Here is a 57,342-nt window from a genome sequence, read left to right as displayed (position 1 = left end):
CTAAAAACGGCTTGATGATACATAATCACAATGTGTTATATTATCGTCACACACGTCACATGATGATAATTACGTTAATCAGACAGTAATTCATTTGAAGTTTCGAACCGGCGGACGTTAACTGAGCGACATCTTGTTTATAGAGTGCGTCAAAAATGTTTACCATGTATTTATGCTGGTTTTGCCTCTGTTCTCTAATCCTCCAATGCTTTTCTGCTCGTACTACAATAAAAGCAAGCAACAAACATTCGTGTTACTCGAATCCAGAGCTGGACAAAAATTTCAAGGAAGTGATGTAAGTCAAACACAAAATTATAGTTGTCTTTGCTTTATGATAAAGGGAATGATATCTTGATAATGACGTCTAATATCAACGCGCAATAGAAATAGATTGCAAAAGACTCCTTCAACTCATTCTTTTGGTGTAGGAAGGCGCGCATTTTCACAAACTTTGTACTGTTGTATGCAACAATCTGCTTCTTAAAAAATCTTGCTTCAAATTTATAATCTTGCATACTTATATAAAATTGAGCGTCCATTATAAACAAACACGGGCGTGTAGAATAATACAAATTTTTATTGCGCATTATTTGAACATTTGGGTATTGTGAAGAACAACCGCACAAGGTCAAACAAAGTATCTATTACATGGCTAGTGGTAAAACGCAGACTGAACCCAAATAGTAAGACGAACTCGCGAAAAAGATTTTTGCTTGTTCAAGTCGGTGAATGTTTGTCGAGCTTGACTTCTATGTGTCGTGGCAGGAAATAATCGGATGCATTGCTTCACCATTTTATATGAAACATGATAAATTATCATACTATATTATTAACTGACAACGACGATGTTTTCTTTACATTAAGTAAAAGTCCTCGACCTCACGAATATCTGAAGCTTGAAGATCTTCCAGTTTCATGGGATTGGAGAAACGCGAATGGTGTGAATTATGCCAGCGCTACACGAAACCAACACATTCCGCAATACTGCGGTTCGTGCTGGGCCATGGGAACGACCAGTGCATTATCTGACCGTATAAATATTCAGAGAAAGGGAAAATGGCCAGTGAATTATCTTTCTGTTCAAAACGTCATTGACTGTGGTAAGGACTTTGATTTGTCTTAGAGAAAAATTCATCTCATCAGCTTTAGGTAAGGGCTACAGTAGAATTGCTGTTGAATAATACTCAATAATAGCTCCAGTTGAGAAACGAAAAATTATGCAAGTTTCTGCGGGCTAAACTTGAGCAACCTGGGTCCCTACAGCATATGTGATTGCAAATTTCACTTTCAAATTTTAATTCAACTCGCAACAGGTAACGCAGGCTCATGTGAAGGTGGTAACATGATACCTGTATATGAATACGCCAAGAAAGAGGGTATCCCTGATGAAACGTGCAACAACTATCAAGCAAAGACCAGGATTGCGATAAGGAACATCAATGTAAAACTTGTACATTCGCTGGACATTGTTTTGCTGTTCAAAACTACACAAGATTCAAAGTCAAAGAATACGGTTTGTGTGATGTTTGTAATCTTCTCCATTCTTCTTCTTGCAAAGTTATTCAGAATCTTCTTTTCCCATGGTTATTAAATGTCCAAGAAGGATTTCTATTAAGTGGTTCTAGATCAAAAGTTTATACCATACAAAGAACCGAGTGAAGAACTGAGTTTAAATATCAACGTTTTTCGTCCTTAGGCCGTGTCAGTGGTAAAGACAAAATGAAAGCAGAAATATACGAGCGCGGTCCAATAGCTTGTGGCATAATGGCGACTCATAAGATAGAGCAATATCACGGCGGGGTTTATTCGAAGTACAGTGACGATATCGAAATCAACCACACCATTTCTGTTGCCGGGTGGGGCGTGGATACCAATGGTGTCGAATATTGGATAGTGCGCAACCCTGGGAAGACCGTGGGGTGAAAGGGTGGTTGAGAATTGTTACAAGCGCGTACAAAGAAGGCCAAGGTAACAAATACAATCTTGGCATCGAGACGATGTGCGTCTTTGCCGTTCCGGAGGTCACTGATGAATTATCTGCATGATTTTAACCGAAGTAAATGAGTGTAATTATTCTAATTAAAAACTGTCTTTAAAAAAAACAAAATATAACATTCAATCTGAAGTAAAGTCGTGCAATTTTTTGTTTATTGAATGTTTCTCAAGTGGCTTACTACTCACACTATAGCATTAAAATCACATAAATGCCCCGTTTTTAGCATCTACTGACTTTGCAGTATTGCAATGTGATGAATAGGAAGATTAGCACGAGACCTAAACACAAGTCTGCCCTCATAAAGTCGATATTTCTGACCCGAATATCAGTAAACGCCCCAGTTTACGAAGAAAACCAGACATATCGAGAACGTTTGAGAAGTGTGCATGAAAATTAATATACACACCGTTGCCACGAATGTCAGAGAGACATGAATGAGAGCAGCGAAAATGACGTTGGAAGCGCAAATATGCATACTTTCTTTGGTTGTACGAGGACGAACGCTTGTATTGTAAAACCCTAGCACTCACGGTAATTGAGTGGAGCATCAAAATCATTGCAAATTGCTTTTCCAAAGCGGTATTTTCTCTCCACTGATTGCTTAGCCGGATTAGAAACATTTTATCAAAAATCCTGCCATCCGATGGATTAGTGGGAGCGCAATTTCTGTGTCACTATCAGTGAGTGTGAATGTGAGTAAGGATTGTGTGTCAGTGTAAATACATATTCCTTATTTAACATTTTAACACCATGTGTTCAGCTTGAAGTGGTAAATTCTTCCCAATCCCTACACTATTATCTTGATGTATCTTGTACTTCGTACATTGGTGTATCTCATTATATAAGGAATAGACAGTCAGACCACGTCGTTCTAAAATTCGCTGATTATTGTATGCTTAGCCATCTCAGCGTTCTTATTGGTCAGAAACTACAATTGAGCGGCTGTCATAATATGGTAATCACATGCGTATAATAAAATATGCGTGACACAAGAAGTTGTTTCTTTACTTTGTTCCCTGTGCCGTGGTGTTATCCCCGATTGAAATTTGTAAATGAAATCATAGTAATTTGACTTGTATTCACTGTTTGTAAATGTAGTTAATACTAGTCCCTGTGTGTTACGCCAAACCAAAAACGGATTGACATCACTCTCTTATGCAATGTTAGCACGGTTATCACATGATGGTAATTCGTTTCATACATAGTCCACAGTTCATCTCTACTTGTGAGAAACATCTTAAAGTACCTTTGAAAAATAAAATGCATACCTTGTACTTATGTTGGTTTTGCCTCAGTTTATTAATTCTCCAATGCTTCTCTGTCCGTACAAACACAATACCTGGCCGCCGAAGATTCTGTTACCCGATCCAGAGCTAGACAAAATTACAAGGAAGTGATGTAAGTTTAACAAAGAAGTAAAGTTGTCTTCGCTTTGTAATGTATAAGAAACGGTGTCTTCATTTCACCGTTTATTATACATGAATTTCTAATACTTGTAGATAGATCGAGTGGGACTCTTAAGTCTTTTAATAATGATTCTTCCGATGTAATTTATTGCTCTTTCATTTTTTGAGCTCAAGGACGAGCGATGTAATTTATCGCTCTTTTTTAAAGCACAGTGACCTCATTCGTCACGAGGCGAGGCACTTAGCAAAAGTTACTGTAAGCCTAATAAGTGCTTTCCGGAATTATTCTATATTCATTTATACTTCGAATTTATAATAATATGTTTTTGGAGAAATTTCCTTTCTTGTATTGTGTTTAATTTTGGTTGTAATGCTTACATGTAGACAATCTTATCTGTGTACCGTGTGATACTAAGTTACAATGTTTCCTATGATAGGACTAAAAGTCAATAGGAGCAAAAATGATCGATCGATTGACTGTGAAAAAATTCTAGCTTAAAATACAATGTTTGTACCATTGGGAATTGAAAGTGAGCTGTGCGGACTAAAGATTGTGCAATTGCTATGAATCAAACAATTTATCATTCAAGAAAAAGTTAAATCAACCACGAAATTTATAAATCGTGCGGAAGGTTGAGCTACTTTTACTTCGACATACCTCAGTGCCTATATCAATGCAGGCTTCACAGGATCGAATGATGTTTCGATATGATTGTCAAATCATTGCGGGCTCATTGGTCGAAGAGGCCATGCATAGTCCCTTGCATGATGCAACGCCATGATTTAATGGCAAAACAACTCAGTCTGTGGCGATCCGTAACAGCACAAAATTGATTTAAAAAAGAAGTTAGACTTTCCACTGCTTTTCAGTAATAAACATTTTGCACAGTAAATACACATTATTATTGTTCAGTTACTGATAAAATGCACTGCAATCAATCCGTCACAGTCGAGAAATACCTTGAAATATATTATATATGGACTAATCTTGGTTGCAGTGTTTAAAACTCTCTCAGTTGCGTGTCTATCTTTAAAAAACTCACTCGTTACATGTCTACAACTCTCCCATTGCAGTCCTTAAAAAGCATACTCGCTTTTTTATCCGTAGGGGCACTCAAAAACATACTATTACCTATACTAATTTTGTAAAAAACAAGGACTAATTTGAAATCTGTTCATCAACTCACTTCCTTCTGATCGGCCAATGAGCGATTCTTTCAACTAGTACATGACGTAGCCTTTTTTAAGTTTGCTCTTCGTATGATTCACTATCAATGACGATGTTTTCTTTGCATTAAGTAAAAGTCCTCGACCTCACGAATATCTGAAGCTAGAAGATCTTCCAGTTACATGGGATTGGAGAAACGCGAATGGTGTGAATTATGCCAGTGTTACACGAAACCAACACATTCCACAATACTGTGGTTCCTGTTGGGCCATGGCAACGACAAGTGCACTATCTGACCGTATTAATATTCAGAGAAAGGGAATATGGCCATCAAATTATCTTTCTGTTCAAAACGTACTTGAATGTGGTAAGAACTTTGATTTGTTTATTTATCACATTCATCTCATTGAGAACATACATTTCACGTTATTGTTTATTTGTTATTTCTGGGGAATTTTTAACACATGTTACTGGATATTTGTTGATGCAGCTGAGAAGATTTTGCAAGTTTTGTCTTTCTACAAATGAAACTTATTTTATATTTTAACTTTGTTGGCTGGCTGCAAACCTTGAGAAGACAGTAAAGAGAAGTATGTTTACCATGATTTGTGCGAAAAACTAACCATGTATTCCCACCTTGGCAAGCTGATGGTTGACATTAGTTTTACTGCTAATAAAGAATTAAAACAGCTTGACTTTTAACAGTAGGAAAATTATTTAACAACCAAACCATCCAGCTAACGACGCCTTTACACAAAATTCATTGTCTTAACACTTGAAAGAAATTACAATTATATTGTCAAGTATTCGCTTTAAAATCTCCATTTTGACATTGTTAACAATGTGTGGCACTGTGGCTATAAAATATAGCCGAAAGTTTGTTGAAAGATGAGCGTTTAAGAGGGTGGGGTGGGTAATACATTACACCAAATTCAAATTTGAGATCTGATCGCAACAGGTAACGCAGGCTCATGTGAAGGTGGTAACATGATACCTGTATATGAATACGCACAACGAAAGGGTATCCCCGATGAAACGTGCAACAGCTATGAAGCAGAAGACCAAGGTTGCAATAAGGAGCATCAATGTAAAACTTGTACATACCCGGGACATTGTTTTGCCTTAACAAACTACACAAGATTTAAAGTCAAGGAATACGGTTTGTGTGATGCTTGCAATTTTTTCGATTCTTGTCATAATCGTCTGCCTTTCGTGTGGTTAGTAAACATGAGAACAATTTCGCTACAGTAATTCCAGAATAAAAGAAATACCATGCAGACTGAGTATAAAAATCAACGTTATTTCTTAGGTCGTGTTAGTGGTAAAGATAAAATGAAAGCAGAAATATACGAACGCGGTCCAATAGCTTGTGGCATTATGGTGACTCCAAAATTTGACAAGTATAGGGGTGGGCTGTACTCGGAGTACAGTAACGAAATTTTAATAAATCACGCCATTTCTGTTGCCGGGTGGGGCGTGGATACCAATGGTGTCGAGTATTGGATAGTGCGCAACTCCTGGGGAACACCGTGGGGAGAAAGGATGGTTGAGAATTGTTACAAGTGCTTACAAAGAAGGCCGAAGTAACAAATTCAATCTTGGCATCGAGACGATGTGCGTTTTTGCCGTTCCGGTCGTCAATGAATTATCTTCTACGTGATTTAATCCGAAGAAAAATCACTGTAATTATTTTAGTTTCTAATTAAAACTGCCATCGATTTTCGAAAATTTTTTTCACCCTCCATTAAACAGGCATTTAGCAAAAGAACATTTTACATCGCAGGGGAGCATGCCAAGATCAAGGGCAAGGGTCATCTGTGGGGTATCATCATCTTTCAGCACTTCATTACTTTTCCAAAATACTGGCTGTTCCTAACGATGTTGTCTTTGGCAGAGGTGCTAAGTGTGATATCCATTTTCCCTAATCAAATAAACCACCATGTTTTTTCCTCACACTCCAAAGTGCTCCGATAATCAAAATTGCAATTATCGCAAATCCTTTCGACTTCTCCTTTTCGCCAATCAAGAGCAACGTCAGCGATAACACATTTTCTTTCGCCGTTGTCAACCATAACTACATGCGTATTTGCACTAAGGTTAGCGCTTGAGAAACTCCCAAGTCCCCAGACCTAGAAATAGCCTCCCCGCTTTAAACTTTTAAAAACAATGAAATAATCTAGGCAGACTTACTGCAAGTTTAAGACATCTTCTATTGAAGACGATTTAAAAAAAGCACGCACGTCAACCATATTCGCATATATTTTCCTGAATATAAATATATTTATACAAATGTTCATATACATTGTTATACAAAGTATCGAAGTATACTTAACTTCATGAACGACAGATTTTTTAGGTCCTTTTAGTTTTTTTTATGCAAAATATCAAAAATCCACTCTATTGAAAAAATACGTTCAAAGATCCAAATCAAACGACATAAATTAAACTGAGTTCAACTCGCGTTCAAATCAACTCAGTTTAATTTTTTTTGCGCCTAAGCACTACACACAGGCATCTGATAAAGTGCGATTGTACACAGCGGCGACACCAGCTAAAAAAGTGTGTGTGTGGGTGTGGGGGAAGAGTATGGTGTAATGATATTCAATGAATGGTTTGAAAATGAACTATTAATTTTTTGACTGAGAATATTGACTCGGAATATGACTACCGCTAAGGTTGTCACAATATGTCCCAAACATTGCTTCTCAAGACAGGGGCGGATCTAGAGTATGTCAAATCCGTCGCGCGACTGATATTTGAAATTCAAAAATTACTTATTCATATTAATTAAAAATTCATTAATTATTCTTACTTTCTTATCGCATTTACTTCGTGATAAAAAGCTTTATTTATTATTGAAACTAATGACTAATCCAATGAATATCTCGTTGGTAACCAGATCAGTTGAATTTTAATTGCCTGGAATAACCGGACTGATAAGCGGGGTGGCTTGACTGGTTCGACGGATAAAGGAGTCTGGACGCCAAAAACATTTATTTTATTGGTCAATGGGCAGATCAGTGGACAGTCTGGAATGGTCTCGACTGATAATAGGGGTGGCCGGACGTATAAGGGAGTCCAATTGCTATCTTACAATTGGTTCATTTGACTTTTTGTTTTATTGTGATTGGTTTGACGGATTTCGACCATTGAGCTCTATAAGACCTGGAGGGGAAAAGGGGCCTGGACCCCGTGGTCAAAAACATGGCGGTAATGGCGGATTTTGGTGGTCAAAACTTCCACTTTAAAATTTTTTTTCAATATTCACTCCCTCCTGATTTCTAATACTGTTTGTATGAACGAAAACAAGTGAGAAAAAAAACAATTACGATACCGACAGCATATCATGTGAAAATAATGCTTCAGCATTGCGTGAAAACACAGTACACACACGTCAAAATAAAAAAAATCGACGGTAGAGAAACGCATATTTTGGCTGTAACATTTAAGTTATTTTATGACATTTTAACCTTTTAAAAGTGAAAATCAAACGGCATTCTTTAGTAGACCTGTCAATCTCGTCAAACTTATACAGTATTTCATGCTTCTGTGTGTTTGACTGTTTGTAAACAGTTTGGTGCAACTGTTTTTCTTGCTCAAATGGATAAATCTGTGTTAAAATGCTCCTAAGGAAGCGATAAAATGTTTGCTTCAGTCCTACGACATAAGTCAACTGAAAATTTACCATGGATAAGTATCATAAGTGTATTGTCATTACCTGATAAATCTACTGAAAACTCATAAAGAAAGTATGTTGAACTAGAAGAGCTACAAAAGAAAAATTCAAAACACAGTGATACTGTTGCTTGGTAATTTGTATTTTGTAAACTGCTTTGCAGAACCATGGATCTATTACTGAACAGAACTACATTAATTTTCCATTAAAATTACAAACTTGGAAGCTAAAGTGCATTGGTTTCTTTGACAAAAACACTCTGTCTATTGCTGCATGAGGGCAAAATAGTTATTTGACAGTGTAGGTGAAGAAATTTATCAAGTTCTATAGATATTATTTAGCATTACTTACAGTTTTTTGGAATTGTGTAATATTTGTCAAGAACAAAATTTAATTTTTCAAAAATGCTAACCCCTTCGAGCACTACTACTCTTCTGTTCTGCTTGAATAACTTACAGCTACCAATACTTATTATTTATATGTACAAACTAACAATTGGGAATTAAATGATAAACAACTTGTTAAATCTTTGTATTTTACATCAAGCCTTTGAATTAGTTCCTTTATCTCTTGGTAAAAAAAATATTAATGAAAGACTTACAAATCAACTTTCTCGAAAATAGTATTTTGTACAAAGAAACTAAATAATTGGAAAGGTCACACGTTGAAGACAGACTTTGCTTCTTTGACTAGGTTGCTTGACCATGAGCAATTTAAATTTGTTTACAATTTGTTTAAAGAATTCTTTTTATTGATTTCTACTAATTCTTCATAAGACACAAAGAATTTCTTTGCCATCTATTTTTGCTTCTTCTACATTCAACTTTATTGTAACCAATGCATCTGACATGAATTTGTGGATCACCTGGAATCATACCAAGTATGGATTGGTGAGATGAGTCAATATGTTTAATTTTTCATGCATATTAATGATATAATCATAAGCTACTGTTGAACAAAATTTCAAGGTAGAAACAAATCTTAGCACATTGTTCAACACACTACTTTTATCTTGGTTTTGAAGTAGTAACCTGTTTACTATAACAATAAATAATTCATTTACAGAAACGCTAAGTACTTTTAAAACTGTTTGCATAAATCCAACTTTCCAATCCCATTATAATTGTCTACACTATACAGTAGTCAAATTGAGCAGGCAAACAGTTTAATAGTTATTTTTATTATACAACATATACCATAGTTCTCATTAATTTTGCATGGCACTGCATTCAATTTCAACACAACTCTGTTGTAAACTTTCCCTTCATCTTTTCCAAAAAAAACATGAACAAATTATGCCCCATTTCAGGGAGGTAAACTTAATTCAAATCAGGAGAGTTTAGCTTGATCATGATACAAGATGGATACAAAACTCAATAAAAATTGACATCTTCGCCACGTCTGGTGAGCGATTAAGTGAAGAACAAACAAGACTGGACCAAAATAATTTTAAATTAAAACTTAGTAGTAGAAACACTCTTCAAGTATCGTGTTAAAACAAAATAGTAAAACTACTACTGTGCTACTTACCGGAGTCAAGAAATGTTCCCTTTTCTGTCGCTATTTCAGCATCCGCAAACCACAGAAGTTGGCAGTTTAATAAATAAAATTTTAAAAAAGTGTTTATGTTAGGAAAATAAATAGTTTTGATATTTTCTATACTTCGCAATCATGGTGGTCAAATCAGGGTGGGCGACAAAAATTTTATTTCATGAGCCCGCGTCTCTCCGCTGACTTTGACCACCAAAATCCGCCATGTTTTTGACCACGCGGCCGCGCGCTAATCATTTATTAGTAATTTTGTTGACGTTTCCCCAGGTCTTATAGAACTCAATGATTTCGACTGATAGCCAACTGAACTAACATAGTCAAGCTCAATATCTGAATTGAATGTTTGATCGTTTCATAGTAATTTTTATAAAATGATAGAAACTAAACTACAATCAGATGGAATTTATGGAAATCTTTTACAAATTCATATATTGACATGAATGCTGCTGTCCATACTATGAACTTTTTCAAGAGGGTGAAAAATTTATGGATAAATTGTAAATGCTTGGCAAAGACGATCTCGCGAGCGACATTTCAGTCATTGATGTTCAAAGAAAGCCAACATTGTTTTGAGTTTTATCAGCAGAAATTTACATCCAAAATTGTAAGTAAAGGACAACTGAAGTGTATGCATGAGATGTTATATATCAAAATCAATTTATGCGAGTGTGTGATGCGATTTATGTCAATATGGCGTATGGTAAGCAGATTGATGCTTCTCAAATTGTTGTTGACGAAGGACTTTTAGCTATGATTTCTTACGTGCTTGGGGAATCATGGCCGTTATATGGACCGAAATCCTACATTCCTGCAAATATATTTCAATGGACAAAATCTGTAGCCATAAGGCGCCATACTATTATTTACTTTATCATAAACAAATGTTTGGCGCTTTTCAGTTTATGATCATTGATCATTCAATCATTGGACAGTTATACTACATATTGTTTAAGATTTGAAAACCAACATTGATTACATGAGAATCTGTTTACTATAACCTGTGATTTTGAGTCTTCTGATCCATGAAGCTTTTTATTTTGACAATTTGACTGAAATGGTATTAAACCTGAGTATTTCACATACATAAAATGTTGTCCCATGTCACACCAGGCTGGAAAGTATGTCGTTTTTCGACGAGATCTCCGGTGCGCACTATGAAATAACTGGTGTGCTGGTGTGCAAAATAAATTTTATGGTGCACTGGTGCGCATATGACGATCAAAGCATAATAATATTAAATTAATATACGAAGTATCGCTAATCTCGGTGTACACAGGCTCTTTCAGTGTTTTGTTGTGTCAAGCATGTTGTACGTCGCAAAGTCTTTGGAAGGAAAAATAGTAATAATTTAAGGAATATTGATGATACAGTGTGTGATATTGCAAGAGACTGAATCTTGCTTTGTAAGCCTTTGTTGCAAATAAAATATCGGAAGTTACTGTTTATAAAAATGTCATTTCTCAACGCATAACTTCCATTTGAATTGGATGTGAACATCTCAAATTTCGCCCACGTTTGCACAGAACTGTCAATTAAATTATTAAGGACCAACCAGTGACAGAATTTGAAAAGGAGCAGCTAATTTCCCTTAAATGCATGAGGATCCTGCACTAGATTTGTGTTTTACTCTGAAATTTTCTTCGGGAAAGGCATTGAAAGCAAGGATCAACGAAGAATTTGTGTACACCAGCATGTACACAAATGAGGATATAATAAAGTCAATTGGCCAAGAAATGTGCATTGCCCTTGACGTAGCTCTTTCCACAAGTGGTTGTGAAGCTATAGTAGAAGGATTTTATAGTCTTATCGGTGCTCACAAGAAAACTGGAGGCCAATCTAATGAGGTTTTGGTTCATAGATCTATATGCCTCATTGAATTACCCTGCCACGCCCACAAATATGGCGGAATTTTGCCACGCCCAAATATGCCTGGTGTGCAATAATATTATTAAAAAAAATCTCCGGTGCGCAGAAGACATACTTTCCAGCCTGGATGTCACATGTTGTCCCCTTTCTAACTGAACACCTCATGTAGAGATGTAAAGGTGTGTTAATCTGCTCATACCAGATTGTTTGCCATAAATGCCAAAGGGCTATTGATGTATGAAAAGCATTTTCTATAAAGTAAAATGTCTTTCTATGTATGCAGATAAACCTTGAAATTTGGTAAAACAGCAAAGAGATATTTTCATGATCACTAGGTAATTTTTCTGATGATCATTATAATTTCTAAACTAAATTATTTCAGATTTACATTTAAACCGAGCTTTGATCATATGAAAAGATATTTATCATTACCAGTAAGCATGACACATGAACCAATTTTAACATTCATCTAATTATATAATTAAAGACATGTTGGTTACATTCTGTTTGTATTTGCAAATACAATGCTACTAGTGATTGCTATATAGCACACCTTGCATATACTTACAGAAGATAATTGAAATGCTAATAAACATTTATGGCATTAAGCTGTCCTAACTGCAAATTTTCACTGATAATTTTTAGCAATCTTTGGCAGAAAAAAAATTTTGAGTTTTTTCTCAAAAGGTGAATTTGCTAACACTGATGTGAAGTTGGGTAAAGCGTTACAATAAACTTGCATGGTTTGAAGTCTGAACTTTTCTATATCTATGAACTGTCATTTGTAGTACCAAATTTCTAACTTAACTCGTTACATAGAGGTTTGAATGGGGTCTCTAGGGGTCTATGCCTGACAACTTGGTAGAAATTTTAAAGACAATATCTGTATTTGAATAGCATTATTGTAAAATAAATTTTACGTTCCTAGACATGCTAATGAGCCATATATTTGACATGGTAATGAGCCTAAATGTTGGCAAAACATTCAAGTATTGTTCACTTCATTTTTTTGAAAAAACGTGCAAAATGTGTTGTTTTTACGCAAAACATTGACCACAAAATGCATTTTGTATTGCTCTAAAACGCTGAAAATGGCATTTCTGAGTCTCTGAAATTCAAAATTTCCCACGGGAGAATGCCTCGGACCCCCCCCAGGTTAGGAGACTGATTTTGAAAAATCCTAGATCCGCCCCTGCAGCTTACATATGATTATCGTGCATCAGAGACAAATGTTGAAATGGTAAATGTGCCTGATTGTTATAGGTTATCAACGCTTTCTCTTGAAACTTTCATGTGAATATCATGGTGTCCTACCAGCAGAATCATACGTGTGTCAGTTGGTGCAAGAGCAGGCGAGGATCTAGGATTTTCCAAACATCAGTCATAAAACGTCGGAGGCGCTCCGCACCTGGGGTGGTCGGAGGCATTCTCCCCAATGCGAATTTCCGAAGTCTTAATGCCATTTTCAGCGTTTTGCTTAATACAAATAACCATTTTGTGGGCATCGTTTACGTAAAAGCTAACATTATTTCTTACTTTTTTCAAAAATGAAGTAACAATAGAATGTTTTCCAAATATTGGAAGCTCATTATCATGCCAAATATATGTCTAGAAGAACATTAGCTATTTTACAACCAATGCTATTCGAACTATCATTCTTTAAAATTTCTACCAAGTTGTCGAGCATAGACCTAGAACCCCATTCAAACACTCTATGTAATAAGTTAAGTTGAAATTTGGTACTACAGTGACGATTCATAGATATAGAAAAGCTCGACTTCAAACCGTAAATTTATTCAGCAACATCTCCACATCGGTGCCCGGCAAATTCGCCTTTGAGAGGCTAACATTGCAGTTAAGGTTGGCTTAATGCCGGAAATGTTTATTAGGCATTTCACTATTATCGCAACGAGTATATGCGGGTAACTATAACTGTCACTAGTAACATTGTATACAGTAAAACAGCCAACCAGCGTATCTTTAATTCGCTATGATTAGATGAATGTTAAAATAAGTTCAAGTCAATGTTTACTGTCTAAATATCTTTTTTCATGATCAAAAGCTCGTTTAAATGTAATCTGAAATAATTTGGTTGAGAATATGGTCGTCGGAAAAATTACCTAGTGATCATGAAAATACTTGCTGTTTCTATAAATTTCAAAGTTTTATCTGCAGCTTATCAGAAAGACATTTTACTTTATAGAAAATTGCTTTTCATACATAACTAGCCTTTGACATAACAACAATCTGATGATTAAATGATCACTACACTGCTGATCTATGAATATTCAGATAAAAATGTATGTGAAATACTCGGGTTTAATACCATTCCAGTCAAATTGTCAAAATAAAAGCTTCATGGATCAGAAGACTCAAAATCACAGGTTATAGTAAACAGCTTCTCATGTAATCAATGTTAGTTTTCTCAAATCTTAAACAATATGTAGTATAACTGTCCAATGATTGAATGATCAATGATCATAAACTGAAAAGCCCCAAACATTTGTTTATGATAAAGTAAATAATAGTATGGCACCTTATGGCTACAGATTTTTGTCCATTGAAATATATTTGCAGAAGGTAGGATTTCGATGCCATATAACGGCCACGATTCCCCAAGCATTAAAGAAATCATAGCTAAAGTCCTTCGTCAACAACAATTTTAGAAGCATCAATCTGCTTACCATACGCCATATTAACATAAATCGCATCACACACTCGCATAAATTGACTTTGATATATTGCATTCATGCATACACTTCATATCCTTTACTTACGATTTTGGATGTAAATTTCTGCAGATAAAACTCAAAACAATGTTGGCTTTCTTTTGAACATCAATGACTGAAATGTCGCTCGCAGAATCGTCTTTGCCAAGCATTTACAATTCATCCATAAATTTTCTACCCTCTTGAAAAATTCTCAGTTTGGAAAGCAGCATTCATGTCAACATATGAATTTGTAAGATTTCCATAAATTCCATCTGATTGTAGTTTAGTTTCTATCATGCTGAAAATTACTTATGAACGATCAAACATTCAATTCAGACATTGAGCTTGACTATGTTAGTTCAGTTGGCTATCAGTCGAAATCGGTCAAACCAATCACAGTAAGATAAAATTCAAATGAACCAATTGTAAGATGGTGGACTCCCTTATAGGTCCGGCCACCCTATTATCGGTCGATATTATTCCAGACTGTCCACTGATCTGGCCATTGACCAATAAAATAGCGTTTCTGGCGTTCATAGACTCCATATGTCCAGACCAGTCAAGCCACCCCGCTTATCAGTCCGGTTATTCCAGGTCAATTAAAATTCAACTGATCTGGTTTACCAGGGAGATATTCATTGCATTAGTCATTAGTTTTCAATAATAAATAAAGCTGGTTTTATCACGAAGTAAATGCGATAATAAAGTAAGAATAATTAATGAATTTTTAATTAATATGAATTGGTAATTTTGAATTTCAAACATCAGTCGCGCGACGGATTTGACATACTCTAGATCCGCCCCTGGCAAAGGGATCTAGTACACGTCGACTTTGGCAGATCAAAATTTCATGGCAATTGACAAAATAATATTTCCTCTCAATATGTCTGGGAGCCATTGGACACTTTTGGTAAATACAATATGTGTACAGCATAGCTAAGAGAAGAAGACAAATTTTTATTATTTTCAATATTTTTCACTTTTAAAGGTAATCGACAAACAAAAGAGATGGTATACTACCTTGATCCTATGGAAGGTCATGTAGAAGAAGTTATCAGTGAGGAGACAAAGAGTTGAGCTTTCAGAGTTTATCAAAAGCATTTGGTAAGTATACATACATTATTTTCTTGACAAATACCAGCATTTGAATTTCCAATTCAATGAATCAATTCAATCTCTTGAATACACACAGCAACATTGATATAGTGCAGTTGATAATATAATCCCTTTGTTTATACAGTGCCCTTGTTAATCTAAAAGTGGGTGGAGCAACATAAACTTGGTCTATTATTCAGCCTTCACTATGTGCAAGAGGATGGGTTTAAATGTGGAATAATTATTTGCCTGGTAGTTGTTTTGACATTGTGTTCTAAGAAATAACAATTTAAAAAAATGTCTTTTACTTTTATCATTTCAGTTTGCTGAATATCTGAGTCAAAATCTAGACATAAATGCAAAGTTTGACATGAGAAAAGTGAGCCAGCACCTGACTTCAACGATTATGGGTTCTTGTTTTGATGACATTTATGAGTAATAACAAAAAAATTATATTTTTTAAATATTTTAATAAAAGGGGCAAATTATATATTTTATTTAATTGAACTAGACCAAAACATTAAAGTCGTGATTTATTTGTTGAATTATCCATAAATCAATCTGACATTTGTAATGTAATAAATTGTGTGCTTAATTACTATACCATAAGTAAAATGTGTAAAATTTATTTTATTAGGAGAAATAGTTTGGTATGCAAGATTTGCAAGATAGATGATGGTGAAGACTGGTTGGGATGTATGGTTCATGGGCAGTACTTTCATGCAAGTTGTCTGAATGTTGACTTTGGACAAACTCTGACAGAGTACTTTGCTTGCCCATAATCAGACATGACAATCGTATAATAATACAAAACATAAATTGTAAGATTTAAAAGTGCCGAATAAAAGACTTACCAATTAGAATACTTTTGAGCATCATCAATATCTTTTAGAACATATTACAAGCAAGCTCAATAACAAAGAATAATATACTTTACAATGCGCGTTTGCAGTAACATTCGTTATAAAAGACCGCATATTTTAGCAAAAGCCAAATGAACATATAATACAATGTGAGCGCTGTGCTGTATACTGTGTTGATTTGTGTTATGAAATTTATACAAGAAACATATTGTACAAAAGAATGATAGCACAACGCTATATAACCAACAACTAGAAACAATAACGACCTTATCTAACAACATTTGAAATTAACTTTCCACTCCTCTTCCCTTAAACAGAGACAAAAGCCTACTCAAAAGCAGAGGCAGCACACGCAGTGTTGCCAGATGGGTAGCCTGCAAACCCGCCGAGCTACCTTTAAAAGTAGCCCAAAATAGCCCAATTATATTTTGCAAAGAAATAGCCCAAATTTGCATCAAAACAAGTAAAAACTAGCCCAAGTCTGTTGAAAATATTTAATTTAAACCAAACTACACATTGATATCGTATATCGCATCGTTTACGTCTTCTGTACTTTCATGTAAATTTCTGAAGTAAACCTAAATATCATTTGAGGCCAAGAATGCAAAATTGTTGCAGCAAATTTTTGCGTTGCCATATATGATTTCACGTGCAAGAGATTCTCTAGTAGCGACTGTCCCATTCGATTTCTTAGTTTGGATTTTTAGCGAAACCATCAGAGAAAATGCTCTTTCAACTGCTGCGTTGCTAAAAGGAAAAGCCAAAATAAGTGCAAGGCTTCCCAACTCTTGAAAATCGTGATCCCCAGAAGCATCAACATGATTAATGACGTCAATCCAAAATTGCTCCAATCTTCTGGTCGTTGACGTCAATCCACTGGATTGAACCAATGCGACTATATTGTTGGTCAGAATTTACCTAAATCTCCGGAAAATAGTGGAAGAAGCGACAGGTCTTGAAGAGATCGTTTCTGTTTGCCTGTAACAACAGTTGGACTTAGAATTAAATGAAGATTTGATCTTCGCACTTTGCTGGACAATTTAAGCAATCGTCACCAGGACCTGAAAAATCAGGTGACTCAGCGGGATTTGAACCCATGACCTCTGCGGTGCCGGTGCAGTGCTCTGACCAACTGAGCTATGAAGTCACACAGTGGTAAGCAGAGTCAATGTGCTGGGCTGATGTTTTCTCGTGAAAGAATGTCGTATGAATGTTTTATGCGTTGAGTCACCTGATTTTTTCAGGTCCTGAGACGATTGCTTAAATTGTCCAGCCAAAGTGCGAAGATCATATCTTCTGTTTAATTTGCATAAACATTCATACGACATTCCTTTCACGAAAACATCAATACAATACTGACCTGCTCACCACTGTGTGACTTCACTTAAGCTCAGTTGGTCCAGGTACTACACCGGCACCACAGAGGTCATGGGTTCGAATCCCGTTGAGTCACCTATTTCAGGTCACAGGACGGTGCTTAAATTGTCCAGCAAAGTGCGAATCCTGCCTCTTCATTTAATTTCAAATTACCGCACTGCATAAAAACATTCAGTTGGACTTAGATCAGCAATAGACTCAAACAGCTCCATTGCGCCAGCAGCCTTGCTTCATTTGCCTGAGCAACTCCAGCCAGAAATTGTTGACATCTAGATTTGATTACATCAACCTTTCAGAAGTTAAATTTGATTCCGCCAATGCCGCGAAATAAAATACCAAAGTCGACCGCAGAAAGAGAGAGGAGAGAAGTGAGGCAAATGGTTCTCTCATCCTCTATGTCGTACGTGAGAGTGGAGCCTCATTTTGTATGTGTCATCGCAGGCTTCATATTACGGAAAAACGCTTTATACAAACTCATAACATCAGTGAGGTTATTGTCTCATCTCATTAAATCCATACTTGGTATGATTCCAGGTGATCCACAAATTCACGTCAGATGCATTGGTTAGAATAAAGTTGAATGTAGAAGAAACAAAAATAGATGGCAAAGAAATTCTTTGTGTCTTATGAAGAATTAGTAGAAATCAATAAAAAGAATTCTTTAAACAAATTGTAAACAAATTTAAATTTGCTCATGGTCAAGCAACCTAATCAAAGAAGCAAAGTCTGTCTTCAACATGTGACCTTTCCAATTATTTAGTTTCTTTGTACAAAATACTATTTTCGAGAAAGTTGATTTGTAAGTCTTTCATTAATATTTTTTTACCAAGAGATAAAAGGAACTAATTCAAAGGCTTGATGTAAAATACAAAGATTTAACAAGTTGTTTATCATTTAATTCCCAAATGTTAGTTTGTACATATAAATAATTAGTATTGGTAGCTGTAAGTTGTTTAAGGAAAACAGAGGAGTAGTAGTGCTCAAAGGGGTTAGCATTTTTGTAAAATTATATCTTGTTGTTGACATATATTACACAATTCCAAAAAACTGTAAGTAATGCACAATAATATCTATAGAACTTGATAAATTTCTTCACCTACACTGTCAAATAACTATTTTGCCTTCATGCAGCAATAGACAGTGTTTTTGTCAGAGAAACCAATGCACTTTAGTTTCCAAGTTTGTAATTTCAATGGAAAATTAATGTAGTTCTGTTCAGTAATAGATCCAAGATTCTGCCAAGCTCTTTACAAAATACAAATTACCAAGCAACAGTGTCATGGTGTTTTGAATTTTTTTCTTTTTGTAGCTCTTCAACATACTTTCTTTATGAGTTTTCAGTAGATTTATCAGGTAATGACAATACACTTATGATACTTATCTATGGTAAACTTTCAGTTGACTTATGTCGTAGGACTGAAGCAAACATTTTCTCGCTTCCTTAGGAGCATTTTTACACAGATTTATCCATTTGAAGCAAGAAAAATAGGTGCACCAAACTGTTTACACACAGTCAAACACACAAAAGCATGAAATAATGTATAAGTTTGACGAAATTGACAGGTCTAGTAAAGAATGCCGTTTGATTTTCACTTTTAAAAGGCTAAAATGTCATAAAATAACTTAAATGTTTCATCAAAATATGCGTTTCTCTACCGTCGATCTTCTTTACTTTGATGTGTGTCTGTACTGTGTTTTTCACGCAATGCTGAAGCATTATTTTCACATGATATGCTGTCGGTATCGTAATTGTTTTTTTTCTCACTTGTTTTCGTTCATACAAACAGTATTAGAAATCAGGAGGGAGTGAATATTGAAAAAAAATTTTAAAGTGGAAGTTTTGACCACCAAAATCCGCCATTACCGCCATGTTTTTGACCACGGGGTCCAGGCCCCTTTGCCCCTCCAGGTTTTATAGAGCTCAATGGGTTCACCCATTGAGTTCTATAATAACTGGAGCGGCTCATTGAGTTCTTTAATAACTGGAGCGGCTCATTGAGTTCTATAATAACTGGAGCGGCTAACTTTACTGGGGCGAGGACGCCAAAAAAATGGCGGCCAAAGGACGTATTTCCGCTGAAATGATCGCTTTGCAGAAAAATAATATTCTCGACCTCCCCCTGGTGTCTATAGTAAATTATAAAGAATTTTTCAAAAACAAACACGATATCACAGAATATGGATATCGTTAGTTCCATATTCTGTGACGATTCTTTTTTGGCATTTCTTTTATAATGCCAACACTTCAATCGTTCAATTGTTGGATGTCGTAGTTTCCACAAAAAGGAACATATCGCTTCTCACAGGTTAGTCCGTCAACGATTGAAAAGCAATTATACATGCACTTGAAAAGCCATAAAATACATATTAAAGATCGTATTTTTAAGACTGACTTGAACGCCAAATATACTGATGTTTTTCCTGTTTTTATTTATAAAATTCTGCATACTTTTCTGTCATTTGTTAATGCATGAAATCGTAAATTTACCCATTTGTTTGCAAAATAGTTTCCCTAAAGCAAAAAAGACCCTGCACACATTTTGCTCTGTGAGTAAGTATCAAAAAGAAATGATCAGCCCCAACGGTACCCATGATTTGGAGCAGAGCTTCTTATGTTCTATTTGCTGACAACATGCAGGGAAGATCAAGGAGTAAAGATGACTGGAAGATGTTATTGACCAGGCAGAGTCTTAAAAAATGATAATGCTGTAAAGATAATTGATTTATTGTCTGCCCTATCCAGAGTTATTTAATTTGATCGTGGTCAAATTCTATGAATGGAGACAATGATTCACTAAGGATGCCTTGAATTCTTTGAAGTTAAAGTTCATGATCCAAAGAAAGATGGCAAGAAGGTTGTGTGTGTTTTGATGCTTAATGAAATGTCAATTCACAAACATGTAAAATGGAAGGCCATAAAGTTTGTGTCTATGTAAACATTTGTACTGAGATTGATGATGACTCGATGCAGATGTGAGGCTTCAAACTGTATAAGCCATTGGGTTTTATGTAACTTAATGTTTAAATCATGTCATATCTTTATCAAAATATTTTAGTTGAGTGTTGTTTGAATGTTACTAATATCTAATGCACTATACTGAAGCATTAAAGATTCAGTGATGAAACCTTTAAAGTTACTGTACTGTATATTTCTTATATATTTCTTATATTTCTTTAAGAAACAGTTTGAGCTTTTTTACCTATTAGAGTACAGAATGGAGATTTATCATATGCATTATTGCTGCTTTTTTAAAGAAAAGTTTTTCACTTTTCAAAGCTTTTCTACAAATTTTTTGCTTCTTATTTCTTATCATGAGATTGATGATATAGAGGTAAGATAATCCAATAACTTTCTAATTTCTAAAAAGCTTTTAAGCTTCTAGCATAAAAGTACACTATAGGTATGTAATGCATTTGGTTTTATTGCCTTGCTATGACATATCTACTTGCACTTCATCATTCTTGTATGAACAAAACACCAGATGTGGATACTCAGAGAACAAAATGCACTACCAACTGCTTATGAAATTTATTATTGAGGTGAAAACTGAGTTAATCATTCAAATTATAGTGCACTTTTATTGCAAATATAGGAAAAACAAAACAAAGTGAAAAAGAAAGGTAGAAGTATTAAAACTACAAATGAATTATAAACACCATTGGAAGCATAAGTGTTTTGATGATTATTTGCATTTTGCCCAATTCATATATCAATACAACAAAATCAAAATGTGCTACAACTTTACAAGTATTTGACGCAGTTGCACTTCAGAACATCACAAAAAGATTACTTAAAGTAATTTCTATACAATATTGTTTGTTTTCATTTACTAAACCTATGCAGAATTGAGTCTTTTTGAAATTTCATATGAAACTCAATTACAGAAAATCCGTAAATATCCAGAGATTTAATATGTACTTTTTTAAAGAAACAAGTAAAAATCCTACAATTTTGGCGAAAAAAGCCATTGCCCATTGCATGAAAAGAAGCAAAATAGCAATGATAACAAATAAGCTAACTTCTCTCTCGTGAACTGTGGAGATGAACTATGATATACTTTTTTGTATAAACTAAAGAGTTTAATCGATCAAACAAGTTTGACGCTGGTAAGAAAACGACGCACATCTGCATTCATACATGTGTAGCCGACATATAGCTCTTTCGTCGATAGTTATAAATACATCCTCGTAGGAGCCGATAACTGGAAAGCTAGGTTGACTCGCTGTTACGAATTGCAGGTTTTTACCTTGATTTTCATCAAAAAATTGCTTGCCGAATCCCAAATACACACATACATTTTCCTCACTCTTTCTTCAGGAGGGAGTGGGAAATTGTGAAATTTTCGGAAAAGCGGTCAATTTCGGTAAATCCAGTGAACTCGACATTTGAATAACTGGAATGATAACCGAAGCCAAAAATTGAAGCCAAAAAAATATTTGTTGTCATCATTCGTCATCACACGTCAGGCTCTAGTCCTCGCGTGTTCATTTTATTTTTTTTAAATCATTTTTCCCTTGGTAATGGTAAAGTTTGGATCTTGATCAGAGCGTAAAAATAACGAAATTTTTGGAATGAAAAGGTTCATGGAAAGTGAATCAAAGTGATAAATCGAGAAGCAAGATGAGGTGAACTTAGTCGATCTGCTCTTACGCTGCGGTTTTCCTTTAAAACATATCAAAGTCTTTAAGGATATTCAATTATTGATATCGAGATGACAACCATTTAGTATTTCAAGTTTCAAGCTCTATCAAAATCGATGAAAAATACAATCGCTCTGTAAAAAGTAAAAATGCGAGTTATAGACTCAATATTTTTTATGAAACTGGATATTCTAGTTTCTTTTTTATTCGGAAAAACAGATCTTTAAATCCAATTAAATGACAAAAAAGACAAACACTGTCTGACACCGTTTGAAAGTTTACCTTCCGACGAAAGAAAATTTATGCTTGAATATTTTCTCGTCATATTTTCTATTGTATTGTCTTTTTAGCAAACAGTGTAATTTTCAGTTGGTTTTTCCTCGTTACAAGTTGTAAGTTACAACGAACTCACTGTAGTAAAGTTTCAGCTGTAAAAAATAACCTTTTGCGAGGAGTTTGCCTCGTGTGTTGTTTGTCGTGATGTTGTTTATATGTTTACGCTTTTGCAGTTTGTATTCAAATTTATATTGGCCGTGTATGTTTGGCACTCAGGGGAATGAGACTGACGTACAAACCGCGTGAATATTCGACTTTGAAGGACTGGAACTGACGTACAAACCGCGCAAGAGACTAGGACTTTGGCTTCAATTTTATATCTATAAAATGTATTGTAGTTATCATTCCAGATATATATATATATATGGAGTTCACTGGGTAAATCTCAGCGGCAAAGGACGAAATCCGCCATTTTTTTGGCGTCATCAGATATCTAAGGCCGCGCTTGAGATAGCCGCTCTAGTTATTATAGAACTCAATGGAGCGGCTATCTCTAGGGCGGCCTTAGATATCTGATGATGCCAAAAAAATGGCGGATTTCGTCCTTTGCCGCTGAGATTTACCGAAATTGACCGCTTTTCCGAAAATTTCACAATTTCCCACTCCCTCCTGAGGAAAGAGTGAGGAAAATGTATGTGTGTATTTGGGATTCGGCAAGCAATTTTTTGATGAAAATCACGATAAAAACCTGCAATTCGTAACAGCGAGTCAACCTAGCTTTCCAGTTTTTGGCTCCTACGAGGAAAGCTATTAACTATAAACTATGTGCGAAAGAACTCTTTGTTGGCTGCGTTTGAACGTTTTTAAACGTCGTGTCTAATGTACATGTGGACGATGTGGACGATGTGGTCTCTTTTCAAGGTAAGGAGAAAGTCTTAAAGCCATGTCCAGCCGACAATTTAAAAAAGATAGTAAAAAACAAATTCTGAAGAAACAAGATATCTTGAGATGAAAAAATGTGAACGAAAACAAAACGCGAAGTGAACTGTAAATTTTCGATTTATTTCAAAGCCATCCTCAGACAGAATGATTATCCAAACCATGCATACACATATATATTTACAATGCATGAATTAAGTAACGAAAGTCAAGCAATAGAAATTAAAAAGTTTGATATTTACGAAAGCGGAGTTGGAAGAGCTGTCATATTTTTAAAGGATGAATTGAAACAAGAGACCAGACTGGTGGAATGAGTGTATTGTAATTTAAGAGAAGAGTTGTAATTTTTTGCTAGCCTTAAGTCCCGTGTTAACAAACCATTTCTTAATATATGTGTATGCATGGTTTGGATTATCATTCTGTCTGTGGATGACTTTGAAATAAATCGAAAATTTACAGTTCACTTCACGTCTTGTGTTGATTCACATTTACATCTCAAGATGTCTTGTTTCTTTAGAATTTGTTTTTTACTTAACTCTTAAAGAGTACTCTTTAGTCATATTTATGGCAATGTGGTAATGTATGTTAGTGCAATCAGACTAAGTTACACAACATATTTGCAATAAGAATTTTCTTTTAATGAAGTTTTGAGAAAAAAAACAATATATAATCTTTTTGTATTTCTGATAAAGATAACTAAATGACAAAAAAAAAATATATTTAAAATTTATTTTCTTGTTAGGTTTATTGTACAGTTGCTGCAATTGTTCAGCACGTTTTTGACTGGTAGATTTCCTTCCTTACACTGCTTGGCAACATGGCCCAATCTTTTGCATATGTAGCAACGTCGTCCTGTTAAATATTCATAAGGAAGTTGTAGTTAATGACACTTTTTATTTGTTTGTGTCATTAGCTTATTTCTGTTAACAATAATGCATGCAACTTGAGGTTTTCAACCATCTAATCAAGCTGATGTTTTATCACTAGGTCAATCAAACTTACTTCTTCTCATACGATTAAACTCTATACAAAAAAAAGTATATAATTGTCAATTACAATGGTCATGAAAGAAATGTTATTTCATTTTTTGTCATTACTTTTCTCGCATTCATTCATTTTGTGGCCTTTGTGGCCACAATTATAGCATCGTCCTTCATTAAAAAAAACAATGGCAATTATCAGCCTGGCATCAAAGGCAATTAGTACATGTATACACTATACCACACCTTTAAATGAACTTTTTGCTTTGACATTGCTTTCTACATAAACAAATCGTTTGTTAGGTGCTATTTGATTTGTTATGTGTATGATTAAATTTCAGGTTAAAAGACTCATGGTGAAAAGACTCATGGTGAAAAGACTCAGGTGAAAAGACAAAAGTATCATAAGAGAGCTGATGGGCATATATCATATATGAATGAGAACAGTATTGTATACAAAGCACTGTTTACCTTCTTTATTTTTTTGGTTTTCAGAATTGGAGCCACCTCAAATAGTAGTAGATTTTTAGCACATTGTGATGCATTGATGTATTGTGTAATAATGCAAAAAACAATCATTAAGCAGTATAACCATTTTTGGCTAAATACACACTTGCATTTTCGTTATCTTTCTCTTCAGTTTCCTGACCTGTTTTGAATGCAATTGAACTATTTGAGTGATTTTCAGTTTTCAAAACAAAAACATATTTTATACACATTTGATACCAGTGTCCATTGCTTTTTCCTCATCTGTATAATCTAGCATCTGGTGTTTTTGTATGCAAAAAACGATAAAGTGTAAATAGATATTTTGCAAGAAGGGATTTAAACCATGTAAATGAATCACTTTTTGTTTACTTCCATGCTGAAAGCTTCATATAAAGCTTTTCAGATCAGAAATTATTAAATTGTTGATCTGTACTAACCTCTTTTCATCCATGGACCACAATAGAAAGTTGGCAAATACAATAAAACAAGAAATAAGCAAAGGAAAATTCAGACAAGTTTTAAAATATTTATAGTATTTAAAAAAAGGGAAAAAATGCAAATGACAAACGCCAATGCTGTATTCTGATTGGTTAACAAATCAAACTTTTTTTTAACTATGAAGAACTAAATATTGCATTGAATTTTAAAGTTTTTTATAGTTTGTAAGAGATGATTCCCATGATAATATACATGTAAATTTAGCGTGCACAAATCGTAAATTGCTGTATCAGTAACGTTGAAACAGGGTGTAAATCCTGGAGAGGGATTGATATGTGGTGGCTCAGCCTCTCCCTTCAAAAGTTAGCAGTTTTGTCGAGCAAAGCATGTAATTTTGCGGAAATTAAAAGGCAAATATTAGCGATGACGTTTGGATCAACTCATAACTAAGTAAAAGCGATTTTGCTGGTATTAACATACAAAATTACTACGTTTTGTTGGGCAAATCAAATTCTGCAACGTTTCCCTCTCCATTCTCGGGACTCAAGTCACACCCTGCATTCAAGTAACATTCTTCTAAAATTTTTTCAAGTTATTCGAAGTTTAACCATTGGCTTTTTACAAGTCAAGAAACTATATAAACAATGTGAACTCGTTGAACTATAAGGAGCAAAAAAATGTTAAAGATAAAATGTTACGCATCATGAACGTTGTTCAAGGACTTCCGCATGCAGATCATCCCGGCAATATTCATAATGTCACCTGTAAGTTAAACACGTGCGTTTAATATTGAGTAGCGTTTATTTTTAAAAGAACGTCAACAATTCATTTATCAATTGACAGACTGGTTTAATTTTGAAAAAAGCACTTACTACAACGCTCGATCTGATTGAAAGTGCTATCAATGTTAGGACCACAAAATAGTTTTCTTATGTCGTCCATTTGGGCTGTTTTGTTGAGGATTTTTTTCTGTATAAAAAAAATAGTTCAAAATGAATATTGTGCTATTGTGGTTCTATATTCTACTATGTTGTAGAGGAATACTCACATAGAAGACTTGCATTTCGAATTACTTTTCATTCTTTTTAATTGTTTAGTTACGTAAACTAGGTTATAATTTCATGTTGCAATATTAAGCCTCGAACACAAATGTGCAGGAACCATTACATTTCTTCTCGAAACACGTATTGCTATGTGCCAGGAAAGTGCTATCAATGTTAGGACCACAAAATAGTTTTCTTATGTCGTCCATTTGGGCTGTTTTGTTGAGGATTTTTTTCTGTATAAAAAAAGTAAATCAAAATGAATATTGTGCTATTGTGGTTCTATATTCTACTATGTTGTAGAGGAATACTCACATAGAAGACTTGCATTTCGAATTATTTTTCATTCTTTTTAATTGTTTAGTTACGTAAACTAGGTTATAATTTCATGTTACATTTTTAAGCCTCGAACACCAATGTGCAGGCACCATTAAATTTCTCCTCGAAACACATATTGCTATGTGCCAGGATGCCTACAGCCTCAAAAAAATGGAATAGTCAAATGAAAAATTCCATTTCTAGGCACAGGCAAAGCCTCGAAAACACAAAAGTGTCCAGGCAACGTCCAATCTACTGATGATTGAACAACACAAGCTTAGACAGCTTTTTACGAATTTTCTGACCATGCAACTTATCGTTTTGCGTTTTGGTCAAGTGATGCATTCTTATTTTCACAAATGCCTCAGCACAACACTTTATCCAGTTTATAAGCATGATTATCTGTAACTGTCGACTCTAACACATGCTCATCTAAAATGCTAAAAACTTTTTTCTCTACACACACAGATAATACCGTCGCAGCAATTGCACTCGATATGTTTGCTGCATGTGGCAAGCCACCATGGCAGGAATTCACCATCCTCATTACACATTACTCTGTTTCCTGACACACTTTCAGAAGATCGTCAGTTGGTATTTTTAAACCACCGTTGCTCTTCCATGCCACAAATAGTTCTGGTGATCTTTCTTTAGATGATGTCAGAGCATCCATACAATCATCACAATCGATCTTCCTTTTCACCATTTTTGCGACATAGCCAGCAATATACGATATTGCTGCCTCCTTGTAGTCTGAAAGCTGAATGTAGTTTGAGGTGTCGCTGTAATCGTGGTCAGTTTGTTCTGGCCCACGCAGTTCTAGATCGTATCTTCTTGCAGTATTTACATCGGAAATATCTGCCGACATTTGTTCACTCTCACACCGATCTTCGAGTCTACTTAGAATTTCGGTACCATCCTGAGCAACACAATTTCCATGACCTCCTTTAATGTTATGTCGTTTCAACAGCTGCTTGTACGCTGCTTTGAACTGTCGAGATGTCGGGTTGTTGTTCCAACCTCCTGACGCTCGCACAGCTGAAAAAAACAACAATTCTAAATGATCTTGACTTGTCTTATAGGTAAGCAAATATTTAAGGGGAGAATTTTCACTTATAACAAGATCCTCAGCAAGCCCTTGCACTGCTTCAATGCACAACAGAAACCCCAAGAATCCGGTTTTCCTCTTATGGGAAAAAATCGACTTTTCATCAGCACCCTTCAGATTTAAGATGTATTGCCTTGCTTCATCCAAGAAGGTTTTTATCAGCTTGTAATTCGCTTTCCTTATTGGTGCTTTGTAGTTTTTAGCAATTGGATTCCTGGAATTCAAAACGTCAAACAAGCGATCAAATACTCGAATGAATTTGACTGTTTTATCACACCCTTTAAACTGTGGAAGTTTGAGCTTACCTTCACAGAACTCTAAAGCATCTGCAACACTCGAGCTGAGTGCTTGCACTGCTAAATTTACCTTCATTTTCTGTGGCTTCCAGTTTATGTGAGCTTTCTTTAGTTTGTTGGCAAGTCGCAAGCCTTCTGAGGCTTGCAGTTTTTCTAGCTCAACTAAGTATTGCCATCTTACCAAACCATCTTTTTCATCCTTCAGAGTTCTCAATTCAGAAATTGCTCCTCTGACAAGCTTGATCATATGACAAGGATCTAAAAATGCATGAATTTTCAACATTAAATCAGATGGATGTAAAAAATATGCTTGGAAATCATTAAGTGAAAGTTTCACTTCAAGCAACTTCATCATTGCAAGATGGGTGGATGGACCATCACACGTTAAACTTCCAACTTTAACACCAACATCATGCAACTGCATCAAACACTCCTTTGTTAAATTTGCTTTTACTTCTGCAGTGAGGCCATCTATCAAGAAGTAAACAACTGGTACTTTCCAAGATGAATCTAGAGCAACAGCCATGTATACCAAAACTTCTGTTGCTTCAGGGAGTGAATCATCATCAATCCCAGTACCAAGGTCAACATAACCACAAACTTTTTGACCATCCCATTCTACGTGTTTGCGGATTGACATTTCATCCAGCATCAATGCACATATGACTACCTTGCCATCTTTCTTTGACTCTTGAACCTTCACTTTCAAAGCATTCAAGGCATCCTTGGTGAAACCAGGGTCACCATCCATGGAATTATACCAAGATCGAATTACTCTTGGATGAGGTAAGGCTAAATTAAACTTCTCACGAACATAATCATAAGCCTTAGGCGAGTAAAATTTCAAAGTTAGTGCAAAAGCTTGCAATTCTGGGGGGTACTGAGCTCCTTTTTTACCCTGAGTGTTTGCCACTAAACGACTCAAAATATCTTCAGGAACCCCAGATAGTGAAGCATTATGAAGTTCAGCTTGATCAGAGCTGATCATTTTATCATCTTTAAGGCAATCAATGATTGACAATAAATCATTTACCTTCTTTTTCAGTCTACATTTTTCCATATTAGACACTTTTAACCTCTTTCTATAAGACTCTGCCCTGTCTATAACATCTTCCAATTGTCTTTTCAGTCTCCTGGGAGACTTAAGACAATACGAGTGATCATGAGTAGAAAAATGACGACTCACCTTTTCAGTGCTCTTCGTACATTCAACATCCTGCACCTGTTGAAATAATGTGGGCACGGCACTATCTTCTAGACACACTTTGTTACCTGATATTCTCTTCATGCTATCGGAAAAATGATATGAACAAACTTTGCTCCACTTATTTCTTTATACTATTTACCCATTCCGAAGAAAGTGCAGGGTTTTTTCTTCGTCAGGAAAACTATTTGAATTAGATTAGTAAATTTATTGTTTCATGCGTTGATTCAACAAATAAAGAAAAAAATTTGTTGAATTTTTTAAAAAAACACACAGGAAAACATCAGTGTATGCAGTATTTAAGACAATGTTTTTTCATAAGGCCTAACAGATTTTGGGGCTTTCAATTGTATAAATGCCGATTCAATCTTTCAGGAACAAACAAAATAAGCGAATAACTCACCTGTGAAAAGCGATGTGCTTCCTGTTGTCAATATTGCGACATTCTACAATTGAACATCGATTAGGCATTTTTGAAAAAATATTGTTTTGGCCTTGAAAAATATTGTTTATTTATCATACAGCTCGCAATTGCATTTGAAATTTTCAATTAAAGGAGGGAAAATCAATAACATCAATCCGGGGGAGGTCGAGAATATTATTTTTCTGCAAAGCGATCATTTCAGCGGAAATACGTCCTTTGGCCGCCATTTTTTTGGCATCCTCGCCCCAGTAAAGTTTGCCACTCTAGTTATTATAGAACTCAATGGGTTCACCACATTGTCAAAAATTTGCCGCGAGTTATTAATTTGCCGTGAGTTTTTAATTTGCCGCGAGTTTTTAATTTGCCGCGAGTTTTTAATTTGCCGCGAGTTTTAAATTTGCCGCGAGTTTTTAATTTGCCGCGAGTTTTTAATTTGCCGTGATACTTGTGGGCCACCGTAATTTCCTCTATTGCTAATACATAAATCTAGATGAATAATATACGCACGTTATGTACGTCACTACAATATAAGCGCAATTGCTGTTTACCACGACAAAAACAAAAACACGTGGAAGCTAGATCATCAAAATTTTTTCCAGCCCAAAAAATCGCGCGGAAAACCGCCCATCTGGCAACACTGCTTATACGCTACAGTCACGCCTTGTGACCAGTATAGCAGAGTTAAAAGATGAAAGGTTTATCATAGATTAATCAACTGAATATTCCTACATATCGGCAAGCGGGATGCTTGTAACAATCTATGTTTAACATCGATATTAGATTCATTCTTTCAATATGAACATAATAGCCCAACATAATACTTTTAAAAAAGCCATCACAATAATAAAATAGAGAAGGATTTATTAATTACGTTTCGTCTTTAACTTAAGACATCTTCAGATTAATGAGTTAATATATATACACGAGGTTTTAAATACAAGCATATAATATGGGGTGTTAAATTACATGTGAGAGGAGTAGGAAGTTTAGATGACGGAATTAAGTGAGAATGGCGGTATATTAAAGAAGGTGAAGGAGGATTGAGTTGCCTTGGGTGTTAAGAGAGGGTTTAAGTTTGGATATATAAAGGGTTTCATGTATTTCTTATATGAGAAATACATCTCACCCTGCCGAGATGCAGGGTGAGATGTATTTCTTATATGAGAAATACATCTCACCCTGCCTTTCTCATATAAGAAATACATCTCACCCTGCCGATTTTAATGATTTCTCAATTCTCTCTTCCTCCTCCGACAATTATGACCTTATGATTCATGAAAGCCTTCTTATATCCAAACTTAAACCCTCTCTTAACACCCAAGGCAACTCAATCCTCCTTCACCTTCTTTAATATACCGCCATTCTCACTTAATTCCGTCATCTAAACTTCCTACTCCTCTCACATGTAATTTAACACCCCATATTATATGCTTGTATTTAAAACCTCGTGTATATATATTAACTCATTAATCTGAAGATGTCTTAAGTTAAAGACGAAACGTAATTAATAAATCCTTCTCTATTTTATTATTGTGATGGCTTTTTTAAAAGTATTATGTTGGGCTATTATGTTCATATTGAAAATTCGCTTTCCGCCTGGCAAATCTCTGGCCAAGATTCATTCTTTTCCAGTGGAAAGCGGGATGCTTTCACTGAAGGGCAATGATGTATTGTCTAACATTAACACCGGATTATAACATTCATAAAACATTCATACGACATTCCTTTCACGAGAAAACATGAGCCCAACAATATTGACCTGCTCACCACTGTGTGACTTCATAGCTCAGTAGGTCAGAGCACTGCACCGGCACCGCAGAGGTCATGCGTTCGAATCCCGTTGAGTCACCTGATTTTTTCAGGTCCTGAGACGATTGCTTAAATTGTCCAGCAAAGTGCGAAGATCATATCTTGATTTAATTAACACCGGATTATGTTACTGATATTTAATATGGCATTCGAGCTTTGTCCATATGAACTGTTCAACATGCTTCCAAACAAAAATGAGGAGGAATATTCAGTTGATCAATCTATGATAAACCATTCACCTTTTAACTCTGCTATACCGGTCACAAGCCCGGGACTTGTAGCGTATAAGGCTCTCTGCTTTTGAGTAGGCTTGTCTCGTTTACAAGGAAGAGGAGTGAAAGGTTAATTTCTCAAATGTTGTTAGATAAGGTCGTTATTGTTTGTAGTTGTTGGTTATAGCGTTATGCTATCATTCTTTTTGTTTAATAACATTCCAACTATTTAACCTTGTAAACATATTGTACTTATAGCGATTATTATGTAAACGCTTTTGCCGCTGACCAGGAAGCTAATAGGCGCGTCCCCGACATCGCCCGGGTTATACCCGGTTAACCCTTTATATCTATAAAATGTATTGTCGTTATATGGTGTTCACCGGTATTATTCTTCAATTGATGTATAATATGTATTCACAAGTTGCACCTCCAAAGATGCTTTTAACGCAGTCTAACTCAAGCAAAGAAGAGTCAATGGACATTTTTATTAATGTTTCTGGACAGTCATCCTGTGTTTATTTCGCTGAAGCCGAACCAAAACAAGCCGGAATTATGAAAGAGAAGCGTTCTCGTTTCTGTGAAAACCTAATGGTAAAAAGTTGAAAATTTTTTGATAGTTAACTGGATTGTACTGATATGTGAGAAAAAATACGAAAACACTGAGAATGGAGTTGTAATTTTGTAGAAATTTGAGCAATTAAAAGCAAGGAATCAAGCAATATCATGCAAACCTTTGTCTGAGAAAACTGTAAGAAAACGGTGTAGAGAAAAAAGTGTCGATGGTTAGCAATTGTAGTTTATATGTACATATATAGTTCATGGTTGTTGGTAGATTGTGTCATGGTAATGCAGGAAATGTAAAATTTGAATATTTTTATGTTTTAGGTGAATCATTAGGTTTGAAAACACCAATGAGGTAAACTAAAGTATATGTGTAATATTCATGTAATTAATATTATCTTTGTGACTTTTTCTTTCTAGAATTTTGATTTCTTCTTGTTTAGAGAAATATTGCAAAATAACGCTAATGGATGGAAAGAAATTTGTGCAAATATTGATGCAAATGTACATCATTGTATTTCCAAGGATCAACCAAAGGTTAGTTTACAACTAAAGTACACTAGAACTAGATTTGCTTCAACTGGATAGGAAAGCATTCTCTTTGTAGTGGATTTGAAAATTTTAGATCTATAACATGAAACATAGAATTATTTCATTTTTAATACAAAAGTGCTGACATAAATTTAAATAATCTTTACATGTACTAAGTTGACAGTTTGTCGACATCATGCTATGTTTCATAGCAATTGTTTGTCAGTGTTTTCAGTAACTTTATGGTGTTCATTGAACCTTTTTTAAAGAATTGGTTAGGTAATTATTTCCTAAAGGTATTGTCCATTTTAGTTTCAAGTGATGAAGCTACATTAAATATTATATTATCTGTCCAACTTAATAATTCCATTAATTTTTAGTCACAGCTGGAAGAGAAGTTGGACAAAGCCATAAGCCGGGGGAATTTTACCGAGGCTGAGAAACTGAGTGATCAAATGTCCCAAGAAGAACTTGCTGTTAAGATAACTGAAGCAATAAGTACAAGAGATTACCAAAAGGCAAACAATTCTAATATAAAATGGAATAAATCCAAAAGAAAGAAAAAATTACTTTGGGGATTTCAGCAGAAAGAAAGATGGGAGAGCAAAGGAAATATGTAAAATGAAATAGCTTACTGCAAGTATGGATGTATATTATATAACTAATTACTTGTTCTTCACAAAGTTGGGAATATGTTGAAATTGTATCTGACATTGTTATTTGTGTCAACTTAATATATAATTGATTGTTAAAGAATTGCAGAGTGAAATACTCAACTTAAATAATGTCGTTGGTAAGTGTCACTCATGACATGAAATAATGACATATTAGCCAGCTCTTCCCACGTGAGAGGCCATCAAACAGTGTGTTTGTGCGAGGACAATCAGGGTATTTTCTATTGCAATAAAATTTTCACTTTACATGACCATTGGTTAGCTTTTCGTGGCAGGAAGACAAAACTGATAATTAGTTGGGGGGGAGGTAATATTCATATATATGCATGTTCTACGGTATGCTTCTGATGTGAATATTACATGTTTGTAGATGTAGATCGTCCAGGTTAGTATAGTCTTGAGACAGGGGCGGATCTAGGATTTTTCAAACATCAGTCATAAAGGTCGGAGGCACTCCACACCTGGGGGGGTCTGAGGCATTCTCCCCTAAGAAATTTTGGATTCCAGAGCCGTGAAAATGCCATTTTCAGCGTTTTAGAGCAATACAAAATGTATTTTGTGGGCATCGTTTGTGGGCAACGCATCGTTTTGTGGGCAACGCATTGCGTAAAAACAACACATTTTGCTTACGTTTTTTTCAAAAAAAAAATGAAGTGAACAATACTTGAATGTTTTGCCAAATATTTAGGCTCATTACCGTGTCAAATATATGGCTCATTAGCATGTCTAGGAACATAAAATTTATTTTACAATAATGCTATTCAAATACAGATATTGTCTTTAAAAATTTCTACCAAGTTGTCAGGCATAGACCCCCCTAGAGACCCCCATTCAAACCTCTATGTAATGAGTTAAGTTAGAAATTTAGTACTACAAATGACAGTTCATAGATATAGAAAAGTTCAGACTTCAAACCATGCAAGTTTATTGTAACGCTTTACCCATCTCCACATCAGTGTTAGCAAATTCACCTTTTGAGAAAAAACTCAAAATTTTTTTCTGCCAAAGATTAAGCAAAAATTATCAGTGAAAATTTGCAGTTAAGGACAGCTTAATGCCATAAATGTTTATTAGGCATTTCACTAGAGTATTATCTTCTGTAAGTATATGCAACCGTTGATTGCTAATAAACTAAGCCTAAATGTTGCAAAGACTGAATTTATGTTGATTGGCTCTAAACCAATTATCAAAAGTATAGCAAATCAGCAACCAAACATTGCAATAGAAAACAAAACAATAAAACAAGTTTGGGATTCTAAGTCTCTTGGTGTGACCCTCGATCAGCACTTGTCGTGGAAGAAAAATACTGACAATATTTGTAAGAAGATTGCCTCAGGGATATCAGCTCTTCGTCGGGCTAAAGACTATGTCCATAAAGACACTCTTCTTTCCATTTACAACGCTCTTATACATCCTTACTTTACTTACTGCTGTGAAGTTTGGGACGTGTTCAGCGAAACTCAATCCAAACGCTTACAAAAACTTCAAAATCGAGCTGCGAGAATCATCGCAAACATGAGTAATATTGTTGATCACGAAATTGCTTTGAGATCTTTAGAGTGGAAGCCTCTTGATATTGAAAGGCAAAAAAGTAAAGCAAAGCTCATGTTTAAATTGCTTAACAACATGGGTCCAAAATCACTACCTTATTTAGTTTCAAGAGCGAATCAACTGATTACCAACTTCGTGGTTTTAAAAAAAACACTATGCTTACCTCAGCCAAGAAGCAATAGCATGAAAAAAAGCCTAGCATTTAATGGGCCACAAGTCTGGAACTCATTGCCAAATGAACTTAAAGAAATTAGTTCTCTAGCGACCTTTCAAAGAAAAATCGCTTCCCACTTTCCCAAAACAAATTATGTACTCAACTAATTGTAAATAGCTTTCTAACCTAGCTATGCTTCATTTAATGTACATTTTAGTGTCTTGTGTATCGTAAAATGTAAGTAGTTCACTATTCTATTGTAATTTTCATTTTTGCACACGCCCCATGTGGAAATCAACTTGTATGTTGACAATGGTAAGCGTGTTAAAATAAAATTATCTATCTATCTACATACGCAGAATTTCTATCGCAAAATATTGGAGTTACGACGATTTTGAAATAGCTCATTCCAAAGAGCTCATCGAAAGCTTTAAGATGAATTAAAGATCATCACCGTAGTACCAGTAATTTAGGAGACAGCACTGCGCATGCGCAGAAGTTTACTCGCGCATTCGCAGTACCTATGTCGCAAAATATTGGAATTACCGAGATTTTGAATAGCTCATTCGAAAGAGCACATCGAGAGCTTTAAGATGAGCTAAAGATTATCGCTGTAGCACAATAGTTTAGGAGATAGCACTGCGCATGCGCGAAACCTACATCGCAAAATATTGGAATTACAGTGATTTTAAATAGCTCATTCGAAAGAGCTTGTCAAGAGGTTTCAGATGAGCTAAAGATCATCCCATTAGCACCAGTAGTTTAGGAGATAACACTGCGCATGCGCAGAAGTTCGTTCGCGCATGCGTTGTACCTATATCACAAAATATTAGAGTTACGATGATTTTGAATAGCTCATTCGAAAGAGTTCATTGAGCTAAAGAGAATCGCTGTAGCACTAGTAAGTTAGGCTATAGCACTGCGCATGCGCTGAAGTTCACTCGCACATGCACAGAACCTATATCACAAAATATTGGAGTTACTACGATTTTGAATAGCTCATACTTAGGAGCTCATCGAGAGCTTTAAGATGAGTTAAAGATCATCGCCGTAGCACCAGTAGTTTATGAGATAGCACTGCGCATGCAAAGAAGTTCACTCGCGCATGCGCAGTACCTATATCGCAAAATATTGGAGTTACTGCGATTTTTGCTGCCACGCATCAGCGTGGCAGCACACTAATCTTGACATGTCTCGGTCCATTCCTCTACTCGACCTATATAGAGGTAAAATCTCGATTTGTGTCTGTCTGTTAACATTTCCGGGGGGGAATTTTACGGAATGAGGGGGGAAGAACAATCACAATAAGGTAGAACCTTTCGGAACTCCTGTCAGTTTCTCTTTGATTTTAAATGTCTGGAATCCGAATAGATATGCGGCTTAAACAACGTTATACAGTAGATACCAAAATCGAGTGATTACCGACATCAATTACACATATCTCGTTTGGCGAAAAACACATGAAATGTAAAAGTTCTTTGAAATGCATTAATTGTAGTCTTTTGTGAAAATGTGTTGAAATGCATTAATTATAGTCTTTTGGTGAAAATATGGAAATATGATAAAATTAAATTTCGGGGGGGGGTTGACTCGATTTTTTGTAAAACTTCTTTTGAATGTGGAAAATGTGTTCAAATGCATGAATTATAACCTTTTGATGAAAATATGGAAATATTATAAAAGTCAGTTTCAGGACTCGATTTTTTTGTCAAAGTTCTTCTTGATGCAAAAATGTTGTTCAAATGTATGAATTATGGTCTTTTTATGAAATAATGGAAATAGTATAAAAGTCAGTTTCAGAATGGTTGGAATCCCTGTTTTTGTAAAAGTTGTTTTTTAAGTCGAAAATGTGTTGAAATGCATTAATTATAGTTTTATAGTGAAAATATGAGAATATTATAAAACTTATATTCAGGAGGGGGGTGGACTTAATTTTATGTAAAAGTTCTTTGAAATGCATTAATGATAGTCTTTTGTGAAAATGTGTTGAAATGCATTAATTATAGTCTTTTGGTGAAAATATGAAAATATTATAAAACTTATATTCAGGAGGGGGGGTGGACTTAATTTTTTGTAAAAGTTGTTTTTTAAGTGGAAAATATGTTCAAATGCATGAATTAGTCTTTTGGTGAAAATGTGGAAATATGATAGCATTCATTTTCAGGGGATTGGAATCCCTACTTTCGTAAAAGTTGTTTTTAAGTGGAAAATGTGTTTAAATGCTTGAATTATAACATTTTGATGAAATAATGGAATAAGACTAAATTCATTTTCAAGAGGGGAAGAATCCCTATTTTTCGAAATTTTCCAGCAAAAGTTTTTTTGCTATGTTTTGGAACTTGATTCAAAACGCAATTTTTTTCCTCAAAAGTAAAGATTTTAAAAATCGTGCTTCAATGAACGAGTATGTTTTGTTATTCAACTCAAGTTACGAATGATTTACACCAACAACGCTACAAATTCCGCTGCGTAAAGGTTACAAACGGATCATTGGGGACACAATATCCTATTTGTACAATAAATATTTGCACGCGCCATAAGTCTGATCGTAAATATACCTTGATGGTAAATCATTCCTGTAAGCTCGTCCACCATCTTCTTACGATGCCATCAAAATATCATCGTTGCTGATGTACTTTTGAAACAAATCGCATTCCTCGTGATTTTTATCCTCAAGTTCTTGTATATTACTGTTGACCATCAACGTCTGTTTCTCGAAGGCACTACAATATTAAGTATGCTGCTTTACTATTTGCTGACATGGATTTTTTAAAAGTTCAAAACTGTAAATGTTTTCATCATCTGCGATGTGAACGTCCATGAATAACAATAGAAATTTATTGCATTTTCAAAGGTCCCGTGTCCCTCTCCCTCTAGTTGCTAAGCTTCGCCCACCCCCTCCCTCTCCTTCTGCTTTCTAATAGTGCTCAATCCATCTCCCTCGTAAAAATAGACAGACAAACCTGTCTAGAAACTAGTGAAAATCTCGCCAAAAGTGATTGAGTTCCTTCTCGAAATGTTTGAAAGATAAAAGTTCTGCAATAATTACGCGTTTCCTTTGCCATGTCGCAGTCGAGTTTCGTGTTGCATAGAATAACAGACATTACCCGATTTAAAGGAAATTCACCGTAAGACAAAATTAATTTTTTTTAAAGCATCTCGGTTCTTTTATAAAAACAACAATTATGTTTCACGATACACTTTCTTTGAGGCGAGGGGGTAGGGATAGGGAGTAAAGCATTTTGTGGGAACTTAGATAAAGCTATTCGTAGTTTTAATAACTTTTCAATCTCACAGTTAATTTTTAACACCTCAGAACATAACACATCCTCTCAGGTTCAAGAAAACAAAACATTTAAATCTTTATATAAAGTGATCAATAGGCGTGGATACAACTCAAATACCTAACGATTCAAAATATGACCTTGTGCCCAGGCCTCTGTTTAATATAAACAAGTCACATGTACCTGTGAATGATTAAATAAATGAGGTAAAGATAGAGAGCAACATCCAACTGGAGGATGACCCCACTCCACAAACTTCGTTTGAAAAGTTGCCTTTAAAAACACGACGAATATGTAAACTGAAATAAAAATTACGTAATGTTGTACTGAGGAGTCACTGGGAGTGAATAAAGTACTCAATTATATTAAGGGGGTGTGGGTAAAGAGGGAAGTATGGGGGTAAAGGAAACTGAACCCGTCGAGGTTTAATATCGCCCCGTTACCAAATAAACTTTCTCACTTTGGGGATTTTCGTCTGAATGTATTATTGACGTGTTTATTGCATTCATTGGCGAAGTAAATTGACCAATGAAAAACGACTCAATAAATGTTTGACATATGATATTAAAGAAAGTTTGGCTGTTTTTAAAATTATATCAATTCCTTTCTTTTTTCCACAAAACTCTCAAAAATGACTTAAATGTTAGTGACGTGACGGTATGCGCAAAAAACTCTTTTGAGACAATCACTATTTTCCATATTAAATATAACTCTGAAATTAAACACTTGAAAACACAGATGAAGTCAGACCAGCTAGGATGAATAATTTTACTAACTCAATACATTACCTTTTCTGAAGCAAAGACTATATCAGACAGTGCGATAAGGGAAAGACCAAATCCAGCTGTTGGACCGTTTACCGCAGCGATCAAAGGTTTAGGACACGTGAGAAGAAGTCGTAGGTCGTATTTACTGCAAGTCTACACCACAATTTGAACAATCTGTACCTCTATGCAATTAACAGCATAAATGTGCCATTCAATAAACAAACCAAAAATCAGTACCATCAATAAAAACCATTGAGATTTTCACAAGAACAATAGAGATAAATCAAGAGGCCTATAATCATTCATCACAAAACGTTTTCTATTAATGATGTTGGCTATAACCAAACTTTTTCCATCTTCTTTTGTAGCTACTTCCTTTCTTTATATACGCAACTTTGAGCAAAGCGAAAGGGACCACTTCAATACCCCAGTTCTATCATCACATAAAGAATGTTTAGTGCAGAGTTGATCTTCTGCGAGTATCAGTTGACCACCTTCAGGTGGGCTCATATAATAATGGGGCCCGTCATCATTATACGAACAAACAACTGACATCCACAAAGAATTCAAACTACAAAAAAACATTCTTGGCCATGAATCACCATGACACATGAACAATGAAAAACTAGTAAGAGTAATTGAAGTGAATGACAGAGGTAGTAAAGGGACTTTCACAACTCTATCCATGTGGGATCTACAATATGAGAAAATATGAAATAATGATATGCAAAGTAACAATGCATCAGCAAAATTAATTTATCATAAAATCGCATGCATTTCTTTCATAATATATTACATTGACTTTCAAAGACTATAGTTCCTGCACTTAACACCATAAGACTAGAGTTTATGAACATAACTCCTGACTGTTATAGCCTATGCCCTTAAATCACAAGTATTATAATGAATCCACCTAACTCACTAAGACTATACTTGCTGCACCTAACTCATAAACACTATAATTCACACAATTAGCTTGCAAACACTATATTTCATGCACCTCACACTCAAAAACTATAGTTTATGCACATAATTCCAAAGATTACATTTCACACACCTAAGTACCAATAATTAAATACAATAGATTTTTATGGGATGACTTTTATCACAATATCTTTTTAGACGTATTCCTGCCGCTAGCAAACGTGAAAATCAAGTTGTTGGTGATTATATCTGCTAAATATGATTGAAAAAAATACATCAAGGCAAGAATCATCTAAAGATATAGAAACATAACATAAACTTACCACATCGCTTTCAATTTCATTGATAATGGCTTCTTCACCAAAATTCAACGAACGAACTTTACCCTTGCCTAAATGTAAAAGGAGTAATGTTGCAAAGGAAGCAAAACGAGAAATGTCCGATGTCAATATATCTCACATTCCAAATATACTTTTCAAGTTTTTCAGCCAAAGCCGCGTGCCGCTTTTCACGACACAATTTACGAGAACGGAATCGTTACTTCAATGCAACAAGCCCCGAGCCAGCATATAATTACTAGAGAAAGCATGGTTTTTACGTATGAAAAAAATTGACGCTCAATATTGCAAAAACATATTGAAAGGAAAACCGAATAATAAATTATTATGGGAAAACTGAAAATGTTACCGATACATAGGTATTTTTGAAAATCATTGTCCGTTGCCTGACCGTTATTTTGAGCCCTGTTCTTCTTGTTTAATTAACTCAATTATTAACAAGGTATCGTTATCTTAATGCAGTTAAGAGTTAAGGTATGATTTTCACACATTTCGTATTAGTTTGCACTCAGGCGAATGAGATGTTACTCGTTGGAAAAAAACTGACTGCGGTCGAAGCGTGTAACTACGGTTTGGTGACAAAAGTTATTCCTCAAGCCGAGTTTGAAAAAGAAATTAACAACATAATGAAATACGTGGCTGCGTTGCCGCCGAAGGTAGCACAAATCTGGACTTTAAAGTTATTGCTTCGTTTCATTTAACCATACAATGCTTCTCTCCATTGCAGTCGCTCTCAATGTCGAAGAAATTATGTCACTCAGCTGAACTGGAGAAACTCCATAATGAAAGTAATATAGAATGCGAACTGATTGCTCAAAGATGGGTCTGGGAAGAATGCGCGCAAGCAGTGATGACTTTTTTACAACGCAAATCAAAAATGTAGTTGAAACATTAAGTTGATTCTTGTTGATGAAATATTCCATGCATTTTCTTTCTGTGTATGTTATTCAGTTTGATAAAAACCATTTTCACCAAAGTGTTAAGCGTACAAAAGCATCTGCGCAAACATCTACTTGATGTCACGTGACAACATGTTAAGTATTGGCAATTATTTTTTAACAACTGCATCATTTTTCAACAAATGCGCACGAAAGAAGGTTGTTGCGACTAAGAAGTCCGTCACGCCAGCAGTAAACACTGAAGTCTCAATGACTTGAACGATACAGAACGAGTGTTCGAAATTTTCCAGCAAAAGTTTTTTTGCTATGTTTTGGAACTTGATTCAAAACGCAATTTTTTTCCTCAAAAGTAAAGATTTTAAAAATCGTGCTTCAATGAACGAGTATGTTTTGTTATTCAACTCAAGTTACGAATGATTTACACCAACAACGCTACAAATTCCGCTGCGTAAAGGTTACAAACGGATCATTGGGGACACAATATCCTATTTGTACAATAAATATTTGCACGCGCCATAAGTCTGATCGTAAATATACCTTGATGGTAAATCATTCCTGTAAGCTCGTCCACCATCTTCTTACGATGCCATCAAAAATATCATCGTTGCTGATGTACTTTTGAAACAAATCGCATTCCTCGTGATTTTTATCCTCAAGTTCTTGTATATTACTGTTGACCATCAACGTCTGTTTCTCGAAGGCACTACAATATTAAGTATGCTGCTTTACTATTTGCTGACATGGATTTTTTAAAAGTTCAAAACTGTAAATGTTTTCATCATCTGCGATGTGAACGTCCATGAATAACAATAGAAATTTATTGCATTTTCAAAGGTCCCGTGTCCCCTCTCCCTCTAGTTGCTAAGCTTCGCCCACCCCCTCCCTCTCCTTCTGCTTTCTAATAGTGCTCAATCCATCTCCCTCGTAAAAATAGACAGACAAACCTGTCTAGAAACTAGTGAAAATCTCGCCAAAAGTGATTGAGTTCCTTCTCGAAATGTTTGAAAGATAAAAGTTCTGCAATAATTACGCGTTTCCTTTGCCATGTCGCAGTCGAGTTTCGTGTTGCATAGAATAACAGACATTACCCGATTTAAAGGAAATTCACCGTAAGACAAAATTAATTTTTTTTAAAGCATCTCGGTTCTTTTATAAAAACAACAATTATGTTTCACGATACACTTTCTTTGAGGCGAGGGGGGGGGGTAGGGATAGGGAGTAAAGCATTTTGTGGGAACTTAGATAAAGCTATTCGTAGTTTTAATAACTTTTCAATCTCACAGTTAATTTTTAACACCTCAGAACATAACACATCCTCTCAGGTTCAAGAAAACAAAACATTTAAATCTTTATATAAAGTGATCAATAGGCGTGGATACAACTCAAATACCTAACGATTCAAAATATGACCTTGTGCCCAGGCCTCTGTTTAATATAAACAAGTCACATGTACCTGTGAATGATTAAATAAATGAGGTAAAGATAGAGAGCAACATCCAACTGGAGGATGACCCCACTCCACAAACTTCGTTTGAAAAGTTGCCTTTAAAAACACGACGAATATGTAAACTGAAATAAAAATTACGTAATGTTGTACTGAGGAGTCACTGGGAGTGAATAAAGTACTCAATTATATTAAGGGGTGTGGGTAAAGAGGGAAGTATGGGGTAAAGGAAACTGAACCCGTCGAGGTTTAATATCGCCCCGTTACCAAATAAACTTTCTCACTTTGGGGATTTTCGTCTGAATGTATTATTGACGTGTTTATTGCATTCATTGGCGAAGTAAATTGACCAATGAAAAACGACTCAATAAATGTTTGACATATGATATTAAAGAAAGTTTGGCTGTTTTTAAAATTATATCAATTCCTTTCTTTTTTCCACAAAACTCTCAAAAATGACTTAAATGTTAGTGACGTGACGGTATGCGCAAAAAACTCTTTTGAGACAATCACTATTTTCCATATTAAATATAACTCTGAAATTAAACACTTGAAAACACAGATGAAGTCAGACCAGCTAGGATGAATAATTTTACTAACTCAATACATTACCTTTTCTGAAGCAAAGACTGTATCAGACAGTGCGATAAGGGAAAGACCAAATCCAGCTGTTGGACCGTTTACCGCAGCGATCAAAGGTTTAGGACACGTGAGAAGAAGTCGTAGGTCGCATTTACTGCAAGTCTACACCACAATTTGAACAATCTGTACCTCTATGCAATTAACAGCATAAATGTGCCATTCAATAAACAAACCAAAAATCAGTACCATCAATAAAAACCATTGAGATTTTCACAAGAACAATAGAGATAAATCAAGAGGCATATAATCATTTATCACAAAACGTTTTCTATTAATGATGTTGGCTATAACCAAACTTTTTCCATCTTCTTTTGTAGCTACTTCCTTTCTTTATATACGCAACTTTGAGCAAAGCGAAAGGGACCACTTCAATACCCCAGTTATATCATCGCATAAAGAATGTTTAGTGCAGAGTTGATCTTCTGCAAGTATCAGTTGACCACCTTCAGGTGGGCTCGTATAATAATGGGGCCCGTCATCATTATACGAACAAACAACTGACATCCACAAAGAATCCAAACTACAAAAAAACATTCTTGGCCATGAATCACCATGACACATGAACAATGAAAAACTAGTAAGAGTAATTGAAGTGAATGACAGAGGTAGTAAAGGGACTTTCACAACTCTATCCATGTGGGATCTACAATATGAGAAAATATGAAATAATGATATGCAAAGTAACAATGCATCAGCAAAATTAATTTATCATAAAATCGCATGCATTTCTTTCATAATATATTACATTGACTTTCAAAGACTATAGTTCCTGCACTTAACACCATAAGACTAGAGTTTATGAACATAACTCCTGACTGTTATAGCCTATGCCCTTAAATCACAAGTATTATAATGAATCCACCTAACTCACTAAGACTATACTTGCTGCACCTAACTCATAAACACTATAATTCACACAATTAGCTTGCAAACACTATATTTCATGCACCTCACACTCAAAAACTATAGTTTATGCACATAATTCCAAAGATTACATTTCACACACCTAAGTACCAATAATTAAATACAATAGATTTTTATGGGATGACTCTTTTATCACAATATCTTTTTTAGACGTATTCCTGCCGCTAGCAAACGTGAAAATCAAGTTGTTGGTGATTATATCTGCTAAATATGATTGAAAAAAATACATCAAGGCAAGAATCATCTAAAGATATAGAAACATAACATAAACTTACCACATCGCTTTCAATTTCATTGATAATGGCTTCTTCACCAAAATTCAACGAACGAACTTTACCCTTGCCTAAATGTAAAAGGAGTAATGTTGCAAAGGAAGCAAAACGAGAAATGTCCGATGTCAATATATCTCACATTCCAAATATACTTTTCAAGTTTTTCAGCCAAAGCCGCGTGCCGCTTTTCACGACACAATTTACGAGAACGGAATCGTTACTTCAATGCAACAAGCCCCGAGCCAGCATATAATTACTAGAGAAAGCATGGTTTTTACGTATGAAAAAAATTGACGCTCAATATTGCAAAAACATATTGAAAGGAAAACCGAATAATAAATTATTATGGGAAAACTGAAAATGTTACCGATACATAGGTATTTTTGAAAATCATTGTCCGTTGCCTGACCGTTATTTTGAGCCCTGTTCTTCTTGTTTAATTAACTCAATTATTAACAAGGTATCGTTATCTTAATGCAGTTAAGAGTTAAGGTATGATTTTCACACATTTCGTATTAGTTTGCACTCAGGCGAATGAGATGTTACTCGTTGGAAAAAAAACTGACTGCGGTCGAAGCGTGTAACTACGGTTTGGTGACAAAAGTTATTCCTCAAGCCGAGTTTGAAAAAGAAATTAACAACATAATGAAATACGTGGCTGCGTTGCCGCCGAAGGTAGCACAAATCTGGACTTTAAAGTTATTGCTTCGTTTCATTTAACCATACAATGCTTCTCTCCATTGCAGTCGCTCTCAATGTCGAAGAAATTATGTCACTCAGCTGAACTGGAGAAACTCCATAATGAAAGTAATATAGAATGCGAACTGATTGCTCAAAGATGGGTCTGGGAAGAATGCGCGCAAGCAGTGATGACTTTTTTACAACGCAAATCAAAAATGTAGTTGAAACATTAAGTTGATTCTTGTTGATGAAATATTCCATGCATTTTCTTTCTGTGTATGTTATTCAGTTTGATAAAAACCATTTTCACCAAAGTGTTAAGCGTACAAAAGCATCTGCGCAAACATCTACTTGATGTCACGTGACAACATGTTAAGTATTGGCAATTATTTTTTAACAACTGCATCATTTTTCAACAAATGCGCACGAAAGAAGGTTGTTGCGACTAAGAAGTCCGTCACGCCAGCAGTAAACACTGAAGTCTCAATGACTTGAACGATACAGAACGAGTGTTCGAAATTTTCCAGCAAAAGTTTTTTTGCTATGTTTTGGAACTTGATTCAAAACGCAATTTTTTTCCTCAAAAGTAAAGATTATAAAAATCGTGGTTAAATGAACGAATATGTTTTGTTATTCAACTCAAGTTACGAATGATTTACACCAACAACGCTACAAATTCAGCTGCGTAAAGGTTACAAACGGATCATTGGGGACACAATATCCTATTTGTACAATAAATATTTGCACGCGACATAAGTCTGATCGTAAATATACCTTGATGGTAAATTATTCCTGTAAGCTCGTCCACCATCTTCTTACGATGCCATCAAAAATATCATCGTTGCTGATGTACTTTTGAAACAAATCGCATTTCTCGTGATTTTTATCCTCAAGTTCTTGTATATTACTGTTGACCATCAACGTCTGTTTCTCGAAGGCACTACAATATTAAGTATGCTGCTTTACTATTTGCTGACATGGATTTTTTAAAAGTTCAAAACTGTAAATGTTTTCATCATCTGCGACGTGAACGTCCATGAATAACAATAGAAATTTATTGAATTTTCAAAGGTCCCTTGTCCCCTCTCCCTCTAGTTGCTAAGCTTTGCCCACCCCCTCCCTCTCCTTCTGCTTTCTAATAGTGCTCAATCCATCTCCCTCGTAAAAATAGACAGACAAACCTGTCTAGAAACTAGTGAAAATCTCGCCAAAAGTGAATTGAGTTCCTTCTCGAAATGTTTGAAAGATAAAAGTTCTGCAATAATTCCGCGTTTCCTTTGCCATGTCGCAGTCGAGTTTCGTGTTGCATAGAATAATAGACATTGCCCGATTTCTAATTTGAATTAGAATTTTAGCGAATTGTGAAGTTGTTTCAAAGTAGTTTGCCACCTACTTCGAACTGCTGAGCACAAAGTAATTTTGCTAACTCGCAATGACTGTTCATGCGTCTATTTCCATAATACTATAGTTCATGCGACTTAAACGATCTCATGACACCGTTGAAATAAATGAAATGGTAATCGAGTTCCATCGGTTCTAATCGCTAATAAAGCGCTCGCAAGAAAAATGTTTCGTTTGATCATAGTGTGTGTGTGTCATCGGGGGTAACTTCATATGCTGAAAAGACAGTTAAATTTTCCATGCACCTAACTCCCAAAGACTATAGCTAAATGTGTCTATTTCACAAAGACTTTAGTTCATGCACCTAAAGGCTATAAAATCTATATATATGTATATTGTTCGTGCATCTTAACAATATAGTTCATGTACCTAACTCCCAAAGACTATAGTTCACAAACTTAACTTTCAAAGAATATCTTTCACACACCCAACTTCAAAGACTAAACTCCCAAAATTCTTCTTCATGCACCTAAACTCGGAACGACTATAGTTCATACACCTAACTCCCAAAGACTATATTTCACGCACGTAACTCGCAAAGACTATAAGATCATGCGTCTATTTCCCAAAGAGTTTAGTTCATGCAACTAACACCAAAGAAAATAGTTAATGTATCTAATTACCAAAGACTATAGTTCATGCACCTTACTCCGAAGGACTATAGTTCATGAAAGAGCTGCCAAAGACTATAGTTCATGCACCTAACATCCAAAGACTATAGTTAAAGCACTTAAATTCCAAAACTTATATTTCACGCACCTAAATCTCAAAGATTGTTCATGCGTTTATTTCCCACTTATTGAACTCACTTGATTGGTGAATCGTACTTTCCCATGTTTTCAAAAACTTTCTTAAAGGTCTTACATTCCAATTTTTGTTCTTAATTCCAGGATCACATACATATGAACTATTGACCAGACAAAATCATGATATCTAATTACAATGTGACCATCACTATTCACATCCATACCATTAGACATAACCAAACAACACAACTAGACAAATAAAATCCTAGACTTACTCAACCTTTGCCTCTCCACTGAATTCTTCTTCTAAAACTCATACTATAGACAACTTTCAGCGAATCAATGGGGTCACCACTATACACCTTCCTCGCAAAAGCTGTCGTGCAAAACCTCGAAACACAATCAGTCACCAACAGCACAGATGAAACAGACAGACTATGGAATAGATATAAAGACGATATCTTTGCCATAGTCAAGAAAGCCAAAACTGGACAAATGCTACACACCATAAAAATACTACAAAGAAGATAACCTTCACTAAAGACAAAAAAACACAACAAGACTAAACAAACAATTATACGGCATAAATACCCTTACAGACCAAATACTTGATTTCAACCGTAATCATTCCACACAACACAAAATAAGCAACATTCGAACACTTTTCAACAGAATTAACACTCACTGCAGCACAGAAGAAGCCAAAAAACAGAACGCAACTACTTGTTCTCATTTATAAAACTAGTTACCCTATAGAAACTTTATAGACGAAACTATAAGCAAAATCAGTCAGAACTTTACTACTAACGGACACCTCCGAAAGCAGACACTGCTATTAGGTCCCTGCCAATACTCTTACTATTAACTTATTTACAACCTCTCATAAGCAGACACCAAAACAATCTTCAAACAATTCTGTAGTGTTTATGGTGTTTCGAAAGTTCACTTTTAGGGGTGGTCATGCGAGAAAAAATTTACATGAGTTTAATATTTACTGAGGAAATTACCATACACCAGCTATGGTCAAATGGCAATTTTGCACAAATTAACAATTATTCGTGGCAGAGATCGAATTTTTATATTTTCGTTGTTTCAAGAAATTTACATTGTTTTTGCTGGCATACGATAGAACATATTTCGCATACCTTCCTCCTAAACCCACTTTCCGTCATATTTTGCCGTTTAGTGTGCATTTCATAGCCGAATCTTATAACTTAGATATTTCATACAGGGACAATCCTTCAGCATTGATAAGTGTCGTCCCTTTTGTGCTTGATAAATCCCGCTTCGAAAAAAATATAGATATGACGATATATTTTCGGATATTTTTGGGGTTTTTTTGTAGTGTTGTTCGCAATGATTCATAAATAGATCAAATTGAACCTTAGCCGACAATTACCCCGAACGTGTGATTGGGTGAAGATTGTCTGTCTAATACATTGTATACAGAACCATTTAAAAACCGCTATAAAGCTATTAAAACCAACAAAACACAATTAAAAACTATGTATAATAACTATATATATATCGTAACAACGAATATTTTCATATTTTTTCGATATTCTCGGTACATCGATATATCGATATACCGAAAAAACCAATATCGATAAACCGATATTTAAAAAACCCCCGATATTTATCGATAATTCGATATGTCGCTACAGCCTACCTCGCAAGAGCCTTTATCGTCGTAAACATGCTTGGACTCATTCATGTTTTCAGTGGTTGACGAGTCCTCATCCAAAACTCTCGAGCGTATGCTAGGTGCTTCAACTACGTTCAATTTCATCAAGCTATCTTCAACCTGGCGTCGTTGTTTCTCTTCTGCCATGCTTGATTTTGTTTCAATGTTGGAAGTGTCATGACGTCTAGAGAACAGATACGGCGAACCTGACTAATGTTGTGGAAACGTCAGTAAACTCTGAACACCAACAGTGGTTCCAAACCATTTTAATTTCTATTTATTTGTACAGTAAATAAAAAATAATTTAAAAAGACTTATTCATACCAAGAATGAAGTTGTACTGTGAAAGTTGTGCATTGCGAACTTTCTTACTTAGTGTTGATCCGTGATCCAAGTCTGTATCAACACGATAACCAGCTGCATGGAACTTCTTTTGAATCTAAACATGACCAAAATGTCAATAAAAAAAAAAGGACAAAAAAATTCCAATTCATAAAATAGCAACAATTTGTCCATAGCTGAGTTTGCATTAGCCTGTTCAAGTTCGATCTAAGGCTTACCAAATTAAATTTACCGGTTCGGCATAATCATCATATTTACTACTGACAGGAATTACTACAACTTGATGGGGAGAAAGCCATAAAATCCTAGAAAATAACAGAAAATGCAGTGCCAAAATTTTGAAATAAAGTAGTAGAGTAAAAATGATAAAAATTTCCAAACAATTAAGAAACTTTGTATCATTTTAATTTAACATTTAAGGACATTTCATTTGCTTTAAGCTCTGGCATGAGCCAAGAAAACACTCACCATTTTCCACCAAAGCTTTAGAATAGCAATCATTTTTCAACTGAACCTACAATAGCTTGATGAATAATAACAGGATGTAATTTTCTAAATCCTTCACCACTGTCAATAGAGTAATAGAATATTGATAAATTACTAAATTGCTACAATTTGTAAAGATCTACAATTTCATGGAAACTTAAACTGTGCCGTAATCCTCTGACTATAATACACAGGCTTACATATGTTTGTGAGCCATTATCAATGATATTTACATGGGGGGGATGGATGCACAGGGATACATGCATGGACTATTAACTATTATATTGCAATTATCTGTTAACATTGCAATATTAAATGTAACTATATACTTATATGGTGGGTGGTTTATTAGTTTGAATGCAGGTGGGACTTTCAGTGTTCAGCAATGTAGCAGGCTGCATATAAGAATATAGTACATATAAGCATATAAATATATAACAATAGGTTTCTATAGAAACAAATAATCATGTCACTGTTGGTTGAATAAATTAAGTATCAAGACCGTAGTGAGGTTATTCAACGAAAAGCTTACTGGCAAAACTTACCTAGCGTGAGGTTGAATCTCTCAGGAAGTTGGAAATCCAGTTCAATTGTTGCACATTGATGAGACCATCTCATAGCATCAAAAATTTTTATATTAATCTATAAATTGTGATAGCAATGAAATTATAAATTCACAATGGTATACATCTGTAAACATAGAAAGCTTCATCCCCCATATGATGGTGAAAATATAAAAAAAACATGGAGATAAAATAAAGCATGACAATCAATAGATCTTCACTTAGGTAATAATAGCTGCAGATCCAAATTTATAAACAGTGTGTGAAGCACTGACTAAAACATTTTGGCAATCAAATGCACTTGAAAGCCCTGGCAGGTTAGCTAAAGTCCGGTGCTACAAGTCTTGTGACTTTTACTACAAAATCTCCCTCGGCTTTCAAGTACATTTAATCACTAAGTTACCTCACTACCGTGCATCGTTTTACTTATAAAAATATTGCACACGCTAGCTAAAATGTAGATCCCATTAACTACATACATGTATGGTCTTATATGAGCCAGTTTTAAATACTCAAAGAATATTTAGGCAATCAGAGAGTAAAATATTTTACCTTACTCTGAACAAAACAGTTTTTCTTGTGAGTCTTTTATCGCAGGGATACGTCGGTATAAAATTCTTATCACCAAAATGTTTCAAATTCCAAATTGGTGAAGTGTTGACTGTGTAGTAAGCTGGTCGATACAACTCATACGCAACGCATCGATTTGCTGTTTAAAATCATGATAGAACTCATGCAGATAGATTGGTTTCACATAGCCAGAATAACAACCAATAACTGTTAGCTTCCAGAGCAATTCAGTGAATTCACCACAAATGTCAGTCTGCTACGTGAAGATAGTTCTCTTGCATATGCCTCAAGTCTTTTACGCTTCCGAATTGCATCCTTGAACGCCTTATTTTATACAGTTGAGCCAACATTTACCTATTCTTGCCATAAAATGATTAAGTGTGCTCCAAGTTGACTGAAAATAAAATTGTTCAGCATACGCCATTTTGAAAGCATGTCTATAATTATCCACTATCATCCATTGTAACCACTATCAACATCCTAATGTCATTGGTCAAAAATAGTCACATTTTTATTTACTTTTGCCTTTCATTCATGTCATTTCTAGATATGAATTTTCTTATTCGTCCATAGTTCAATCAATAATAAAAAAATATTTATTGTAAATTTTATTATAGCAAATGAACGTGACGCCAAGAGTTTGTAAATTACATGCAATTTTTCGTCGTGGTATAGTGAACTATCTATCTCGACCTTATTTAAACCTGAACATTTTACGAAGATGGTTCGAAAGTTCCTGCAATCTCCCACCAGTTTAAAGAAGCAAAGACAAAGTAGGATCTTTAATTCAAGATCCAGGGAATGAATTGAAGTTAAAGATGTACGCCCTTTTTAAGCAGGTATTTTACGAATCATAAAGATATTGTATCCGGTTTTTACATAAAGCTTGACCATTAGTTGTTGTATCTCCTACCTACAAGCTCTTCAATTAAATGGTGACTTTACATTTTTGGTGCACGATGTGCATCATTGCAGTTGAATCACATATTTGCAAAGGCACAGTCAATTTTTTTCAATTCTAACTATAGAGCTCAATGATCTCGACCTTATTTAAACCCATTGAACTCTACAACAACTGGAAGGCTAACTTGGACGCCATCTTTGAAGCCTGCACGAGCGCCGCCATTGAAGGTACGGAGGCGAAATACATCACTTCGAAATTGCCGAATTTTTTGCAAAAAACAGTGGTCTTCAAGCCAGCTTAATGTCTAAAAATCTTAAACAATGTTTGAGATTGTTTTTATAATTTATTGTACGAACATTTTACTTGCTAAAACTTACATATTACTTGAAGTCGTTTGAGAAGTTCCTTTCTCTTAAATTTATTCTTAAGTTTATCATACATTACATTACAGATGTAAATTTTTTTTTGGGTCTAAGGACATGAGAGTAGAAAACATTGAGGTGTAAAATAATCTCTAAACACGAAAGAAGATGCCGCTACTATACTGGGGAAATGCCAGTAAATTTGATGATCAATTTTCACATGTTTTATACTTGTTGCGAGGTATGTCATTTTGTACGTTTTATGTAAATTTTCGTGAATTAAAAATACTGTGAAAAGTCCCAAATGGATTGCCAGCTGATGAAAAAATCATTTTACACCTTAATGATTTCTTCCTCTAAATTGTTTTCATCAGTTACCATGTTGGGGCAAAATTCCATACAGTGAAAAGAATTTCTGCTAATTTTATGCTTTGCTGAGCTTCGACACTCTCATGTACTCTCCCAACATGGCTTATATGACGTCAAAAGAAAACACACTATAGCTACGGTTGAATGAAAACAGCCCCAAACATCATTAAATATTTGTTAAAATTGCGTATATATTATTACGAAACAGCGATTTTGTGCACGTTATGATGACAAATTTCCATATTGCATTGAAAAGCGTATTTCGAAAAACATTTATCAAACGCTGACACTTGCTGGCATGGTGACCATGTTTAATTTAAATACATATGCATATTTTAAGCTGACAGTCGTTTCAAAACTACCGATGGATGTTATTTATTCATCACGGCATAAATGCTTTTCAAACAACTTTATTATTCTAAAATCATTACTTAATAGAAATTTGTACAACATTATTCCAAAATAGGTGGCAGGAGCCTACTTTGAAATACTTTACCACAAAATTGTTTTCTAAGTCAGAGAGCGAGGGAACTCTCTGACTTAGTAAGAATACGCCGAATTCAACAGAGTATATATGCTCTCTCAAAATCCAAGATTTCTTAAAAATCTAAAAGATAGCCAAAGAACAAATTAGCGATACAATAAAAACAAACACATAAACCTGAAAAAAGACTGAAGTCACTAAGCTACAAGTCAGTGAAACAAATAAAAAAATTTTTATACCTCATCTTGTTCTCCATCAGCATGCTTCCCGTCTCTCCGTCAGCATCCTCTTCGTCGCTCCATCAGCATCCTCTTCGTCGCTCCATCAGCATCCTCTTCGTTGCTACATCAGCATCCACCTCGTAACGCCATCAGCATCCTCCTCGTAGCACCATCAGCATCCTCCTCGTAGCACCATCAGCATCCTCCTCGTAGCACCATCAGCATCCTCCTCGTAGCGCCATCAGCATCCTCCTCGTAGCGCCATCAGCATCCTCCTCGTAGGACCATCAGCATCCTCCTCGCAGGACCATCAGCATCCTCCTCGCAGGACCATCAGCATCCTCCTCGCAGGACCATCAGCATCCTCCTCGTAGCTCCGTCAGCATCTTCCTCGTCTCTCCGTCAGCATCCTCTTCTTTTCATCAGCCTCCTCCTCATCTAAACGAAAAATCTAAAAACAAGTTAAGATTAGGACAGGAAAAAATAATAACGTACTCCTCTATCTTCTTCTTGATCTTCATCTCTTGTACCTAAAAAAAGACTGAAGAAGAAGTTATTTGTTTGATGGAAACAAACAATTGTAAGCACCCACCACTGCCAGAGTTCGCGTTCTTTCACTGTCCGTACGCTCGACATGTCTATAAAAATGCAACAACAATATCATGGCAAGTGATTATGGAGATCGTGCTTTCGCATTGTAATAGTTTTATCATGCTAAAACATTTATATCCATGACTGTACATGATTGAACATGTATGTTAAGTGAACAACTCTTTGAAGATTATAAGACTCGCGGAAAGCTTATCGTTTGAACCGTGCATTGTGTTATAACACCCCTCAATGTTATAACACATGCAGTGTTCTGTAACATTGTCAAACGATTTATTACATGCGATATAATTCAAAATACCTAGATAAAAACAAGATAATTAACGAATGTCTCATGCAATATATTCTCTGCTCAACTCTTTTCGATTTCATCCAAAAGGTTGTTTAATTATTTCGGTAAGGCACTAAGGTTTATAAAGATTTTGCAACACTCTGCCCGCATGTTGCAATATCAAATGAATTCTTAATTCATATATTACAGAATATACAATTCTGTAATATATAATTGAGGTAATTGATTTAAATCCTCGTCTCTTCATGTGCATCCTTCTCGTTTTTTATGTGCATCCTTCTCGTCTCTTCATGTGCATCCTTCTCGTCTTTCCATCTGCATCTTCCTTGTCTTTTCTGCATCCTCCTCGTCTTTCCATGCATCCTCCTCGTCTTTCCATCTGCATCCTTCTCTTCTTTCCATCTGCATCCTTCTCTTCTTTCCATCTGCATCCTTTTCTGCCTTTCCATCTGCATCTTTCGTCTTTCATGCATCCTTCTCGTCTTTCCATTCATCCATCCTTGTCTTTCCATCCATCCTCCTTGTCTTTCCATCATCCTCTTTCGTCTTTCCATCTTATCCATTCTTTTCTTTTCCTCATCCATCTGCTCCTTTTCCATCCATCCTTTCTTTCGTTATCCACGCACTTTTCCTATCTTCGCATCTGCGTCTCCTTTCCATCACCTCATTTTCTCATCATCCCAGCTGATTTCATTTCCTCACCTGATTTATCCTTCCATCTCATCCTTCATTCTTCTTTCCTTTCTCATCCATCCCTCATCCATTTCATCCTCCAGCTGATCCAGAATCCTCATCCATCCTTCATGTCTCTCCATTTGATCTTCGTCCTCATCTTCTTGTTCTTCATCCATCTTTCTTCATCCCATCCTTCTTGTCTTTTCCATCACCTCCCGTCTGATCTCATCACATTCCTCTGCTCCTTCTCATCTTTCTTCCGCCATCGATCTCTATTCCATCGATCTTTTGTCGCATCATCCTTATCTCATCTTCTTATCTGTCGATCTCTTTGTCATCTTCTTTCATCCTCCATCTCCATCCTTCCATCTCCATTCCATTTCATCTTTATCTGATCTTTGTCCTTCTATCCATCCTTCTTCTTTCCATTCCTTTTCTTTATCTTCCATCCTTTCCATCTTTGTCACCATCCTTTCCATCCTTCTCGATCCTTCCTTTCCATCTGATCCATTCCATCGCCTTTCTCTCGCATCCTTCCCTCCTTCCTTGCCATCCTTGATCTTTTCGATCTGCATTCTCCGTCTCGCCATTTGCATCTACTCTTCTTTGATCTGCATCCTATCGTCTTTCCATGCATTCTTCGCTTCATCTCTGCATCCATCGTCTCTTCATCCCTCGATTCCATTGACATCATCTGATCCTCGAATTTCCATCTACATCTCCGCCATCGTCCTTCTCTGTCATCTTCATCAATCCTCACGATCTTTCTGCCATCCTCCTGTCTGATTCTCGTCTCATCTTCTCCTTCATCTGCTCATCCATTCTTCTTTCCATCGTCCATCTTTTCATCTGCATTTCCTCTCTCTTCATCCCTGATCTCTTTCTTGTCCTTCATCTGATCATCTGACGCCTTTCATCATCCATCTCTTCTCCTGTCTCATCTCATCCTCCTTGTCTCTTCATCTGCATCCTTCTTGTCTCTTCTGCATCTGCATCCTCCCTCGTCTTTCCATTGCATCCTTCTGTCTCTCTTCATCTGCATCCTCCTCGTCTCTTCATCCATCCTCCTTGTCTTTCATCTGCATCCTCCTTGTCTCTCCATCTGCATCCTCCCTCCCTTCATCCATCCTCCTTTTCTCTTTATCTGCATCCTCGTCTCTTCATCTGCATCCTCCTTTTCTCTTCATCTGCATCCTCGTCTCTTCATCTGCATCCTTCTTGTCTCTCCGTCAGCATCCTCCTCTACTTTTCATCAGCCTCCTCCTCATCTAAACGAAAAATCTAAAAACAAGTTAAGATAAGGACAGGAAAAATAATAACGTACTCCTCTATCTTCTTCCTGATCTTCATCTCTTGTACCTAAAAAGACTGAAGAAGGAGTTATTTGTTTAATGGAAACAAACAATTGTTTAGCACATACCACTGCCAGAGTTCGCGTTCTTTCACTGTCCGTACGCTCGACACTGTACATGACTGAACATGTATGTTAAGTGAACAACTCTTTGAAGATTATAAGACTCGCGGAAAGCTTATCGTTTCAACCGTGCATTGTGCTGTAACACCCTCAATGTTATAACACATGCAGTGTTCTGTAACATTGTCAAACGATTTATTACATGCGATATAATTCAAAATACCTAGATAAAAACAAGATAATTAACGAATGTCTCATGCAATATATTCTCTGCTCGATTTCATTGAAAAGGTTGTTTAATTATTACGGTAAGGTACGAAGGTTTATAAAACATCATCGCATTTGAAGATTGAGCAACATTTTGCCCCATGTTGCAATATCTTGTATACTCTATAATATATATTTGAGGTAATTCATTTGAACGTTTCTCAAGTGAATTACCCACTTTTATCTCACCTACTATAACATCACTTGATGCTACAGTAGTTCCTCTCAGGAGCAGGGACGGATTAACCAAAGGAAGCTGTCTAGAAGCCTCCACAAACAAGGGCCTTCACATTATTCAAAGGAAGAATAAACATAGTTGCTTTAAAGACGAAGGAAAAGCATTTAGTTTATTTGTTGGATCAATTTCAGCTGATGAAGAACAGACCACGTATGACAACGAATCACAGTAAACTCAGCC

At 35.4% G+C, this 57,342-nt stretch overlaps 2 protein-coding genes, 7 long non-coding RNA genes and 2 pseudogenes across 14 annotated transcripts; 5 read left to right on the top strand and 6 right to left on the bottom strand.

Annotated features, from left to right (window-relative positions):
* The first annotated feature begins 53 nt into the window (after positions 1-53).
* Positions 54-2,125, top strand: LOC124444271 (annotated as a pseudogene).
* A 1,053-nt stretch (positions 2,126-3,178) lies between these two features.
* Positions 3,179-6,298, top strand: LOC124444558 (annotated as a pseudogene).
* A 17,932-nt stretch (positions 6,299-24,230) lies between these two features.
* LOC124444792 lies at positions 24,231-24,717 on the bottom strand. Its single transcript, XR_006948022.1, has 3 exons — positions 24,663-24,717; positions 24,568-24,588; positions 24,231-24,417 (listed from the first exon to the last, which is right to left on the bottom strand). It is a non-coding gene; the product is annotated as an uncharacterized LOC124444792 (long non-coding RNA).
* A 1,427-nt stretch (positions 24,718-26,144) lies between these two features.
* On the bottom strand, positions 26,145-26,894 carry LOC124444783. The gene is made up of 4 exons (XR_006948017.1): positions 26,831-26,894; positions 26,521-26,751; positions 26,345-26,441; positions 26,145-26,234 (listed from the first exon to the last, which is right to left on the bottom strand). It is a non-coding gene; the product is annotated as an uncharacterized LOC124444783 (long non-coding RNA).
* A 5,315-nt stretch (positions 26,895-32,209) lies between these two features.
* LOC124443943 (protein FAM204A-like) lies at positions 32,210-33,906 on the top strand. The gene is made up of 5 exons (XM_046994492.1): positions 32,210-32,480; positions 32,575-32,671; positions 32,775-32,805; positions 32,894-32,987; positions 33,362-33,906. Exons 1-5 carry the CDS (start codon positions 32,244-32,246, stop codon positions 33,599-33,601), a joined length of 699 nt encoding a protein of 232 aa, XP_046850448.1. The 5' UTR covers positions 32,210-32,243; the 3' UTR covers positions 33,602-33,906.
* An 856-nt stretch (positions 33,907-34,762) lies between these two features.
* On the top strand, positions 34,763-35,527 carry LOC124444556. The gene has a single exon (XM_046995175.1). It carries the CDS (start codon positions 34,763-34,765, stop codon positions 35,525-35,527), a length of 765 nt encoding a protein of 254 aa, XP_046851131.1.
* Positions 35,528-37,752: 2,225 nt separating this feature from the next.
* Positions 37,753-39,456, bottom strand: LOC124444064. 3 transcript variants are annotated; one of them, XR_006947815.1, is made up of 3 exons: positions 39,433-39,456; positions 38,828-38,917; positions 37,753-38,083 (listed from the first exon to the last, which is right to left on the bottom strand). It is a non-coding gene; the product is annotated as an uncharacterized LOC124444064 (long non-coding RNA). The 3 variants fall into 3 exon arrangements; XR_006947817.1 differs by having other exon boundaries at positions 38,828-38,943; positions 39,433-39,451; XR_006947816.1 differs by lacking the exons at positions 38,828-38,917; positions 39,433-39,456 and adding an exon at positions 38,324-38,357.
* Positions 39,457-41,943: 2,487 nt separating this feature from the next.
* LOC124444481 lies at positions 41,944-51,347 on the bottom strand. 4 transcript variants are annotated; one of them, XR_006947967.1, is made up of 8 exons: positions 51,315-51,342; positions 50,740-50,836; positions 49,927-50,013; positions 49,691-49,805; positions 49,352-49,550; positions 46,310-46,475; positions 44,858-44,925; positions 44,272-44,301 (listed from the first exon to the last, which is right to left on the bottom strand). It is a non-coding gene; the product is annotated as an uncharacterized LOC124444481 (long non-coding RNA). The 4 variants fall into 4 exon arrangements; XR_006947966.1 differs by lacking the exons at positions 44,272-44,301; positions 44,858-44,925; positions 46,310-46,475 and adding exons at positions 41,944-42,275; positions 43,026-43,115; XR_006947965.1 differs by lacking the exons at positions 44,272-44,301; positions 44,858-44,925 and having other exon boundaries at positions 46,144-46,475; positions 51,310-51,347.
* Positions 51,348-52,091: 744 nt separating this feature from the next.
* LOC124444669 lies at positions 52,092-52,502 on the top strand. The gene is made up of 2 exons (XR_006947991.1): positions 52,092-52,166; positions 52,356-52,502. It is a non-coding gene; the product is annotated as an uncharacterized LOC124444669 (long non-coding RNA).
* A 1,581-nt stretch (positions 52,503-54,083) lies between these two features.
* LOC124444665 lies at positions 54,084-54,679 on the bottom strand. Its single transcript, XR_006947986.1, has 2 exons — positions 54,260-54,679; positions 54,084-54,197 (listed from the first exon to the last, which is right to left on the bottom strand). It is a non-coding gene; the product is annotated as an uncharacterized LOC124444665 (long non-coding RNA).
* Positions 54,680-56,429: 1,750 nt separating this feature from the next.
* On the bottom strand, positions 56,430-56,808 carry LOC124444670. Its single transcript, XR_006947992.1, has 2 exons — positions 56,664-56,808; positions 56,430-56,602 (listed from the first exon to the last, which is right to left on the bottom strand). It is a non-coding gene; the product is annotated as an uncharacterized LOC124444670 (long non-coding RNA).
* Positions 56,809-57,342: the final 534 nt, after the last annotated feature.

This window comes from Xenia sp. Carnegie-2017, unplaced genomic scaffold (assembly GCF_021976095.1).
Source record: "Xenia sp. Carnegie-2017 unplaced genomic scaffold, XeniaSp_v1 HiC_scaffold_21, whole genome shotgun sequence".
NCBI lineage: Eukaryota > Metazoa > Cnidaria > Anthozoa > Malacalcyonacea > Xeniidae > Xenia > Xenia sp. Carnegie-2017.
The sequence above is the reverse complement of the archived record's forward strand: the minus strand, read 5'-3'. Positions and strand labels throughout refer to the sequence as shown.

Excerpts from the sequence above, each read along its gene's own strand:
- LOC124443943 (XM_046994492.1), top strand. The coding sequence starts at position 32,244 with ATGTATTGTCGTTATATGGTGTTCACCGGTATTATTCTTCAATTGATG. Across the intron at positions 32,481-32,574 it reads GTTTCTGTGAAAACCTAATG|AAATTTGAGCAATTAAAAGC; the intron begins GTAAAAAGTTGA and ends GTAATTTTGTAG. Across the intron at positions 32,672-32,774 it reads TAGAGAAAAAAGTGTCGATG|GTGAATCATTAGGTTTGAAA; the intron begins GTTAGCAATTGT and ends TTTATGTTTTAG.
- LOC124444556 (XM_046995175.1), top strand. The coding sequence starts at position 34,763 with ATGCAACCGTTGATTGCTAATAAACTAAGCCTAAATGTTGCAAAGACT.